Source organism: Abramis brama, assembly GCF_963993115.1.
Source record: "Abramis brama genome assembly, chromosome: 1".
Classification (NCBI taxonomy): Eukaryota; Metazoa; Chordata; class Actinopteri; order Cypriniformes; family Leuciscidae; genus Abramis; species Abramis brama.
The window spans coordinates 48,314,852-48,386,940 of NC_139963.1; the positions used below are offsets into that span (position 1 = coordinate 48,314,852).

Sequence of the window (72,089 nt, forward strand, 5' to 3'; positions counted from 1 at the left end):
TCTCTCAATTCACTATTATGCCATGTTCATTTGGCTTACGTCATTTGGGATGCACATAGTGCACCTACTACCTACCTATATAGCACATACAATATCCCTTGTAGGCTATGCATCTCCCATGACTAAAGCCAAATGAAAATGGCATGACAACATTTAACCAAATCTAACATTCACTGTAATCCCCCCCCCCCCCCCCCCCCCCCCCCCCCCCCCCCCCCCCCCCCCCCCCCCCCCCTTTAAAGGCGGAATACCTCAGAACGGAAAGGCAAAGATGGAAGAAGAGGGTGGAGGAAGGGAAGCTAAAAAAATAGCAATGACTTGAATGAAAGGGAAAAGAGAAGTCAGAGAAAGGCTTGGAAACATAGACAAAAAGTATCAAGAGAACGTAAGAGAAAGGGCTCAGATCACCTAGAAACTCCCCCAAACAGTCCGGTGGATCAGGCCATACACGATCCAGCTCGGAGTAGGCAGGCTAAATGTTTATCACAGTGCTCAGGATTGTTATTTTTTGGACCAAATAGTTAAATAAAGTTGTTAAGCAAGAAGCCATTGACTTGAGTTGTATAAATTTTGGAATTGTATGTTGTAATGAGGCCACTGTCACCACCGTCAGATTAGTGTCACCACCCTCAGTTCTAAAGTCACCACCGTCAGAGGGAGTTTTATTTGTTTTAAATGAATATGCTTACAATATGTTTCTTCAGTGCTGTTGAGTTATTAAAGTAATGGTATCTTTTAATACAAAAAATATGTTTGTTAAATAAAAAAACATCACTTTTTCTATTTAGGCTTAAAGTAAACGTTGTATGATGTTAGATCTTTTAAAGGAGTACACATGAAACAGTATAAAACATGAAAAAAAGTGAATATTTAACACTTAACAGCAAATATGTGTACTAAGAATGCCAGATAATGATTTAAAAACTCTAAATACATATTAGACCAAATAAATAAAAAATTATTTGCTTTTTATTGTGTCTGACGGTGTTGACAAAAACAAAGTAATAACTGGAAAAACGCCTATTTTATGAAAAAAATACAAAATGAGGAGGTTGCACCGATATATTGCTGAACAGCCAAGACCTTGGTCAATAATAATATATCTTCAGATTTTGTAATTTTACTAACTTTTTATTTTCAAAATTAAAACCTGTTTTAGCCAAATTCCCAAGAATCAGTGCAATAACATTACGATGTCCAGCAATCGATTTAAATAGTAGGTTACATGGGGTTTAATTTGTTGTTTAATGTTGTTGTTTAATGTTGTAATGTTGTTTGTTGTTCAGTGCCAATACATAGATCCGCCTAATTAATCAATGTGTACCTTAATGGTCCAGTGGTAGAGCTTACGCCAGTTGTGTCAGAGGGTCTGAGTTCGAATCCACCCTCGTACAGGTTTTTTTTTCTCGTATAGTTTTTTTCTCTCATCAAAACGATTATGTTCATCAGTGGTTGTATATCAAGCAGGGACACGCAAACGTTTGCAGTATGTTTTGTGATTTCACCAGAACGAATAGATCCGCAACGCAACGGATTGAAGCGCGCATCGAGTGAAGACAGTGCGGTGTGTGCGCGAGCCACACAAGAAAACACTGTATCCGCGCCACTGATCGCAGCGGCAACGAGCACTTTGATCACTTGATTTAAAAAAACACATTTCAGCGCTAGTATCTTATTTAAAAAACGAACGAAATGAATGCTCTGCCAGTTAACTGGAGATGTTTTATTTATTTGTATATCATAGCACATACTGTTTTTGATTTGAACATTGTCTAGAGTTTATCTTATTTTTTATTCAGTGTACACAAGAGTTGCCTATACAGTTTTATCGGTAGATGCTAAGAGACATTTATTTATATATTTTTAAAATATTTAACAAAATTGTAACTCAATACATTTCAAGTCACGCTAGTCACCACCCAGCCAGCAATGACATGTGGGGCCCAAATGGGTCTGACATGAATTGCCCAATTAAGACCCATGCAGTACCCTTACAGGTCCCACTTTTAGTACGTCTGGGCTTCCACAGCTTGCCCCAATGTGGATCCCGTGTGCAAGCCCATAATGGGGCCCACATTTGCCGCCCATGAAGCCCTCATCTGGGCCCCACATGTCATTGCTGGCTGGGGTGTTTTCCTCTTTTGTACACTTCTACATAATACACCAACACTTGTATCTATTCCCAAGAAAGTGGTGGCTGAAATATGTGCAGTAAGTGGACATTTTCTAACTTTCCAAAGGAAAGAAAGTATAAGACTTTGTAATGTCCATTTGTTTCCATTGCACTGGACAGTGAATAAACCCTCTCAGATAACTGTCATATGGAGGAACTAGCCTACCTGCAAGTGCATAAATAACTTTACTTAATTTATACTTTGTGGTATATGGGGAAGGTTTTCTCTGTTATATTAGAATTGTCCCCTAGGTGGCAATAGCAGTTCAGCAGTTAAAACGGGATGTGTAGAGCTAGCTGAAGAAGAGTCTGTCAGCCTGTTATGCTCTGTGTTTGCTCATGCCAGTGTGAAGTAAAGCTCTTTGCTAAACGCTACCTCGCTGTCCGTCTTCCTTGTATGAGTACTCAGGATACTACATTTGGCGACGAGGATGCTGGTGAGCTCGGAAGAGGAAGAACAATAAGAAGCTTGAGAGTGCAAGTACGCTGAAACTCGGCGGATGTCGGATGACGAGGAAGCTAACGTTAATCAAGACGTCGAGATGGCTATGGCAATGGTAGGAACACTTACTGCTTTTGACAGTCAGACCCAAACATGGGAGGAATATGTCGAAGTGTTGGGACATTTTTTCGTTCTGTGGGTAGTCGGACATACAGTTTAATGAGAAACTTATTGAGCCCGAACAAGCCTGGTGAAAAGTCATATAAGGATTTGACTGACCTGCTGCAGTCACATTATAATCCGAAGCCCAGTGAAATAGTCCAAAGATTTAAGTTCAATTCGAGGACTAGAGCAGCGAATGAAACTGTGACGGAGTATGTGGCAGTGCTACGAGAGCTCGCTCAACATTGCAACTACGGCGATAAATTGAAGGAGATGCTACGCGACAGGCTCGTGTGTGGCATGCAGAGGAGATTGTTGGCGGAGCCGGAGCTCACATTTGAAAAAGCCTTGAAAGTGGCGCTGGCCATGGAGACAGCAAATAGGGATGTGCATGATTTGCAACTGAAAACATTGGAGTGCACCGTGAGTACAACTGCATCCCAAATGTCAGTGCATAATGTGGAGTCAAACCAGAGAGGGCCAGGGAAGGCAACACCGTTGACCTGCTACAGGTGTGGGGGTGAACATATGGCAAGAGACTGTCGTTTTATCAATGAAAAGTGCCATGGCTGTGGTAAAAAGGGACATTTGAAGAGAGTGTGCAAGTCCTCGCCTTTTGCAGACCAGAGTTTTAAGGGGGGAGGGAAAAACAAGCAGTCTGTAGGAAATTTCAGAAATGATAAAAAGCAATGGGCGCATCACATAAGGGAATTTCCAGAGAATGTCACTAGTGATGAAGATGTATTTACGATGTATAATCTAACAGAGCCAAAGTTAACGAAAGTAAACCCCATTACTGCACAGCTTAACATAAATAAGAACATTGTGGAATTCGAAGTGGATACTGGTTGTAGTGTGACGATTTTGTCAAAGGCTGAGTATGCCAAGTTATGGACCGCAGGGGGTGCACGAGAGTTGCAGGACTGCTCAATGACTTTGAAAACCTACACGGGCGAAAAAGTACCAACACTAGGAGCGGCAGATGTTATAGTAAAGTACAAAGGCCAAGTTAAACAGCTACCAGTAGTGGTTGTAGCGGGGCCAGGACCAAATCTGTTAGGCCGGGCATGGATAAAGGAGCTGGGAATGAACTGTGTTCGTATCAATAAGATGGAGCAGCCAGGATTGATATTGCAGTATGTGCTAAGGCAGCATGAAGAGGTTTTCAAGGAGGAACTGGGCACCTGGAGAGGCCCACCAGCGAAAATTTACGTTAAAGAAGGCGTGGCTCCTAAGTTTTATAAACCCAGGTCAGTGCCCTATGGGATGAGGAAGAAGGTGGAAATGGAGTTAGAGAGACTCATGAACCAGGGATTATTGAGCCAGTGAAATTCTCAGAGTGGGCAGCCCCGATTGTGCCGGTGTTAAAAGCTGATAATTCTGTGCGCATTTGTGGAGACTACAAACTCACTGTCAACCAGGTGTCGAAGCTCGAGCAGTATCCAATACCGAAATTGGAGGACTTGTTTGAGAAGATGTCAAGCGGGGAAAAGTTCAGTAAACTGGACCTGAGCCATGCGTATCAGCAAGTAATACTTGATGAGACATCCAAGCCATATGTCACTATTAATACGCACCAGGGTCTGTTCCAGGTGAATTGTCTGCCATTTGGGGTTTCCTCCAGTCCAGCCATATTCCAACGATTGATGGAGAGTCTGGTGGGTGGCATTCTGAACGTGGCTGTCTATTTGGACGATATTTTGCTGACGGGCCAGAGTGACCAAGGTCACCTTACAACGCTGAACCAGGTGTTAACGCGGCTGCAGGAAGCTGGTCTTCGCCTAAAGCGTAACAAATGTGTGTTCCTGGAACAGGAAGCAGAGTTCCTGGGTTATAAGGTGGATGCTTCTGGACTTCATCCTTTGCCACATAAGGTCCGGGCCATACAAGACGCACCAGCACCGACCAATGTCACAGAACTGAGAGCGTACCTGGGTCTGCTGAACTATTACAACAGGTTCCTGCCACACCTGTCAACTTTGTTGGCACCTGTACATGAACTGTTAAGGAAGGAAACCACCTGGAAATGGGGGGCAGAGCAAGAGAGAGCTTTTGAGGAATCTAAGCGACTCATGCAGTCATCGGATGTGTTAGTGCATTATGACAGCAAAAAAGATCTGATCCTGTCCTGCGATGCTTCTCCTTATGGAGTGGGCGTGGTGTTGTCGCATCGCATGCCAAATGGCCAGGAGAGACCGATCAGTTTCATGTCGAGGACACTAACGTCAGCTGAAGCGAATTACTCCCAACTGGACAAAGAAGGTCTGGCGGTGATATCTGGCATTCAGCGTTTTCATAAATATTTATATGGAAGAAGGTTTGTCATTTGCACTGATCATAAACCGTTACTGTCTCTCTTCAATGAGATGAAGGCTGTGCCTCAAATGGCTTCCCCTCGTATACAGAGGTGGGCAGTAACCTTGAGAGCGTATGAGTACGAGATGGTTAACAAGACGGGGAAACATCATAGCAATGCTGATGCGTTGAGTCGACTCCCTCTACCTCAACAGGCTGTCAAGAGAGGACAGGAGGAACGAGTGCTGATGATGGAGAATGTGACCCTCGTCTCGGCAGCTGCAATGAACAGATGGACCGGCCGAGATCCTGTGTTGTCCAGAGTGGCGCAGTTCGTCCAACATGGTTGGCCGCCTCAAGACCGGGACCCAGCTTTCCAACCGTATGCTTTTAGGCAAACAGAGTTAACCCTCTGAGGTCGGCAAACGCGCCGGCGCGTTTTGCCGGATTTTCTTCACATTGTAGCACTATAAACTTAAATTACTCCGTCATTTATGGTCATACAGAAAAAAGAAATATAAAAAAAGAATCTGTGATATTTTTACTTTTGTAGGTGTCCACTTACAATCAAATCAAAACATTGTGCTTTTGTAAAATAAAGAAAATAAACAGGGTGTGCGTTCTGCCTCTCCGTCGCGGTGAACTTTTTTTTCTTGAGCACGTCTATAAACTGAAACAAAACTCAGCGAATACTTGTCACACATTTATGAGCCATACACCTTTATAAACATTTAAGTGTGTACTTTTAAATGATCGGATTCAAACTGAAAACAAATATTCTCTGTTTAAGTAATTTGTATAAAACCAACAAGATGTCCAGCTTCTCAAACGCTTCCTAATTATTTTTAATTTGAACACGCCCACTCGCGCAAAAGATATTCACATGCAAATCTCCACATGGAACGTGAACACGCTCGTTACCTCAAAAACAAAACACCAAAACACTTCACAAGTCTCTGCTTTTCGTCGAGTTTGAAAGACGCGCCGTGAGCTTACATTGGAATTACCTCAGAAGAAGAACGCGATTTGAAGACAAGAAAGATGTAAGGTAAGAAATTCTTACATATTAGTTTGTTATTGTTGCATAAATTTCACATTGCAGTTGAACTGTTGCTAGATATATGGTGAATATTATAATATTTAGACCCGTGTTTACTGTTACTGTGTTTGTGGATATCTGCTCAAATGTAGATATGTATATGGTAACCATAATGTTTTATATTTGAGCGCGATCGCGTTTGAATGTATCATATTTGGATCGCAATCGCGTTTGAAAAGCACCAAACGGCTTCATGTTTTTACTATTATCTCATTTCATATCATCATAACGAATGGAAACATTTGAAGTAACATGATAATCAATATATTTTTCTCTAGCTTAGTTGTTACTGAAATATTTTGGAAGATTTATAGGCTGATATGGTTATTGCTATTATTATTTTATGCAGCACTGCGCATAGCCTATGCCTAGGCACAACAAACCTGGTGTTCATTATATTATATATTGTTGGAAACATTTATGTGTGTGTGTATGTGTGTATTCTGTGAATTTTAAAAAGCAATTTTAACCAGAAAAATCTAAAATTTATTCCCAAAATCGTGCAGGCCTATAGTTTCTCTTGATATCAGTATGTTCACTTTTTTTTTTTTTTTTTACTTTCAGGGCCCAGATGCCACTCCTGCTGACTTCAACATTCACATGAGTCTCTGTACATGAACATGGTAAAGTGAAAATCAAACACCTTGGAAATGAAAGGTATGTACAATGTTTTTAGGAATGGCACAAAGGTCTCTGTCTTTGGATAATTGTTTTCAATGAGTGCTTTTTTGTCATTTGTTTTGTATCTTTGGATTATGTTGTGTTGTAAATAAATCCAAAAAATCAAAAAAATCTAAAAGCCATTCTTTTTTAAATCTCCTCATTCTTTGTGCAAGGTTGCTCAGAATGATAGGGCCTGATAGCTCCTAATAGGGCCGTTAGGGGAGGGTCTTTGTCTTTCTCAGGTGTGAAAAGCTTACATATTAATGAGCTCCCGCATAAAGCTTTTTCACACAAAACACGTCATACAATTTTTAAATCAATATATTGTCTTATCTGAATGAGCAGTCAGGGTGATTTTCACATAGTTTTGGAGCAAATATTCTAGGCTACGTCATACAATTTTCAAAAGTCTTGTGAAGAAATAATCAGTATGGGTTTCATGACCTTATTTCAGTGAGAATTTTTTTTTTGTATTTTCACAAACCACGCATAAATGTCATTATCTCAAAACAACAAACTTTTACACACATGCTGCTGATATATTATTGTAGCAGAGTTTGTGCTGAATACAGTGTAATTAGACTTTAGCCATGAAAATGTCACAAGTAACAGAAATAAGCACAAATGTCAGAGCATGTCAGAACACCTCCAAGGCCCAGAAAACACCTCAGACCCCAGAGGGTTAAGTGTGCAAAATGGGTGTGTACTGTGGGGCTCATGCATAGTGGTGCCGCCACCAGGCCGGGATGCCTTGATACAGCAACTCCATCACGGTCACATCGGCATCACTAGAATGAAGGCATTAGCGCGAAGCTATTTCTGGTGGCCAAAGTTAGATGCCGACATCGAAGCTGTAGTTAACCCTCTGAGGTCTGAGCTGTTTTCTGGGCCCTGGAGGTGTTCTGACATGCTCTGACATTTCTGGTTATTTCTGTTACTTGTGACATTTTCATGGCTAAAGTATAATTACACTGTATTCAGCACAAACTCTGCTACAATAATATATCAACAGCATGTATGTAAAAGTTTGTAGTTTTGAGATAATGACATTTATGCGTGGTTTGTGAAAATACAACAAAAAAAAAATTCTCACTGAAATAAGGCTATGAAACCCATACTGATTATTTCTTCACAAGACTTTTGAAAATTGTATCACGTAGCCTAGAATATTTGCTCTAAAACTATGTGAAAATCACCCTGATTGCTCATTCAGATAAGACAATATATTGATTTAAAAATTTTACGACGTGTTTTGTGTGAAAAAGCCTTATGCAAGAGCTCATTAATATGTAAGCTTTTCTCACCTGAGAAAGACAAAGACCCTCCCCTAATGGCCCTATTAGGAGCTATCAGGCCCTGCCATTCTGGGCAACCTTGCACAATACTGTAAATGAGGAGATTTAAAAAAAGAATGGCTTTTAAATTGTTTGGATTTATTTACAACACAACATAGTCCAAAGATACACACAGCAAATGCCAAAAAAGCACTTATTGAAAACAATGATCCAAAGACAGAGACCTTTGTGCCATTCCTAAAAACATTGTACATACCTTTCATTTCCAAGGTGTTTGATTTTCACTTTACCATGTTCATGTTCACTGAAGTCCTCAGTGGCATCTGGGCCCTGAAAAAAAAAAAGTGAACATACTGACATCAAGAGAAAGGCCTGCACGATTTTGGGAATAAATTTTAGATTTTTCTGGTTAAAATTGCTTTTTAAAATTCACAGAATACACACACACACACACAAATGTTTCCAACAATATATAATATAATGAACAGTGAACACCAGGTTTGTTGTGCCTTGTAGGCATAAGCTATGTGCAGACAGTGCTGGATAAAATATGATACATTCAAACGTGATCACGATCCAAAATATGATACATTCAAACGCGATCGCGCTGCAAAATATGATACATTCAAACGCGATCGCGCTGCAAAATATGATACATTCAAACGCGATCACGACATGATACATTCAAACGCGATCACGATCCAAAATATGATACATTCAAACGCGATCGCGCTCAAATATAAAACATTATGGTTACCATATACATATCTACGTTTTAGCAGATATCCACAAACACAGTAACAGTAAACACGGGTCTAAATATTATAATATTCACCATATATCTAGCAACAGTTCAACTGCAATGTGAAATTTATGCAACAATAGCAAACTAATATGTAAGTATATAATTTCTTACCTTATCTTTATTGTCTTCAAATCGGGTTCTTCTTCTTCTGATGTAAATCCAATGTAAGCTCAGGCACGTCTTTCAAACTCGACGAAAAGTGAAGTGAAGTGTTTTGTTGTTGAGGTAATGAGCGCGATCGCGTTCCATGTGGAGATTTGCATGTGAATATCTTTTGCGCGAGTAGGCGTGGTAAATTAAAAAATAATTAGGAAGCGTTTGAGAAGCTGGACATCTTGTTGGTTTTATACAAATTACTTAAACAGAGAATATTTGTTTTCGTTTTGAATCCGATCATTTAAAAGTACACACTTAAATGTTTATAAAGGTGTATGGCTCATAAATGTGTGGCAAGTATTCGCTGAGTTTTGTTTCAGTTTATAGACATATGTTGTATGCCAAGAACACCGTAATTCGCCAGCTCCAGCACCACTTCATCCCTGGGAGTGGCCAAGTAAACCATGGCAAAGGTTACACATTGACTATGCGGGACCATTCATGGGACACCTGTTTTTGATCCTGATGGACGCTCATTCCAAATGGATGGATGTTTACCCTGTAACAACCTCAACTTCAGCCATTACGATTGAGTGTCTCAGGAAGAGTTTTAGCAATCAAGGAATTCCGGAAACAATTGTGTCCGATAACGACTCATGTTTTGTGAGTGCCGAATTCAGAGAGTTCATGCAGAAAAATGGAATCGAACACATTACTTCTGCTCCTTATCATGCTTCCTCCAATGGTTGTGCTGAGCGCGCAGTCCAGACATTCAAGTCAATGCTGAAGAAGGCGGGTGCCGGAAGCCTGACCACTAAAGTGTCAAGAGTGCTGTTTAGTTACCGCATTACACCACAGTCCACCACTGGGCTGTCGCCTGCTGAAATGTTACAAGGCAGGAAGTTGAGATCGACCTTAGACCTAATTCATCCGGACCGCAGAAGGAAGGTGGAACGGAAGCAGTGCATTCAAAAGAAACATCATGACAAGGAAGGTTCAGGGAGGAGTTTCCAGGAGGGAGACGCCGTGTTCACGAAGAATTTTAGTCATGGACCTAAGTGGATCCCTGGGTTCATTGCCAAGATCACAGGTCCTGTCTCCTACAAGGTCATGCTAGGAGATGGTAACATGGTGCGCAGGCACGTCGACCAGATATTGGAAAGTTCGGAAGACAAGGACTTGGCAGAACCAGAGATCATGGAACCTATGGAACCATGGAACCAGCCGTTGTCTGAATCGGCAGCTGCAGCTTTTGCAGCGCCAGAGAGTTCCATTCAGGAGGAAAGCTGTTTGGTTCCAGAAGCAGACACTGAGGGTGTGGCAAGGCCTGTTTAAGAACAGGCCAAAACATCAGTGCTGGACATTCAACCTCCAGGTACTCAAATGCAGTCACAATCTTCGACTGCCGTGGTACGAAGGTCGTAGAGACCTGTATCAAAGACCCGTTATTTAAAGGACTATGTGTGTTAAAAAAAAAGAAAAAAAAAAGATGTTTTTCACAAGAGGTGTATGTTGTAAGAGCTTAAGGGGGGAAGAATGTGGTATATGGGGAAGGTTTTCTCTGTTATATTAGAATTGTCCCCTAGGTGGCAATAGCAGTTCAGCAGTTAAAACGGGATGTGTAGAGCTAGCTGAAGAAGAGTCTGTCAGCCTGTTATGCTTTGTGTTTGCTCATCCCAGTGTGAAGTAAAGCTCTTTGCTAAACGCTACCTCGCTGTCCGTCTTCCTTGTATGAGTACTCAGGATACTACATACTTGTATGCTTTATGGCTGCAATATAAGTTGCAGGATTCCACATCTACAGAAAGGCCTAAAGAAGAGTCCGCACAGACAGAGACATAGGCCTACAGGTGGGCAGTGTATAGCCAACTATAGTATAGCTAGTCTCAGCCTCAGACGTCACGCCCACGGAACGTTGGCTAAACGTCTGATGCATATGGTACACTTAACTGGAAACACTTCAGGAATGTCGAAGTCGTCATCTGATTGGTTGAATTTTATCGGATTTCCGGGGGCGCGAGTGTCGCGTTTATTTTCGGTCCGCCGGGAAACAAAGCGCAGACGTGTGATTGCGGAAGAAAAACTGTTGTGTTTACATGAGTGACAATGAGCATTTATCAAGATCAGCTAAACGTAGGATTCTCAAAAGTATGCGAGGTTATACGTGCACGAACAGATCAATGACTTACTGCTTGTTTTCTTCTCCTTCTTTGATTTTCTAGGCTGACTGACTTGTTGCACGCCGGTCTGTTGTTGTGGGGACATTTCCACGCCCCGAAACGTGACGCTGAACGAAACGAACTGTAATTGGTTGTTTGACATGTCGGTCAAACGGCCTTATGGGCGGGCCTTGGCCAAAGAAAGCTGCTATGAATTCCAGACCTTCAGCCGTCAGTCTGAAGGTCTGGCTACGCGAGACTATAGTATAGCCAACTATAGTATAGCCAACTGAGTGTATAGCCAACTTTTCCTTTTTATTTGTTGCATGAGGCATGTGTCTAATATCTCTTGTTGTAGGCACTTGACCACTGGCTTTTCTTTACAAAGAACAACTGAAATAAAACTCAAGGAACTAAGCATATTTGTCTTTTATTAAACTATATTATACTAGTAGGAAAAAAAAAATATACTATGGAAGTCAATGGGACCCAGAAACTGTCTGGTTACTGATATTTTTCTAAATATCTTCCTTTGTGTTCAGCAGAAGAAAGAAATTCATACAGGTTTGAAACAACATGAGGGTGAGTATATGATGACAGAATTTTCATTTTGAAGTGAACTATTTCCTTTAAGTGGCTTGGAAATGCCACAAAAAAAAATAAAAAATAAAATAAAAAAAATAAAACTGTTTTTTAAACCTAAAAGCGCCAGGTAAACTCCGAATGACACGACAGACAGCACTTGGCACTTGCCATCAAGTTCAATAGTGTAAAGGAAAGAGCCACTCGCAAATAATCTTAGGGCAATGCAAACAGTTTGTGCTGTAGTTAAAGCCCGACTCCGACAAGTCGAAAATAAATGTGCGTTTCCAACAAATTAATAATGTAAACGACAATCTCACGAGTCACGAGAAAAAATATATATCTCAGAAAATGCACTGGACTTCCCGTATCAGCTCCGCTTATGAAGCCGGGATCTAATCCTGTTAACATGAAATAAGCCTGCTCCCGAGCAGGTTTAAGCTTGCGCACCTGTTGCTATGACTGCAAGTCCAGGATGAGCGTCGAAGAACCAAACAATCCAAGATCATGCCAAATCGCCAACAATCAAATCCAGCTAACTGAGTTATTCCGAGTTCAGACTGCACGATTTTAGCCCTGATTTTGGCTCGCCGACGAATGCCCGAAATCACAGGCAAATACTATGGACGTGCTCGTTCACGCGAGTGACAATCACGCAGTGTGAATGAGCAAAGACGTGATCTGAGAGAATCGCCGACGAGTCGCCGACGCCCGTGAGATATTTGGCATGCAAAATATCTGGACCTGTCGGCGATTCAAAATCCTGCTGTGTGAAAGTGTTCTGACTGAAAACTACATCGGCGATGACCGACAGCCAATGAGAGAGCAAGATACAGAGCAGCGGGGAGTTCGGGGAGGAGTTAGACCAGAATATCAGTATTTTAATAGATATATTTACAATTATATCAAACAGAAACAAAGCACAAACATTTGCTTGACCAGCAGCAACAGCAGCGCATTGCAAAATTATTTATTTACCCCCGACTCTCTGTGCAGAACACACAGTCCTTGCTCCCCTTGTCTTCCCAGCCATTTCCTCATGCATAATATGTTTTTCTTTTTCTCCTTTTCGCTGCAAATCAGTGCACAGACAATTTGGATCGTAAGCTTCTTGCAGGCTATCATTTTTAATAACAATTTCAGTCTCGCACGAGAACTGCGGTCTTACGCACGCGGGATTTTGCGTTATTTCCTTATCACTTCTCGCGTGTGTTTGGTTGCGAAACGTAGTTTGCGGATCAGACAGAAGTTGTCGGTGATTCTTTCTCCTGAAAGTCATGCAGTGTGAAACCTCCTGTCGCCGATGCATCGTGCAGTGTGAACACACCAGCAACTGAATGTTACCCTGGATAGTCGTGCAGTGTGAAAAGAACAGTGACCCAACTACTTTGAAAATCGTGCAATGTGAACTCGGCATTAGCGACGTACGAAGAACGGGCCCCAGGTGTTTCCCTGCCTACAGCTCAAGACCATGGTGTCCAGGTTGCTCTAATACCATTTGTTGTGATAAAATGCTTATGTACCCTGTATATGTACCCTGTATTGTGCTGTTTCTCTCACTCACTCTCTCTCACTAGGGTTAATTACCATCAGCTGCAACTCATTGTGAGCATGCCTGAGACTGCAGAGTATAACCCACATAGAAAATCTTATCTGGCCCAGCTCTGCTCCACAGAACCCCTTTTCCCTCTGCCCACATACCTCAGATGTGGCTCAGATCCGGACTGAAGACATGGGCCAACACTAGCCCAAGTCTCAGCCATTAAATAACCCATAACAGGACCTGAACTGGGCCAGAACTGGTTTTCATAGTGGCACAGATTCTCAGCCATTAATAAACCATATATCAACACCATCTTTTAACCAGACCCTTATCCATTTTATAACCCACCACTGGCCCTTCACTGAGACAGAATAGGTTTTATTCTTAGTACCGATTCTCAGAGCCTTAAGTAAACTAAAACAGAGCCACACCCAAGCCTTATCTAGCCCAGTCCCAAAACAGAATTGTTATATTTTATACATTACATACTTCTTTATATTTTTTACAGTACTTGCCATTATTAGTTTTGTTAAATATTTTGGTAATATTGCATGTAAACACAATCATTTCAATAAACTACATTAAACAAAAAAAATAAATAAAAATAAAATCACACACACACCATGTGAGAAATGTACCAGACAGACAGTGTAATCGCAATACTTTTTTTATTGCAGAAATTTCAAAAAGCAGTATCAGAGTAGTCCAAATGATGGCGTGTAGCATCTGTTCTCCTCTCTGGTGGTATACAGTAGTTTTGTGAGATCCATTCTCTGAAGGCATTTCTCATTCAAACGCACCTTACCTGAAACACAGAATCAATGAGCATTTGATATCACTGTCGGAAATCTTGTCATAAAGCTTCTCGAGGCTTTCATTGCTGAAAATTCTTCCCCTCAAATAAATCAGGACAGAAGTGGGTGAAAGTGAACAAAAGAGACCAGGTGTAAATGGGAATGCGTCTCCTTCATCTACTTGTGATCAGATCGACTAAAACGCATCTTAATACCAGGTGGAAACAAGGCCTGAGAATTAAAGATCGACCATTTGAGTTCAGCAACAAGCAGTACAATCAAATGCTTCACAGGTGGACTCCACATGCACAAACAACAGGTTCTTCTTTACTGCTTTTTAAGCTAAGTTGAACTGCATTAGACTGTCCCCTACTGGTCATAAATATAAATTTTCAGCAGTTCACTTTTAAATCCCACATGGCTATTTGTTCTTGCCCAGTTCCGGTCCACAAAACACCCTGTTTCCCTTGGCCCACATACCGCAAAGAATGACGGCCCTGTAGTGGCCCAGATCTAGATTAAAGACTAGGACCACAAATGGGCTATAACTGGCCTGAGTCTCAGCCAATTAATGGCCTGTAACTGGCCCTGCACTGGGCCTGAATAGGTTTTAGTATTGATAGGCTACATATAATAAAATGATGTACTTCATGGTTAAAAAAACTAAAAAAATATATAAAAAAAACTATCATGTGGTGTAAAATACACCACAAACACAATAAAATAATCATAAAAGTATGAAATTCTTGCGCTGTAATCCAAATCTTCAGGAGAATCTGTACCAATATTAAGACGTAGTCAGGCCCAGAGCAGATTCAAGAGAAAGTCTGGATAACAAAGGTGAATGGTCAAAGGTTATTATAATGAATTTATTATTACATTTTGTCCACTGTCCTTTTGTGCTGCCAGTGTTTTTAAAGCAATCAGACAGGACAAATTGAAAGCACACCAAAAATTACTCCAAAAGACAGTTATACATGGAGGTATAAACATCTTAAGTTGCTTGTTAATATACAATGGCAAGACATTTTATGTGAACACTTTGGAATTAGTTGGTTTTCTGCATGATTGGGTCATAAAATGTCATCTTGTAACGTGTGAGCAAGCATCAGATGGAACGAGAATCCAAATGCAAGCACAGAGGTTGAAATAGACAGGTTAACAAGGCTGACGAAAGACTGGTGTAGGTGACTTGATGTCATGGGAACTAATGAGGGTAACTATGACGACAAACAAGGTACAATACAAAACAGGAACCAAACACAGGAAGTGAACAGAAACAATGTGAACTAAGAATACACTTCAACATAAAAGTCCTTACAAAACTCAAGACACACCATAGGGATCATGACATATTCCCTCCTCGAAGAACCTGCTTCCAGACACTCCAAAAAGCGGAGGGTGGAACAGGGGGAGGGATGGAGGGATGGAGGGACGGAGGGCCAGGACCACGGAGTGGAAGCAGGACTGGAGATTGAAGCGGATCTGGGAGCCAGGGTGGAGCAAGCAGAGCAAGTGACCAGGGCGGAGCTGTGTAGATGGGACTGAAGACCTCCACGGTGGAACAAAAGACCAGACCACCACATTTAAGCAGATGGGACTGAAGACCCCCACAGTGAAGCAGAAGACCACCACAACAGTGTAAACCATGGCAAAGCTGAAGATCCCCAGGGCAGATCTGGTGGAACTGGAGACCATCCCGGCTAATCTGGTGAGACTGAAACGCAGAACAAAGAGATGCTAGGATTGGCCTCAGATGTTAGGGTGTCCTCGCTGGTCATAAAGGGACCAGCAGGGTGTTCCAGGTTGACCTGTAGGGTCATTTTTGGGCAGACAGGAAGTTAATAAATGACCTCTGTGGCCAGTCTCCAATTGCCTTCAAATGCAATATTCATGGGTTAAATCGACTGAAGCGAAGCACCTGACATGAGCAATATACCCAGTGGGCATTTGATGTCAATTTAACATCAATGTGACATCAAACATTGATGTCAAAATTACGTCACGAAATAGGTCAAAAATGAAAGTCATATTGACGTCAATGTGTCGATGTCAATTTGATGTCAAGATTTTGACCTCTGCTGATGTCATTTTGATGTTATTTTGATGTCATGCTTTGTTGGCATTTGATGTCAATTCAACATTTATTTGATGTCAAGATGTCATGATGTTGATCCCAGCAGGCACAGGATATAGACTACAGCGTCGGTCGTTGAATTTTGGTTGAAAATGAAAGTCGGGTTGATGTCTAAATCCAATGTTTGTTTGACGTCAAGCTCCAACGTTGGGCAGTCGTTGAATTTTGGTTGGTATAAACCAAACAAAAAGGTAGATCTCCTGATCTCATTTTCTCATGGCTTTTTTAGCTACAACGGTTGTGCTTTATATACACACAATTATAGCAGCCAGAGAAAAGTTTAATTTAAAGAGTCAAGGGTCAAGAGACACAACTAAAGCAGACACAACTAATCTACAACTAAAGAGACACAACTAATCTACCACCATCATGGTGACTTTAAAATACAAAATATTATTTCTTTAAACCGGAAATTAAATAAAGTAAATCTGGTTAGCTTTAAGTGAAGCTGGTAATAAGTGTACGGCCATGCCTTTCACCTTTTTGTTTGGTTTATTCCAACCAAAATTAAACGACTGCCCAACGCTGGAGCTTGACGTCAAACAAACATTGGATTTAGACGTCAACCCAACTTTCATTTTCAACCAAAATCCAACGTATGACCGATGTTATAGTCTATATCCTGTGCCTGCTGGGCATCTATTTGACATCAGGATGCCATGATGTTGATGTCATTTTAATGCTATTTTGATATCATTCAATATCAAGCTTTAAGATTCAGATCAGATTAAATTTACCTTTTATAGTATATGCAATTATAGTGTCTGCTGTCATTTTAAACGTGAACTAAATGTAAATATGCTAGGATTTAAATAAATAAAAACACGCATGCAAAATACATAGACCTAGGTCTACAACTTTCAAGATCATTCAGGCTAGGTCTTTTAGATGTTGTCACATTGATTTACAATGAGTAATAAATATACTTTTTTCAGACATTTCAGACATTGTTTTGACATAAATTTCACATCAATTTGACGTCTTGTTTCCTGACATCAAATCAACATCGATTTAATGTCAATCAAGGGCGTAGGATTGATTTTGAAATTGGTGGGGACGGGGACATCCCCTGAAGCTGAGCTGCATCTGTCATTAAAGGGACAGTTCACCCAAAAATGAACATTCTGTCATCATTTACTCTCCCTCAAGTTGTTTTAAACCTGTATGAATTTCTTTCTTATAGATATTTTGAAGAATGTCGGTAACCAGACAGTTGATGGACCCCATTGACTTCCATAGTAGAAAAAAACCTCAATACCGGTTACCGACATTCTTCAAAATATCTTCCTTTGTGTTCAGCAGAAGAAAGAAATTCATACAGGTTTGAAACAACTTGAGGGAGAGTAAATGATGACAGAATTTTCATTTAAAAGTGAACTTACAGAAATTAACTGTTGGCATATTTGTTTCACATCAATAATGTCCAGTTTGTCCTGTTGGACATGACACACAGCAATACTGTTAAGTGTCACTTGTGCCATTGTTCTGAGCCGTGTTTTCAGTGTCCTGAGAGCACTGACACTTCTTTCAGCCTCAGCTGATGAGACTGGGATGACAAGGGTTTCAACTTCATTAAACATTCCTCTCATTTCAACAAGCAATGTTGTGTTTTTATGTTTTATGGGGACTTTTTACAGACATAATGATTTTATACTGTACAAACGGTATATTATATCCCTCTACACTAACCCTGCCTATCACAGAAAACTTTCTGCATTTTTACATTTTCAGCTTTTTTCCAAAAATAAATAAATCCCCACAAGGACAAGTATTTCGGATATTGCCATCTTTGTGGTGACATTTTGTCCCCATAATGTAGTGTTACACACACACTTAAGCATTCACAATCTCTCTCTCTCTCTCTCTCTCTCTCTCTCTCTCTCTCTCTCTCTCTCTCTCTCTCTCTCTCTCTCTCTCTCTCTCTCTCTCTCTCTCTCTCTCTCTCTCTCTCTCTCTCTCTCTCTCTCTCTCTCTCTCTCTCTCTCTCTCTCTCTCTCTCTCTCTCTCTCTCTCTCTCTCTCTCTCTCTCTCTCTCTCTCTCTCTCTAACGATTGTCAAACTAACGATTGTTCGCCACTTATCCCGCGATTGTAATACAGTAGTAAAAACTGATTTGTCCCGCATTTTTGTGCACAGAAGAACTGTTGATTTCTCCCTAGCTTACCGCATCTAGGTTTCCTTCGGAGGAGTTTTGCCGCTTTACACAAGAGCCTCTCACAAGTTAGATAGAAAAAACAAAGCCAATCAGTTTAGCGATGTGTGTTAAGCAGGCGGGACTCAGATATATATTAACCGTTTGTGTATGAATTGCGCATTTTTCTCAGAACGCTCTTGTAAGAGATTTTAATCTAAATAAGATGTTTCCTGATTAAATAAAATAAGCCTAATACATAAAACCACAAGACACAACCGGACAACAGTTGTTATATATAAATATATTTTAAGTTTTGATCGAAATTATTGATAGGGACATATCAGTGTCACTGGATATTGGTAGGGACACGTCCCTAGCGTCCCTACTAAATTCTACGCCCCTGATGTCAATGATATTGACCTGAGATGTAGGGACCAGAAAAAACATGTCAGATTGATACCTTTGTTAGGCATCTTTACAACCACAAGGAAATAATTACAAAATATAATGAAAATATGCATATTCATGCATGTCATACATGGTGGTCAAAGTCTTGACTATTTGTTGATGTCAAATTGACGTCAAGGTGCCCGCTGGGTAGCACAGCTGGCAACGCAATACTCGTTCCCTTATCTCTCAGGGAACCGAGTTTACATAAGTAAACGAGTACGTTCCCTTTCGAGAACGGTTCACTCATTTTGCGTTGCAAACGCTATGGGAACCCATTTTAAAATGCCGTGCTATTAGCAGATCTCTACTCTGAAGATGTCCAGGGAGGCCTGGGACTTATAACAGTGTAGTCCGAACCATCGTAGACCAGAAGTGTCGGGTCCTAGGATGTTATATACTGCATATAGTGATAAGTGCAGAGGGCCACCGTGGGGAGCCTCATATATATAGGTCTGGACCCATAGGTGCCAGGGTCCTAGATGGAAAGGACTCATGCCTGCAAGGAAGGAACCTCTAAGATATAGAATTTTGTAAATGTGGACGGAGCAGACCAGCTGGCCACCACACAAATGTCTTCTATAGGAACTCCACTGGACCATGCCCAAGAGGAAGCCATACCTCTTGTGGAGTGGGTTCTTACACCTATGGGGCACGAAAGGCCCATAGAAGCGTAGGCCAGAGAGATAGCATCAACTATCCATCTTGACAGTCTGTGTTTCGTGACCGGAGAGCCCTTGGTGCAGCCACCGAAACTGACAAAGAGCTGTTCTGACAGCCTGAATGGGGCAGAACGCTCCAGATAAATTCTCAAAGCCCTAACGAGGCAGAGCATGTATGCATCACTATCGTCTTCTGAATAGGGAAGAGCAGATAGGGAGATAACCTGGGCTCTGAACGGAGTTGAGAGCACTTTAGGTACATATCCATGTCTTGGTTTAAGGATGACCCTGGAGTCATTAGGCCCGAACTCAAGACAGGAAGTGCTCATGGAGAGAGCTTGTAAGTCCCAAACTCTTTTAACTGATGCTAGTTCTAGCAGCAGAGCGTTTTTGAGAGAGAGGGGCTTCAGATCAGCCGACTGGAGTGGCTCGAAGGGAGGTCCCTTGAGGCCCCGAAGGAACGTGGACAGGTCCCAAGCCGGCACTGAAGGTGGCAGAGGCGGGTTAAGCCTTCTGGCTCCTCTTAGGAAACAAACAATCAGGTCGCTTTTACACAGGGACGAACCAGCCACCGGGGAGTGGAAAGCTGCACATACACTCAAAGTGTATGTGGCTCAAGGACGGCTTCCTAGGCTCATGGTCCAGTGTGAGCTTTGGCCACGGGCCCTGGCGTTTGGGGAGCGGGTAGTGCTTTGCTGGTTTGAAGCGCTGATTGGTCTCAGCTGCTGGGCGGGGCTGGGGGACTGAGGCACTGAGGCACATCCATAGCATGGAGGAGTTTAGACTGAAACACCTGAAGAACAGCCATGGTGGGTAAAGCAGAAGCAGCCTGGCCAGCGGCAGAGTATGCACGGTCCGTGAGTGCTGAGGACGTTCTGCACGGCTTAGATGGGTGCGCGGCCTTTGCTCTCCACCTGCCAGCAGTGGGAAGACACAAATGGGTGGCGACCGCTTCTTCCAGTGGCGGGAGCTTCACATATCCTTTTTCCTCACCGCCGTCAACGGATGAGAGCGGCAAAGAGGCAGAAGAGTGTGTGTGCACTGAAAAGGGCGCGCGCCATGATTTTACACAAAATAAAACGTGGCGCTTCTATTTCTATTACACAAAATAAAACATGGCGCTTTTCTAAGCAGGCAAAAAGGATAACTATAATGTATGGCAGAATAGCACTGGGAGCACTTCGACTCGGCGCTTTTACTGCGGCACGTCGAAGTGCTTCCAACTTCAAGTGCTATTCCGCCATACATTATAGTTATCCTTTTTACCCGCTTAGAAAAGCGCCACGTTTTATTTTGTGTCACCATACTTGGTCGTGTAACCACTCGCGTAACTGTATTTAAATAGGGAAAACGTGGAGGTGTTTGGTCGCTTCTAACTTCATCTCTGTTTGGTCCCTAATGAATGAACTGGGTTAAGCTAAGTGCTGTCAAAGTGACACCACGCACCAGAGCGATTGAGTGCACGCACTGAGACGAGAGAGGTATGCATCAACTCGTCTTAGTTAAGGGAATAACATAGTTTAATATGAAAAAATGGTGAAGGATCCCTTTAAGGAGGATATGGACATTTTCTTCACGAGTGTCCAAGGAGCATCAGAATGAATTGCACGTTCATGGAGCATATATGTAATAATTATAGTTCCAGTTTTTGCATGTCAGTTATGAGCATAGAACATTGTGTGCCCACAGCCTTAGCACAAGCGCTACTTTTCAGCACAATGGTAACCACAACATTCAATAGCAGAAACTCCTCTAAATGTCCAACATAGCTGAACATTAATCATTAACATAAACTGCCAACATCTTTCCCTTTACTGAAAAACACATAAAATAACACTTAATTCCATAATTTACTCTCCTAATGCAGTCCCTTGCAAACTATGCTGGGAACTATAGATCCATTGCCCTGATTTACTTAGGCTTACGATGCTTTAAATAAAATTGTGTTACTTTAGCTCATTTTAAGTTATTAAACTGAACAGCTACGCTTACATACAACCAAATAATCCATTAATAATCAGATTGACGGCTCAATTGGACTGAGAAGCCTTCAAGTAAACACCTTAATCAATCCAATTGAGCTCTATCCGAATGAAATTCGTTCATAAACACTACATGAATGAATTCAGTCCGATTGAAACAAAAATTATTTCAATGCATGTAAATGCATTGTAATGTAAACATGTAAACATAGCCAATGTCAATTGTGATTTTCACTGATGCAACATAATTTGTATAATAACCCCAGATCACAACTTCTCATTGAAGCAAAATTCACCTTTTCTTCTTTGTCCTTCAGAGGTCTGGTACACTCAAAAAAATGATTTTAGCTCTTTGTTCAATTTCATTAATTAAAATGAGCATATACGACACAACCCTTCATAGAAATGATTCCAGCTTAATTTCATTAAATGTAATCAATGTAATTTTATAAAAATTTGGTTTACCAAATTTTTTTAATTGAGTCAACATGAATATTTTTCGTTCGTCTTAACCGGATGTCACTCAAAAAAATGAATTTTGGCCTCTTGTTAAAATAATTAATTAAAATAAGCAAAAGTAACACGATTGTTTAATATTGTCACAACTTAATTTAATTGTGTGAAAACTACATGAATCATTGTTGTTGACATCTAACTGGGCAGTGGATCTGTAGTTCCCAGCATGCTTTGCAAGGGACTGCATTAAGAGGGTCAATTTAGGGAAAAAGTGTTATTTTATGTGTTTTTCAGTAAATGGAAAGATGTTGTTAGTTAATGTTAGTGTTTAATGTTCAGTTATGTTAGAAACTTAGAGGACTTTCTGTAATGTTTTTGAATTTTGTGGTTACCATTATGCAGAAGAGTGGCGACTGTGTTTGGGCTGTGAGCTCAGTATTACGCTATATGTGCATTAAACCTTGTGTTCAGGCTGTGGGCACTCAGTATACACTATGTGTAATCCTTACTCGCACTCGCAGACCTGCACAAGTAATATTATATTACTATGTAAAAAATGGTTTTAATTCAATTGAACACTAGTAGTGTCTATCATTAGAAGTGACCGTAGAGTCAAATTCACTAAAATTATAATGTTTAAAGCAACACTAAGTAACTTTTGCTCTCGGGCTCCCCCTACAGTTGGGAAACAGTATTGTCTTCTACTACTGTCGTAAAATCTGTCATGGTTACATGGTTAACGCGTGCATTTGTTGACAAGCCGTTACCCAAACTCTGCAGAAGGAGTTCTCACGTCTTGGGCAGACAGCCTGCGTTGCGTGTGAAATGTCTTCAACCCAGGTACAGTGGCATATTTCAGCATGTCATATGAATATAATTTCATGGGTTTTATTTTTTTCAAGCGCCAAAAGATCGCGTAGCTCACGTCAGCCTGCAGTCATTAGGCTAGTTAGCCTACTTCTGACTTTTTTTTTTGTCCGTTGCTGCTTTGGCCATGGGGCTGTTTACACCTGGCCACTTCATGCGTTTTCTCAGATCGGATAGCTATCTGATATATCAAAACGATTCCATTTACACCTGGTCACATAAATGTGTTTTTGCGAAACGGATTTAAATCCGATCTTCAATTCCCGTGATATATATGCATGTTTATTGGAGTGCACGTCACTGAAAGCAACAGATACGAGCGGCATTTTATTGATCATCAGCTAAATTTTCAAAATCAGAGACCGCAATAAGAGAGAGCAGCAACAGCCCTGGTAAGATCATTTCATTTATTTACTTTTAATGATGATGATTGTGTGTTAAGCGTCTGCGACTTACTTTCACTTTGATTTGCGATAGTTTGCACGTTGGCTTGATGAATACATAACTTACTCAGCTGCTCATCTGCGGTGATTCCAGTAGCGTCGTCATATCTGGCTATCACATTACATATAGATATAGCCTATAACGCGTGTATTTATTTATTTTTTTAGCATTTTTGGGAGGAGTACAATTTACATATGTGGTTTCAACAACCAGATGCATTTTTACACTTGTCCAGTTTCATCTGGAATGCGTCTCAGACCTCCTCCTGAAGTGGTTTTGAGCGATCGGTTTCAAATCCGTCTTGAATGCGTTTCGGAGGGCATTTACACCTGGTCTTTTCACGATCGGATAGCTATCCGAATTGAGAAAACGCATGAAGTGGCCAGGTGTAAACACCCCCAAAAACATACGCATGAAAGCCGGAAAAACAAACGCTGGTTGGCCTCTCGCGTCCAAATTTGACGAAGTGGTGGGGGAAGTGACGTATGCCGTAAAGCAGTCGAATTTTGTAGTTCTTTTTGTGCTCGGGTAACTACCCGAACCCCGAAGTTACATAGTGCCAGTAAAAGCGATACAGACCCCGTCAGGCTATGGCAGACGTGTCATTCAACCTATTGTAAGTCCATGTACCATCACAAGGGTTTTGGAAATATATTATGAAGGTCGAAAAGTTACATAGTGTTGCTTTAAGGCAGGACAAAAACTAAATGTAGTTAACCTGACAAAACTTTATCTAGCAGGAATGACTAAATTAATTTAAATTCATACAACAAGATTACAATAAATTATTTCAAACTAATTCAATTTTGTTGGAAAAATGTAATTCAATTTCGTGGAAAACCTTTCCTTAATTTAATTAAGTTCGTTCAACAGATTATTTTTTTGAGTGTACAGTTGTGGTGCGCATCTGTCAAATGTGTCCATTCTGAGCTTTATTGGAAATTGTTGCATAAACCTGATTGAATTAGGTTACAACAACAAAATGTATAGGTTGAATCAGGTTTGAATCAAAAACCTGAATCAAAATTCTTAAAGCAACAGCAGCACATGTTCACTTTTTACAGTGCAGTTAAAGGGACTATGTGTAGCTTTTTAGATATTTTATTATCTAAAATCAATATTTTTATTCATGAATATGCCCTCAATGGTGTACAAATACCTATGCCAATGATCAGACTAATCCTCGTAAACAAAGAATTTATTATCTTTATATACATGGGATGGGTAGTTCCGCCATCTTGAAAAACTATAATAGCAGAAAGGGACAAAAATGTACTAGGCCAACGCGTTTCCACAACGCGTTTTCGTTCAGAACCAGCGTCACGTGACTGAAGCCAGCAGAAGCGGAGGAGCAGAGCAGTGAGAGGCGCTTGTCACTGCCTCGGCAAGTTTAAAAGGATGCACACTACACGGTTATTTATACACCGTTCATTCATACATACATATGCTGAGTCAGGATAAGGAGTCCTCGTCGTCGAAAAAGTCCAAAATAGACCGTAAAAGGAAACGTGACTGGAGATTACAAAAACAAGGGTTAATGTCGGGATAGCTAATGCAGGAGAAAGCTTTCAAAAGAGACCCTGAAGTTGCCTGCTTTCTTCTCGACAGGTAAGTCAATGTTATGGTCTTAATTACAAGCTTTTTTTTCATTGCTTGGTTGTGTACTTTATTATATAGACAGTAGAACATTTATAGTTAAAAGTTAAACAGGCTCTTTGATAAATAGCAGCTATTGAGTAAAGTAACGTTAGAGAAGGCTCTGATGATGATGATATCTAACAATGCACGTACTTCAAAAAATATAACGAGTAAATAAGGCATTACTACTAATTACCATAGTTAATGTTTTTCACAGTCAATAATTGATAATTGTAACATTCTTTTTTTCGTTGTTTCAAGTTTCAGTTTGTTTTAAATAACAAACCTGTTCACCCGAAGAAAAACTCAAAGTGATATTATAAGACATCCTGTCATAGCTTTTTGGTACATAACAGCTACCGTAGATGCAACACGCATTTGAAAAAGTGAGGCGCTGGAGAGCATTATTCGTTTGAATGCAAAATACAATTTCACCACTAGATGGGAGAAATTCCTACACACAGTCTCTTTAAAACTCAGACAAACTGGTTGGGTGTAGTGCTTGCATTAGCACCTTTCCCCTCCCTGAGGTGATAATGTGCACTTTTTAGGTCCAGATGGAGTTTCCCTTGATTGGTGAACCCTGGGCCACCCTTTCTTCATAACGTAGCACTCTTGCAGTAGATGAGTCAGGTGGAGGAACTCACTACCAGGCCCATTACTCGTTGTATTCAGGAGTGTGGTGAGCCCTTGTAATCTGGCTAGTGCTTCATATGTAGTACACTGTAAAAATAAAAGGTGCCTGGAGGAACCTTTTGGGGTTCTTCACTTTGCCACACCGGCGGAACCGTCTGTAGATCCTCTAGGCACCCTTTAAAAAGGGGAGGTTCTCTGAAGAACCACACAGGTTTCCTGAGGAACTCTTATATTAGGCACTGTGTGGAACCACTTTGGGTGCCTCCAGGAACCAAATTTCATTTTTTTTAAATATTTAATTTCATGTTGTTACTATGGTTACCTTTGACTTCTATTATAATAAACAAATTGAACCAAATACAAAATAAGAATTTTTATTACATATTTGATATTCATTTTTATACATACACTTCCATGCACATGGGAAAAAAAGCTAACTATAGATTAATATCAATGAATACTCAAAAAATAGTATAATACATAAGCAACATGAATAATCAACCATGTACAATAGATAGACAAGAAAATACATCTCAACAAAATGCATGGAAACGCATATGTTCCACGAAATAAATCAATGTAAAAAAATTACATTTTGATTAATTAAAAATGTCCATCTTTACTTAACTTTAAAACATTTGTGTTTCAGTCCGATGGTAAGTCTGACATCACTGTTTCCAAGTACAAAAGCTCTATCAGATGCCAAAAACAAACAAACAGTGCTAATATACACTCATTGTGCTGTAATATTCTTGAAAATTATGATCCTAACCTTTATCTCTATACCAAAATCTTAGATGGTTAGTTATTCAGCTATTTTGAATCATAAAATGTTGAAGTCTGGGATGCCGTGAGACTGCAGACTGTAATGTACACTACGGCTTTTGAAAAGCTTAAATGTGTGACTTGAATCAACAGTGTTCATAAATGGTTGTTGAGTATTCTCACTAGAAACAAGATAGAGGAAGTAGAAGTAGAGGCTTGGACCCGGAAACAGTATTCCTTATGTCACAACAAGCAGAAAACATTTTCCATTATAACAGAGTTAAGGTGCAGTAAAATGATCTGTTGTTCTGCGAATGTTCACTGGTGAATTCCAGTCATTTCAATAAGAATTTACATGGTCAGCAATTTCGTTTGTGGTCAAAAATGTCACTATGGGACCAAGTTGGTGTGAGGTACTTAAAGAGTTAGAAAAGTGAAGAGGTGCCGCAGCTTCGATTTCCGTGTGTTTTTCCTCTGTTCTGGTGGATGGTCCAGGCATTTCAGTGATTTTCAGGTCTACAGGAGGATTTTTATTCTTGTTCAAACTTGTATTTCAGCTTACCGAGATCCCTGCAAAGTACAACATTTACTGTTAGTAAGGTTATTAAAGTGATAGTTGTGAAATTTAAATAATTTCCTCAGTCGTGTGACGTTCCAAACCTGTTTGACTTTCTGTCTGTGGAACCCAAAAGCAGATCTCAGGCATAATGCAACCCCAGTCACCGATCGCTTACCGATCACTGCATGAAACAAGCAGAAAAAATTTGTGTAAATCATTCAGGAAACCATTCTTATGTACACTTGTCTAGTTCAATTCAATGCAACAATTTATGTAAAAATGGTTAAGCTCCAAAAATGTCCCAGAAAAGATCCTAAAAATAATCAATGAGTTCACAACTCATGTGTTATGGGTTGTGTTGTAAGTCTTCTGAAGCCATAATAGCTTTTTCCTTTTTTTTTTGTCGAAAAAGACTAAACTTGAAGTTATAATTCAGAATTAAAATGTCTTATATTCAAATGCAAATGATAAAGATATAAGAAAAAAATGCTTAGCATTATTTGTGAACCAAACCTAATATTATTTTTCTGAGTAACATGAATGAGATTTGAGAGCATGAGGGAAGATTTTCAGAGAATAACTGATTAAAAAAACACTAGTACACAGTCAGACAATACAATTTCACACAGAGAAAGTTCATAGTAATAAAGTACTTGCATGTGGTGCAGGTAACTTACTGTAATTCAATGTTGCCTCAGAAATGTTCAGATTATTTTAGAAATGTAATGGTTGTTCTGGGGATACAAAAGAAAAAAAGCTGATTATTCACAACAATATTTATTGACCAGTAAATGGCTTTAAAATTGTAACGTATTTGAGAGAATGAGGGCACCTGTAGTAAGTAAAGTTAGGCTAAACAAAAACAGACCAAACTATAACTTTTAACCTGCTTTTGTTATTCATAACAAACGCCAATGACAGCAGGAATCAGCTAAATTATAGGCTATATCAGCAATTTGACGACACAGTTACAGAATATGTTGAATTGAATGACTAAATCAATCTAAGACAATAAATCAATAATTTCCATTTGTTCATTAGATCAACGTAACGTTAGTTAGCATCGCGGCTAAAACCTTCATACCAGATACTGTGCAATAAACGAGTGGTAAACACTGTAAAAACGTAGTAATGTATAATAAATTTAATTTATATATGTGTGTGTTTGAATCATAGACTGTAAAAAATATGGACAAAGCGTCTGTGACGTCACCCATAGACTTTCTGAAGAACGGTTTTGAAGCCGTTTATGGGGGGTATGGCCGGCGCCATCTTGGAAAATCTTGGGAAATCCTAACCCCGCCCCCCTTCTGACGCAGCGCGCATCATTCAGCTCGCTCTGCTAAGTTACTCCGGTTCTCTGTGTATATTTTAATCTCTGTGTATATTTCAGGCAACGAAATATGTTATAAAACACCACACTAACTCTTTTCGTTTACATTTAAAGAAATATTAAACATTATAGCCACACAAATGTTATTCACTGCACATAACGTTTGCCTATTTATAACAAAACGAAATATAAAACACAAACCTGCCTCGTTTTAAATATAATATAAAAATATTAAACATTTTAATATGGTCCAGGCAATATGAGCATTTGTACTAAACAACAGAGGTTGCAGTAAACAACATTACATATCATATGCGTTGTATTAAAATTTAAAATGACAAAACTCAACCCAGTATATTTTTGTTAAAATTCAGTTTTATCAATATAAGTAAAAGGTAAAGTTACAAGAAGCTATACAAATAAAGCAAACAATTCAGTCATAAAAAGTCAGCGCTCGATCTAGTCTAACCATACGGTACAGTAAAATAGCTTATAAAGTTATGAAACTTCCCCTCAGCCAAAACGATTGCCCAGGGAACAAATTATAGATTTAACTTACGTTACGAGACCAAAAATCGCCCGTTAGATATACAGAAGACGAATCATGTTACCACTACAGAGACGCCAGAGACCGCGGCATATCAGAACGTCTAGCCGAGGAAAGCCTGTTCCAGGCGGGGTACATCGCGCCGAGCGCCCGGTCATCGCTGGATCTCACAACTGGATACAATTTTCATAAATCTTTATAAATAAACCACAGATTTGAGCTTTAAACAACTACATTCTCGCCTGAAAAACTCTTAAAACTACATTTCATGATACAGAAACAGTAGTATTATATGTCAACTGTATTAAAAAATGGCGGTTCTTATGTTGTCATTCTCCGTGCTCTGCCGTGTCAGCTGTCAATCAAGCTGTCAATCAAAGTTAACCACGCCCTTATTGTCATACATTTTATATCTAAATATGATCTAAACTAACGAGTTAGAAAAAAATTCACAGCCCTCATGGTTGTCAGGCACTCGGAACCTATCGAAAAATACAATAAAAGTCCATGGGACCAACCTGTAAAAACATGAATTTATGCTGTGAAAACGGACATTTTAACATGGGGGCTATGGACATTTGCTCCCTTTTGGGACCTTCCCCTAGCGGATTTTCGATGTATTGCAGTTTTTCGCACTTCCGGGTAGGCTTCATTTTTCAGATCAGAATGTTGCCGCTTGGTTTGAATATATAGTGAGTAGACTCTGTATTTATATTTATTTGCGAGTTTACAAACCTTGTAACGGAGAGCCGAACAAACGGCGGAAGCTTTGATGAGAGGAGCCGTTACTTTCAAACCCGATGACGTCAGTGGATACTATTGTTGTTGCGCCGCGCGCGAGCAGCACTGAAGTGACGACAGCAGAGGAAAAGCAGCAGTTTCGTGACAGAATACAACTTTTCTCCTCCTGGTTCTTCTTCTTCATATTATTAATATTATTATTATTTAGTGTTGTTTTTTTAAGGTTTAAATTACTTAATAAAATAGCCTAGGCCTATACTAAATATATGTAACCCAAGTGAAAAAGACGTAGGCTACTGTTAAATGTATTAAAATGCATTAAAGTATATTTGTATTGTAGTAGGTCTACTAAAAACACACTCAAGTACATTTTTAATACATTTAATAGTACGTCTTTTTCACCTGGGTATGTATACTGAATCAAACTTAAGTAGCCTATAATAATAATAATAATAATAATAATAATAGGATAATAATAATCTTATTCTGGCCTCACTGAACCATTGGGTTCCTCCAGATGCTGGCTTTAACATAAGAGATCTTCCAGGAACGACTTAAATGTTAAAAGATCTTCCAATAACCCTTTTATCGCATTCAGGTTCCTCTATTTTCCCCCAAAGCACTTTGAGGTCTCATGGTAATGAAAAGGTGACTCCAGAACCTCTGAACTAAATACAAAGTGCTTAAAGGATCCCATAAGTTCCAGCAAGAACCTCAAAGATTATCAATGCTCCTCCTGTAACCCTACTATAGGAGAAAGATCTTAGAGGCACCTAAATGACATTTTGAAGTTCCTTGAGTATCCAACAGGATATTTGAGGCTCCTTTAGTTTTTACAGTGTAGTTCTCAAAGGCTTTGGCTGGAAGTAAGTTGTAGTTCTTGTGTTTCTTTTTTTTCTGTTCTTGTTCCTCTGTCCTTCAGTGAATCTGCTTGTTATCATCAGCCATTTTCAATAATGCTCAATCATCGCTCAATTAATCACTTAATTATCTCATTAACTCCAACACTGATTCAGTGTTACATTTAACAGCCTGTAGTGTGCATACTGAGCAGTGTTCATTTCATCTGGGCTAACAAATCTGGGGCCTACATGGAAACTGAGGACAAAACTGACTGAGCCCCAGTTAGATAGCCCAGGTCAAACCCATTTGGGCCCGACACGGGTGTGCTGGCTGGGACATAGCATATTTTAACAACATTATATGACTAAAATCTACATTAGATCACGATCGGAAGTTAATACAAACACCCAATGGTGGTTTAAAGTGAGTTTTGAGTAAAAGTATAATATTAATCTTTTAAATTGTGTTATGTGTCCAGGTGCTAATTGTAGCTCTAATGCAACTGTTGCGTGAGGAGCTATTCTATTCCATGAACTAATTTGTCAAAATAATTCACATAAGGTCCCAGGAATATTTTGTTTTTTTCTAGAAAGACTTCAGATAATAGGTGGATTAATGTATAGTGAGATCAATGTGGTGTAGATGGGCAAACCATGTAATGCCAGAATAAAGACTAATAATGGTTGAATACAAACAAAAAAATAATCATAAAAGAACAATGAAGATTAGGTCTCATTCCTGGCAGAAGTGTGAAAGGTTTGTTGAGTGAGAACAATAGAAACATGAACAGGGCAATTCTCCTCGCCATATAGAGTGCAAATGGGTATTTTCAGGGCTTAATATTTAAGGGTAAAATACTTAATATTTACAGGGTAAAATACTTAATATTTTATAAGCATCTTATCTGTCTTCTCTAATAACTCACATGACATGGTCTTAGAAAATGTTTCATAAATGTTTCATTGTGGCTTCAGCCCCATTGTGTTTCTAAGTTGCTACACTACAGCCACATCATATTTTTATCCATTTAAAATATATATTGTTTATATATATATATATATATATATATATATTTTTTTTTTTTTTTTTTTTTTAGAATATAGACTCCATATTGATAACAGTCTGAGTAATTCTGAGTCTTGAACTGTAAACTTTTTAAGTGTTGGCTTTCTAAATACATGTTGGTTATGTGTCTATTCTGAATGACTTGTGAGCATCAACCTTTTTATTTTGGGTATGTCATTTATGCCCCACTTTCCAAAATTGAGGGTGTGGAAGAAGGGGTTAATATCCCCCAATGCAGCAATTTCATTATTTTATAGAAACACTTCCTTGAACTGCTACACAAGCATCTTATTTTTTTTAAAAGTTTAATTAAACTGGAAATAAACCACAGAACAGGAATGAGTCTTTTAATGATTTGAATAAACATTAATCTTCTCTATAATGTTAATATAGTAGTATGTAACAATTGATATAACTGATTAAATAATAGTTCACTTATTATCCCACATAACAGCTATGAAATAAAGAGACATTAAGAAACCTACAACCAGAGTGACATCAATGCCACCTTCATTAAAATGACACTAGATATGCATGTTAAATGTTGCATTTAAATGGATGCTTTTTTTTTTTTTTTTTGTAGAAAAATACTAAAAGAGGAACAAGATACTAATCAGAGGAACAAGCAACACCATCAGAGAAGCATACAGACAAGAGGCTGCAGATACCTTCACTTGGTCTGGGACCCACTTATCTGTGAACAGGGAATATATGCAGTGAAATGTAATGTATTCATGACAGAAAGATGAGCTTACTAATGATTAAAATGAAATAAAATGTTCACCTGTTTTTCCTTCAGAAAACATCAGAGGACCCATAGATATGGAAGCACTGTCATAGAAGTCCAGAGACCTGTGCTCTCTCCAGTGCGGTCCAGAGTTACAGTTCTACAAGAGAAAAAGACCAAATTCATCCGCCTAAATCCCTGTTGAATATCACTGAACAAACATAAAGGAGTGCACAACGTCTCCAGAAGAGGACAGCAAAAACAGGTACTGTAGCATCACTGACTTTAAACCTTATCATTATGTACATTAAATGAAAATCATTATAAATCAAATAAAATCATTGTGAAATGCTATTTCCCTGTCAATATTTAGATTAGTGTTGGATGGTGTTTGTCAATGGCAGAATCTTAAACCTTTACATTTACAAACATCCGTTATAACCTTTACATTTCATGATCGATATATAATAGACAACACTAATACGACTAATATAATTAATAAATTACATTGCTATTCCACACATAAATTGATAAATTATTTGACTGCATTTCTCTATTACAGTACCACCACTTAATATATCACTATTTAATAATAATGAGAGGTTTTGTCAGAGCCGGCACAACCTAAAGGCAGAGTAGGCAATTGCATAGGGCCTCGGGCTTAAAGCGGCGCTATGCGGTTTTTGGCTATTTCTTTGCTGTTTTCTTGCTTTTTGCTCGCGGGTTTCTCTATAGAGCTCCCCCTACAGCTTCGGAATAGATATTTGAAAACACTGTCATCAAAACTCGTTGGCAACTCTCCCCCCTCCCATCTTCTCCCTCTGGTCCTGTGCATTTGTTTTCAAAGAACCCGGTGAACACACGGAGCCATGTCCACTGAGGTATGTATGATACACAGAAGGCTAGCATATAAATGTATGTGTGCAGTGCCGTAAAGCAATTCGTTACATTGCGAGACCTGATATCATGCGATACTTCCTGATGCGGCCCACCGGCCCAAAGTTGCAAGGTCACTCATATATATTGTCACTCACCTCTCATGAAACCAAATAATGTCACCATTTTAAACTGGGTCCTACCTCCTGAATGTATGAAAAGATCAGGTACGAAAATGCAAAAATGCTCCTTTTCTGCAGCTGACTGCCTTAAATCATTGACTTATGATGGCTCCGATATAAACACATAATTCGGTGGCTGCTAAGCGAAAGGCTAATCAGGCATGCAAAGACTGCAGCTCATAATGTAGATTTGTGAGTTAACACCATGTATTTTGTAGTGATTGTAATGTGTTCTAAAAATAAACTTGTTCTTTTGATCAGCGTCATTTCAGGACAGATCATTTGCAGGTTTATTATGAGATAAAAAGAGCCTGAGTGCCATAGATGCATCCAGACTGTTAAACACTTTGAATTTGTGCTTACAATTAATGACATTGCTTCGAGAGCTGACTAGCAAAATACTAAAGTAAAAGTAAAGATGACTGTATTCAAAGTCAAAGAGCAAACACATTTTTTTTATCTTTCAAAAAGTATCTCAACTGTCTTTATCTTTCTAAATTCTACTGATGTTTACTTTTCTGCTCTAACATAATACTTAATTTTAGCTTTCAAATCATAAATACTGTTGCTATATTTATTGAAAAATAAGCAGTAGTTAGTCTCTTCAATGAGCAGTTGATTTGTGTTGGCTATATAGTGCATATTTTTACTGCAATACATATTGTGATGATTGTTTCAATTGGATGGGGAAATCCTTTCCCATACCTCATTTGGGAAAAAAGGACAAAAGCACTGATGTGCATTTATAGTGGTGTCCTGGAAGTAGTCATCTACTTTTTTTTTTCTTTTTCTTTTTTTTGCCAATGTAATGTTGTCTCTTATTTTCTTTCATTTTACTGTATAGAGAAGGCAAAACTTTGCTATCCCAAATAGCGGATGTTACTGTAAATAAATTACTGAACAAATTACTGGAAAAAAGTTTGATTAATTTGGACAGGTAAGAAGTACAAATTTTAATGTTTTATAAATTAAAAGGTTAGGAATCAAATTTGTTTCTAGTGATTTTTATTAGGAGGGGTGCGGCACGGGGAGCCTCCAACATAAATGTTGCCTAGTGCCTCCAAATGTCTACACTGTAAAAAAGTTTCCTGTAAAATAACAGTAAAGAGCTGGCAGCAGAGACGCCAGCAGTATACCGTTATTTTTACGGTATTCATACGTAAAATGATTTTACGGTAGTAGTCTGTAAACCAGAAAAATGGTATATTTCTGTATTTCTATAATTTACAGTAAAGAGCTGGCAGCAAAGACGCCAGCAATATACCGTAATTTTACAGTTGTAGTCTGTAAACCAGAAATACAGTATATTTCTGTAGTCACACTGTTAAATGGTTTCACAGTCTAATACAGTAAAACAAATGCATATTTGGTGAATAATATGTGATTATTTGGAAATTACAATATTGTTTAGGTTGTTACTTTAACTTTTCACAGTTTACTTTAGACAGGCACAGTAGATAATACAATAACTAAATTTATCAGTTTACTAAAAGTCTTTATTGCAATCAGTATTGATTGCAATAAACTTCATTATTCTCAGGCCTATAGACAGTTGCTTAAGATATACATTATTGTGAATATTATGCACAATAAGCAATACAAACTTCAAAATCAAATACCTTTATTTCAAAGAGCAATGTTAATATCAACATGAATACAACAAATGGAAAAGTAGTGTCTGCTTTAGACTATGGCAATAAACAAACTCTTAGATTGCTCGTCAGAGACTGCCCCTAACCCTTTACCAAACGGGAAGGGCATGATCTATAGATGACTTTTTTATCTTATTTAAAGGGTTAGTTCACCCAAAAATGAAAATTCTGTCAGTAATCACTCACCCTCATGTTGTTCCAACCCCGTAAGACTTTCGTTCATCTTCAGAACACAAATTAAGATATTTTTGATGAAATCTGAGAGCTGGATCACTCCTCCATAGGCTTCTAAGGGATTGAAACTTGCCAGCCCAGAAAAGTTATTAAAGACATTGTTAAAATAGTCCAAGTGACTACAGTGGCTCAACCATACGTTTATCAAGTGACGAGAATACTTTTTGTGCACAAAAAACAAACAAAAATAAGGACTTTATTCAACTATTCATTTTCTTCTGCGTGGGTCTGAGTATATTCATGTAGTGTAACAGCGCAGCACGTCTGTGTTGTACGTCACACGCATCACACACATGACCAGCTACGGCCAATAGTGAGCCTACGTGGTGACGTACAACACAGACGCGCTGCGCTGTTACACTACATGAATATACTCAGACCCACGCAGAAGAAAATGAATACTTGAATAAAGTCCTTATTTTTGTTTGTTTTTTGCGCACAAAAAGTATTCTCGTCACTTGATAAACGTATGGTTGAGCCACTGTAGTCACTTGGACTATTTTAACAATGTCTTTAATAACTTTTCTGGGCCGGCAACTTTCAATCCCTTAGGAGCCTATGGAGGAGTGAGACAGCTCTCAGATTTCATCAAAAATATCTTAATTTGTGTTCCGATGAAGAACGAAAGTCTTACGGGGTTGGAACAACATGAGGGTGAGTGATTACTGACAGAATTTTCATTTTTGGGTGAACTAACCCTTTAAGACATAAGTTTGAACACTTAACAAATTCTCTTGGAAAACTGCACTATTAAGACAACATTAAGACCTTGTAACCGCACTGGCATTAGTACATTAATATTAATATTAGCTCAAATGATCTATAGGGAATTTTAATAATTAATCATGAATATGATTAATATTTTGCATTTTACAGTTACATTAATTTATTCGAAGTTGAAAATAGATCGATTTGTATATATGAATAATCAATCACAACAAATTATAATTCATCATTCATATATCAAAAATCCTATTTCAGATCGATTATGAGATAACCCTTAGTGGAAATGAATAATCATCAAACGGGAAAACTTTGTCCAGCAAAACGGCCGTAAGATTAACTTAACAATTTCCCAACAAAAATTATCTCTTTCTTATAATTTGAAGAAAGCTATTTTCTGGCCATAAAAACAACTCTCCTGTTCTTATAAGATTAGGTTACTTAAAGTAACAAATCAGCTTTGTAGCTTAAGATCGAAAACATCTCATTGACTTTAGTTATGAGCAGGCAGACAGAATCAATCAAGTATATATGGAATTTAATAATTGGACTAATACATCGAACTAAGGAATATATCAAACTACACAATACACACGGATTATATGTCTATGTACATACAATACAGTTAAACAATACAAGATAACGAATAACAGATGAGAGAGGGAGAGGATGAAAGGGAGAAAGTGAAACTAAAGTTCAGGATGAGAGAGATCACCGAGATGATCTCAGCATGGCAAAATCACAGGCAATGTAACCTTTTGAGAGACAGCAAGGAATCAAATCACATTAAAAGTTCAATAAACTTATCTTGCAAAATGGTTCTCTTTGTTGCTGAAGAACGCCGAGTTCGTGCGTGTGTCCTAAGAGCAGCGTGCGTGTGTTTCTTTAAGAAAGCAGGGCTTGCTTCGGTGCGCGCGTGCTGTGTCTTCCATGCGAGCGCGGGAGGTTCAAAGAGTCTCTTTCTTTGAGGTGAAGTTGCCGGGAATGATTCAGGCTAAGTTCATTCAGCTCATGAATGAACAGAGGCGAATAGGAAAACGAAACTAGACTATAGAAAAACATAAAAAGAAATAAAATAGAAGAAAAGAGAAGCAGGCCGAAGCCGGTCCGGACTTGGGTTTCCAAAGTTTTTGAGGAGGGAGAAGAGAGAGAGGAAACTGAAGGTTTAGGCTTTTATCAGTGTCCCGTGTACCGTCCCCTTTTTCGTGGTCGACGAATCCTCTTAGAGCATTCCGAGCAGAAGATTTTCTTGTGTGTTAATGTAGCCCGACCCTCGTGTGGAATCACGAGGGGGCAAAGTATGATATTATGCTCAGGGAATTAAAAACGCATGGAACCATAACGTTTATCACAGTCTCTTATCAAAAATCTTCTTCGTCATGCAGAGGAGATCAAAACAATACTAAGGACATATATTGACAAAGATAGCAACATAGAGATACATTCTTTTGTTGAACCAAGGCACTTAAAGATTACATCACTGTAATTCAAAAACACAACTATTCTAATATCACACTGGTGAACATGCAAATCACCTGGAACACTCTTTGTACATTTTTAATAGTTAGTAAAATGAAATTTTACTAGTGGAAGTCCATATATGTCAATGTGTGTGTGTATCTGTGAGGTCGGCATCTGTTGCATCTCGTGGTGCATACCACGTGAGGGGTTGGGGGCTATTTGAGAATGTGTTACTCGGCAAAAACAAAGGTAGTTCTGTGGGCAGACTAACTTGACAGCCTGAGGCGTCATATAATTTTGCTGAGAGAAGCAAGATAGTCCTAGTTGTCCCAAAACAACTGAATGGGGTAAGTCTTGCAATTTTCCTTCAGTACACAAAGAACAAACGTTAGACACAGTAAGGGAATTGTGGTCGCAGCACGTGATAGTATGAGAAACAAACAGGGGCCTGTTCGTTGATTTCATTAGGTCGGGTAAAACATTAACCAGGGCCTGCTTGTAGAGACTTGTGTCAGAAAGCTAGTCAATTAGGGCTTTCTGAATATGAACGTGTAGTGTTCATATTTAGTCAGCATGAGAAGAACAATCATGATTCGCTACTTCAGAACATCTGACCGGACAGACGGTCAGTGTCGTTACAACCTTTTTGATTAAATAAGTAAGAACATTTAGCATACAAGCATCTTTGGCAATGTTTTTGGGAAAAAAAGCCCACAGGCGCATGTTTTTCCTCTTAAAATGCAATGTATTGTCTGTAAAAATATACTTTCATAATAACATTTTGAACATGCAGAATTGGCAACATTTCGAAAACAAACTTGAGAACATTTTGAAAATGTGCATTAAGGCCATTTTGAAACTATTATAGTACAGTAGAACATTTTGACAATATGCATAATATGCATCAATAAAAATAAAAAAAACATTTAGGGATGAAACTGTAAGGTAGGCATCTGTGCCACTAGACTTGCAGGTTACCTCTTAAAATTGTCCTTTGAGGTAGGCTTATGTTTTTACCTCTGAAAATAGTCCTGTGAGGTAGGCTTGTGTTTTTACGTTTTAGTTCTTGTGGATCCAGGAGAGATGACCATCACTTTGGTAGCTGTTCCTCTCTGCAGCATTATTCCAGTGTTGCCACTGTCAAACAACAGCAAACAATCATAATCATAATAATAAATAAACTATACAATAAGTACAGTATACACTCCAAGCTAATGTTTATGAAGTAATAATACCAGTTCTCTTGTGGCTTAATGTGTCAATGCCAGACTGTCAAAACAAAGAGAGTGAGATTAAAGAGCTCACCGATCTATATGAAGTTCCATTCAAAGTCAAGGAGATTCTTCAGTAGCATGGCGACGTGTGTATTGACTGCAGAAGACTTCTTCTGGACGATCACACCTTTCTTCTTGGAGACAACCTTGCCCCTTTTGGCCTTTGTCCCTCTCTCTGGATTTATACCAATGAAGCGCCTGAAATCAAAATAGTCTAAAATCAGAGTGGGGTTGCAACAACTTACTGTTTTGTGTACATTCAATTAAATGCAATTGTTTTTTGTCTTTCTTCATTGCACAAATAGAGTGGACTTGAATGACATATAGAAGTGACATTATGACAAATGGAATTATGATAAAGCCTATAGTCCAAAAAAATACCCTGTGTGTGTGTGTGTGTGTTTTGTGGCTTGAAATGTACAGTACTAATACCATTTTATGCAAAAATACAAACACATACACATTAATTTAATTGTATATATCCATATAATGATGACAAGGAATGAAGGGGTTTTACCTCTGAATGAATTCCAGAGTGCAGGCTGCCTCATCTTGATATTGAAGGTTGAATATATAGTAGATTGCAAACACAGCAGCAAGTCCCGTTGCAAATGTTGGTGTGATGCCCTCAGATATTACACGCCCCTCAAAAGTGATCATCCAACCTTTAATTGTGACTTGCCCTGTTGCACCTGAAACTTTAAGTCATAACAACATGGGAATGCATGTTACCTTGTGTAAACATTTGTAAACCTAAGATGAATGGTCGATATGATACTGTATATAATGTGTCTATCAAGGAATTTAAATTAAATGTATACCAGGCAGTATCAGGCGTGGACTTGCAGGAAGACTGAGAGTTGTCTCAACGTCAGCTGCAGTGGCAGACACCTTTAGGGAACAAATACATTATGCTTACCATAATACGATTTTTAAGAAGAAAAATTGTAAAAAGGTCAATAATTAGTAAACACTAGGTGAGAGTAACCTAGAGGTGAATGAGGTAGGCTTCTGAAGTACCAACAGTCAAACTGCTAAATAGATTTGCCATTCAAAATTGGGTAAAGGGTAACTTTATTATTTAATTTTATTTGTACAGGTCTTGGGGAGTTCTACTGCAAATGTCTAAAAAGTAGTATGCACCCTTTTGTGGCTAAATAAAAAATAAAACTTACATCTGTAAGGAGGATCAGTCCGGTTAGGTCCTCTCCAAAGTGTGCCATGAGCAATTGAACAACACGAAGTGCCAACTCATTATCTTCACCATTAGAGAGGATATCCTTGACATCTTTGTTGGTAGGTTTTCCCCTGAAGTATTCTGTGATGGCTCTTCCACATTCCTCCATACTGAGTTCCAAGCTACGAAGCACATTGATGTCTGTGAGCAACTCAAAATGTGCGTATATATACCTTGGCATGAAAAGAAAAGGCCATTTGCTTTTCATATCTTCAATGTCAGGTGGTGGAAGTGTATTTATATGGCGACGTTGTAGAGAGAATGTGAGCTCCATTAGATTTTTAACTTCTGCTCTTTCTGCTCCACCTGCACCCTCTTGTCTGTAAATCTCCTCCAGTCTCTGGCGGTGCTGCTCCACAGTGTCATCGGTTTCTTCTGGGGGTAGCTCTGGCTGAAAACGTGTACAACCATATGTGTCAGTTGGACCCCTCTTGCCTGTAGAGGATCGGTGGCATGAGAAGCTTCCGTCACGGTTCACATTCTCAATGCGGTTTTTCAATTGAATCAAAAGTGATGTATAATCAAAAGTGATCCACACAGAAGTGACCCATCTGTTGCAATATCAGCAAAACTCTTTGGGTACTGCCTGATGATATTTCGAACCACAGTTAGGCACTGTGCGCGAGTGGGGTTAGCTTCATACCTTCTCATTTCATCCGCGAGTACTCGTACCATTTGGCGTCGCTCAACTGGTTTAGGTCTCTTGCCATCTGCAATAGCAGAACGAATTTCCTGTGGCATTTGTTCCCAAGGGACCTGAAATGTTTCTGGCCATGTTTTCATTATCTGAGATGTGGAAGGTCTGTTGCTTGGCTCGCTGTTTCTTCCCTGGCTTGAACATGATGAAATGGTCGATAGCTGTGATGAGCTAGAATTAGGTGGAGTGCATAATGTTGGTGATGAAGACCCAGACACCGACCAATCACTACTCGCCAGTGGTGACGAAGTTGGAATGACTTGAAGATCCAATGTAACTGCCTCAGTTTCTAAAAAAACAAACAAACAAAAAAAGAATTAGGGCACATAACTAATAAACTATATCAGAGTCACTGCAGACATTTGGCCAAAAGTCTACTTAACTCTCCTTATATTAGGCATATTTGAAAAGTTTAAAGGTGCATTATGTAGTTTTAGAAAAAAGAAATTCCACAACTGAATAAACAAGAGAATATAACAAGAGAATGGCACACTAAATTAACCATACCTAACTTGAATGCATCCAGGAGTTTTCTGCGCTGGATAACAGGTAACAGATCAGCAATGTCTTCCTGTTGTACATATTTTAAGTCTTCTTTTGATTCCAAGCCAGAGCTCTGAAGTTTTGATATTATTTGTAACTGGGTTTCTTCAGACAGATTTGGCAAGGTCTTGCAGATGATCTCTTTGATTTCTTCACTCATGTTCGCCATCATTCTGGACTAGAGGGAAAGAATGGTGAAGAATTATCAGTGGTGTGCCATGGACAGTGTACTCAGGCAAGGGATAGTAATCTAGCAGATTCTCCTGATTAATACAACAGTAGCTTCTCTGCATCAGTGTGAGGCTGTAAACACCCATGTCAGGAATACGCAGGGCACGATACTTTTCAGCAATAAAATATACTGCTGAATCCTTATGAACGAGAACCACTTTGATTTTTCCAGTGACAAGCCCCTCATCATCATCATCAATCACAATGAGCATGTTCTTTCTGTATTTTGTCCCCTTCACAGTCACTTCATTGGCTATCAGAGTGTTTGTGGAGTCAAAATTGTGATGTGCAACTGCTTCTATGATTACATCATTGTAGTCATCTGAGAAAAACTGTGTGCCCCTCTCCACTGAAACACCTGGAGGGAAGAAGGTACCAGCACTCAGAAAGGCCTGCAGAAGCTGATGTCTCTCTGCAAGGGTAGAACATGGATTCTTAAAGTTGCGCAATTTTCTCAAACACTGCTTAAAATATGCGTGTTTGCTCTCAAATCTTAAAGTCCATAGGCGAATAAGTGGCCCAAACTGGATAATAAGCTCAGGATAATGACTGACATAATGATGTTTGGGCTTCAGTGGGTTGTCAGGAAAGGTTTGTATTCGGCAATGCAAATATTCATCAATCAGAACTCTTAGGTAGGCTATCTGACCATTTGAAATTGCAGGTGCACAAATGAGGTCCACAACTTCTCTAAGTTGCAAAACCAACTGCCATACTTTGTTGTCACCTGGATTTTTTATTTTGTCTCCAATCAAAACAGGCAACATTCTCAGCAAACACCAATTCTGCACAGCATGTCCCCCAAGTTTTCCACCCTCTCAAGATTAACCTCACACGGTTTGTCATTAGCATCCCTACAGAGATACTTGAACTGATTTATTCGTCGATTCAACTCAATATAGCTAAACATTTTATCCACCTTAACAAGATGGTTAATGTACAGTGCCAGATCAGAGGATACAATACCTTCAAAAAGATCATGGCCAAGACATGGAGGCAACCCAGGCTGACATACATGGAAGTATTTGAGCGTATTAAACACAGAGTCAAATTTAACACCTCCACTAGATGTAGACTGTCCTTCACTGCTCTGAACATGACCACTGTATGACTGCACTGTGCGTTTTGTGCCCTGGATAAGAGGATCTGCATGGAATGCTTCTCTGCTGATATCACAATATCTGCAGAAGTGTGAACTCCTGCTGAAGTTCTCCACAAACCCTCCTATGTTATGTGAGCCTAGGTTGTCACCTGCAATGGCACACAAAGTTCCCTTGTAGACCTTTCCATCAGACAGGGTAACACCATTGAGCTCAAGATCTTTAAGATCATTGACGAGGGTGCCCATAACCAAGTCTTGACCAAAATACTTAAAATCGTTTTCTTTACAGAGAAGAACAAGTTGCATTTGATCAGTGCTGGATCTGTTGTGTGGCATTAAATCTGCAAGAGTTAGATACACTGCAAGTATCTTGTGTTTTTTCTTTCCAGATCCCAGTGGGTTTACCACTTCAAATGCATCCTGATACAGGATCAAGCTCAGTGATGAGCTCTCCGTTTGGAAGAGAACATTCTCAGCCATATTTTTGCCATCCCACACATCCTTAAGAATATCCTTAGAACCAATACTGGAGTGTACTTGCTTATATTGTTCCTGCACTGACTGGCAATGGAATAGAGAACCAATTGTCTGTTTAATAGGAACATACTGGGCAAAACACTCTTTGCCTGCCTCATTCTGACCTAGACAGATCTGAACTGGCTCAACATAGTTGAAGCTGTTCTTGAAAACTGTTTTTCTTTTCTGATCAGTTTTCAGTGGCTGAGTGTTGCAGGTCCTAAAGAGATCCTCAGTTTTCATGACATCAATCACATTGTTTGTGTCAGGTTCAGAAATCCCAAGTGTAATCAACTTCTCTTTTAGTTTGAACAGCAAATGTGACTGGCTTATATCATGTATTTCCTGAAAATCTTCAATAATTGTTTGGATGACAGAGGATGGAAGCAAACACTTGGCTTGCAATTTCAAATAAAAAAGGGCTAATTTTTAAAGAACTGTGATTCATCAGCAATCTCTGGGTAAATCTCTTGTTCATCACCTGCATCACTGGGAGGATCAATCTGCATATCAGACTGATCTTGTTCACTCTCATGGGAAACGCCAGGATTCACAACGGACTCAGCCAAATTTTCCTCAGCACCATTTTTATGTTTCCGACTCATGTGTGATGTGAATGTTGATAAAACTGTAAAGCTCTTGCTACAGTGTTTATAAGGACAAGCGACTGTTTTCCCCTCTCTAATGTGTGTTTTCAAATGAGAGTAAAATAACGTCAAAGTCTCACACTTTGCACTGCAGATATCAACATGACATGTTAGTTCAACACCAGACAAAGTAGGCCTAACTACACGTTTGTTATGTCTGTAAGTGTGACACTTAAAAGTTGAAAAGTTTTGAAAAGTCTGACTGCAATCTGGCAAAACACACTTAAAAGTTAAATTAGGTGTATTTTTATGAATTCTCATGTGCCTTATGTATGTCACTATTGTGGCACAGTTATGGCAACAGATCTGACAAGGGAACATTTTGTTACTGCCAGATTTGTCTTGATTACGGCTGCTGGCTTTAGTGACACCGTATCAGTCTTCACGCAGAAATGTTTAACCTTAACCGAGTTGCAATGTTAAGATTGCGAAAGAAAAGCCACAGATGAAGCCAAACGGTTTGACAAAACTCTCTAAAACAGTTGGGAGAAGTAACGTTAGGCAATGTGAGACGCGCAGCGACATATAAATAAACAAAATGCATTCACAAAGAGTCCAGAAAGGCAATATTTTCTCACCAATTTTCCGTTTAAACAGAAAAATGCAAAGCCTTGAGGATTCAAGTGTCTCTCTTTAACCGAACTACAATTAACGTTAGCTTAATTTTCTTGTTAACTGTTTGTAAAACACATTGCATTAAAAGTCGACACAAACAAAATAAAACTCACCAAAACCATCGGTTAGCCGATGTTCCAGTAATCTTATGGTTTGGTTGAAATAAATCCTTAATCACCGGGCAAGATGTAAGCTAATTATTGCTAATGATATTTTCCTGCTGCCTCCATCTGCCGATTGCCTCTCTTACCGGTTAACACGTGTTGTTTCTCGGATGCAGACGTTCGACTAATGTTTCAAAATTAAACAAAAAAAAAAAAAAAAACACCCAAAAGTAATATTGTTTTGGCTATTCAAATCTAAGCCTCGCTGATAATGACATGTTAAAATCCCTAACAAGACAAGCTCCTGAGAATCAGTTTGATATCAAACATTCTTGGCAATATGAATAAGATTTTAATTACCTTTTAATTTGTAGAAGAGCCGATGGATGTTGATGAAGAACACTCGATGATGTGTAGCATGCACGTCATTTAAATTGTGCGTCCTCTTCTGGAAAATCTCCTTTCCAAATGATCGTTCCTGAAGTCACTTCAGGAGTTGATGGCAAATTATTTCTGTATTTTTTTTAAAAGAAATTTTACCAAAACAAAAGCAGTAGGCTCAATTTAAAAGACTAACGTTGTATCAAACTTCTGACCGTGCTCCAAATTCTCCAGTCAACGCAGTTTCTAAAAAATACTGTAATTTCCTGTAATTTAAAACATCAGGATACTGTTTAGGGCCTCTGTCCTGTTGCTCCAAGTTAAGCAACCCACAATGCATTGCTAACTACAGTACTAAACTGTTTAACATGAAAACAGTATTTTAGTGTTGAAAATTGGCTGTAAATTTACAGCAATTGCTTACAGTGTAGAACTCACCGTTGAGCAGCGATTGCTTGACAGAAGGCAAAGGTGAACCGCACAGTGCAGGTAAAGCTTAGTGGAGTTTGCAGTGAAGATAAACATCCTGAAGGAGAAACGGCTGGATGTTGAGACGCCGTTCTGTATAAGCTCCACTGTATCGTCATTCGGATTGGGACACCTGAAAATATCAATAATTATAATCATCAAATCAAAAAAATTCTTGAAAGAGCTCCTGAGATATCCCTGTGGGCTTTTATAATGGGGCATTCCAATTTATGAGTATAATAAGGTTTGTGGTAAACATAACTTGATGATACTTTGGTGTTTTGTTCTACAATGTAAATTACACACACCCAGAACGGTTGCAATGGTTGCGCCAAGTGTGAGACCGCACAGGGCCTTGCGCCTCTCCAGGGCCTCACGCTAAAGTAAAGTGACAGCTGACTTGATGCAAACCCTATAGTTAAACATATATCAAACTATTATAACCCCACTCACCTTGGCCTTGCACCCCCCCCTTGCGATGGGCCCGTATACACCTATACTGAAAAATGCAAATTTTGAAACAGTAATTGTTTTTTTTAAAATGTACAATTCTAATAAGTAACTAGAAAAGATAGTTTGGGTTTGAGTGTGTGTAGTTTATGTTGTAGAAGAAAACGTCAAAGTATCGTCAAGTTATGTTTACCAAAGGCTTTATTTTACTCACAAACTGGAAAACTCCATAGGAAAATCTCCAGGGAACCAGTGTTGAATTAGTCTTATATGTTTTTACATCATCCCTTCACCATTCTATACTGAAAGGTAAAGTATCCCTGACAGTGATATGTTTTATTTTTTTTATGTGCAGATCAAAAGGTATTTTTAACAAATGTTTCAGTGACGCAAGACTGATCTTTCTGGAATAGAAAAGAAGCATTTCTTTACTCTTGAACGATGAGATCCCAGCGGAGATTGTAATTGGGATCATTCACAGGTGTAGCCCAACATGTGTCCATCACCAGGGCAAACTGTCGGCTGTCAACCCCCTCAACACGAACTTCCACATGCATCTCCTGGTCGAGCTCTGCCTCCACTTTGCCAGTGAAGGGCTGCATAAACTCATAATCCTGATATGGAATCATCCGAACCCTATATCTGCCTTCACCAGCCGGAAGGCTCTTGTGCACAATGCTTTTAAAATGATGGATAGATCTTTGTTAGTTTTATTGGTTTAGTTTTCAGTTTGTAGAAGTCTTTACAGTAGATTTATTTTTTATAAATATTTATTTATGTTTCTGCTAAAATGATTAGTTCACACAAAAAATAAAATCAATTCACTGAAAATTTTGACATCTGCACTAGCTCTTGTATATGATAGCACTGAATTGAAATTTTAATTGACTCACACCTCTCCAGTGGGTTGATTTCCACATTCATGGAAAGTGTTTGTGTTTGGGGGTAAGAACAACTGAATGAAAGCTTCAGAATTTTCTCTCTGCTAATGAGGCCTTCTGACCTCGGTGTCCCCAGAATAAAGTTATCATAGATGAAGTGGGTGCCATTGGCTTGTGGACAAAAAAATTGTAATTCAGCCTAATTGATTTCAAGATATGAAAGTAATATTAGTAATTAGATAACACAAACAGTTGCATCAGTCAAGTAAAGTAATTTTGAGTTACAAATTAATGGTGGAGAAAGCGGGCAACATTTTCATTATCTTGAGCGACATGTTATTTACACATACAGAGGGATGGTAGATTTGTGCAAGTGGCGCTCACTGCAGAGCCAAAGAAGTCAAATGGTTGGACCTTGACCTGGTGAATCTTACCACAAGATTTGTACCACAGATGTGTTCATCATTATCAAAATGGAATTCCACTCTGCCATTCTGGACCGTTCCTATGCAGCTGGGATCATTGAGGTGTAAGATATCAGCTGAGAAACCAGCTTCAAAGAGCTGACAGCGAGACACAGACATGGAGCCAGAGCTGCTTTCACAAGTTTCTGAGAAATCTGAAAGAAAACATCCAAAAGATTGTCAGAATTATTTAAAAAATGTCATTAAAAGGCCAAGAAAATTTTGTTGTTAAAAGATACAAACCAAAAGTGTCAGAATGTGGTCTGTGCTTGTTACATAAACAGCCATAAACACCATTTTTCTTTCCACAGCGTTCATCCTCAGAGCAGCGGAGTTCAGAACAATGATCTTGCACACCTAAGAGAAGTACAGATAAATTAAATACAACACAAAAAGACATTGAGTTTTGTGAACAGAGCCATAGATAGAAACATTCTGAGCACTCTGACTGGTCATTGCTGTAGGTCCCCCAATGTAATAATAATAATAAAAAAAAAAACATTCTAGTGAATTATAGGGATCTTTTCATCATCTTTAATAAAGTTCCAGACTTTTCACCCAACTGACTTAGAATTGCATCAAGAAGTATCTCTAGGAACTAACTGGAACTGATTGCAGTAGGACTGCAAAAATATCATCCATTGTGTCACCATTTTCAGGTAAAAAATTAGCATTCATATTTATCGCTGTCAGTTTGTGGAGGTGGAATGTTTGCATATTTTTTTGTTTGGGTGGGTTATCGCTGCACTCCCTGCTCTTTGCTAGGCTGCATGGATGTTAATTTCAATCATATTTGATGGTAAGAGTCCTGACATGAATTACTTTTGAAATGAATCGACAACACCGCACATGTGTAATAGTGGGATAAACAGATAAATGTTGAGGGTTCATTTAAAATATACTGTATGTCCAAAAAATATGCTCTTGCGAGTCCATGAAGCAAGCAAGACAAGACTTTACCAGTGGCTGTGAATGGTGGAGTAATGGATGTTGGTGTTGTTGGTATTCTTGGGGTTGTTCTTGTTATTGTTGTTGTTGGTGGTGTTGTTGTTGATGTTATTGGTGTTGTTCTTGTTGTTTGTGTAGCTGCTGTTGTGGGTGTTCTTAGTGTTGCTGTTGTTGTTGTTGCTGGTGTTGTTGTTGGTGTTCTTGGTGTTGTCCCTGTTGTTGGCGATGTTAATGCTGTTGTTGGTGTTCTTGGTGTTGTCACTGTTGTTGGCGATGTTAATGCTGTTGTTGGTGTTCTTGGTGTTGTCCCTGTTGTTGGCGATGTTGATGCTGTTGTTGGTGCTCTTGATATTGCTGCTGTTCTTAGTGTTGTTGCTGTTGTCGAAGAGGTTGCACTAAGTCCTGTGACATCTGATATTAGAAAACATTTAATTTTATTTATATCAATTTAAAAACCAACTGAAAAGTTAAAAACTGAAATGCATTTAAAGGTGCCATAGAATGTGAAATTGAATTTATCTTGGCATAGTTAAATAACAAGAGTTCAGTACATGGACATGACATACAGTGAGTCTCAAACACCATAGTTTTCTCTTTCTTATTTAAATCTCGTTTTTGAAAAACACCCCTGAAAAACGGGCGAATCTCCACATAACACCAACTGTGACGAAACCGATGGGATCATTAATATGTACGCCTCTAAAAATTTGCATATGCCAGCCCATGCTCAGTGCCAGGCGAAACTGCACAGCCGAATCATCAGAAGTTCTGCAGGTGAAGAAACAAGCAGGAGGAGGATCATAGGGAAAATGGCAGATCTATCTATAATCTATCTATCTATAATCGGATACCGCTACAGTTTAATTCGAAGTTGTTTAGTTGCTCTGCCCATTTCACCACGGACTGTTACAACAATATCAAGCAGCCAGGCTTCTCTCGGCGTCTCAAACGGACGAAGGGGGCAATTTCAACTAACGTTATATTCCCGCAAGCGGCAAGTAGGGATTTTATTAACGATAATTTACATTGTGTTATCTAGATCCAGCGCGATATTGTTTTTTCCTCGAGAGACATCATGGCTTGCAAACGAGCGAACGAAGCATGGCAGTTGCTCAGTGTTTGGTTGTACAAATGAACACACAAATATTTTTTTGCTCCTTCATCCGAGCCTCTGGAGAACCAGTGGGTTATGTGAATTTCTGATGTGTAATTGTTCAAATTCAGACAGATAATCTTTCTTTCAAAGTCGTTCAACACTGTTTATGCATCAGTATATCGCGTTGCAGTGATAAGATCTTCATTCACGCGATCAACAGGCTGTCATCTGCTCAGTGCTCATCACTGAAACCTTTTATGTGATGGGAATAGATCTAAATACTTAAAAAAAAACTTATCATGATTCGTTAATCCCGATAGCTGTAATAGTAAAAACATATAAAAGCTGTAATAGTAAAAGTTTTCCAGATAGCTCTACATGTAATGCCAGATATTTCATATGCAAGCATGTCAGCCAATCACAGCAGTGGGCAACAACACTGAAGTCTCACAGCAGACACGCCCCTTCAAACTGAGTGTTCAAATCAATGGATGAAATCAGGCTAGGAAATATGCCTTTTATTTCTAAATTATAACAAATTTTGATCTAAAAAACATACTAACATTATAAGGGCACCCCAGGAAACATTATAAAATAATAAAATAATCCATTCTATGGCACCTTTAAGTAAATGCTCACTTGCGCAATAAACTCCGCAAAACATTGGCCTGACAAACTCATAAACATAGTAATTTCCTGGACAGGCTTTGACTTGACAAACATTCTCTTAAATAACTAAAGTGATAACTTCACCAGATGTGTGTGGATGGAGGATGTTGGCATATGTTTTTGTTTTGAGGGTTTATCGCTGCGCTCCCTGCTGTTTGCTTGGCTTTTCAATTTTCAATCACTTTTTAAAGTAGAGGTCCTGACAAACATTACTTTTACTTTTAATTAACTACACATGTAATAGTGGGATGAACAGAAAAATGTTGAGAGTTCATGTAATTCAAATAAATGTCCAAAAATATGCTCATGTTCATTAAGTAAACAAGACAATACTTTACTTGTGTTTGTAAATGGTGGAGTAATGGATGTTGTTGCTGTTCTTGATGTTGTTGCTGTTCTCTGTGTTGTTGCTGTTCTCAGTGTTGTTGATGTTGTTGCGGTTCTTGGTGTTGTTGCTGTTGTCGATGAGGTTGAATTAAGTCTTGTAACATCTGATATAAGGAACAATTGCTTTATCAATATCAATTTTTATAAAAACAGATATGTAAATTATTGAAAATGCAGTAAAATGCTCACCCGCACAGTAAGCTCCGCAGAATATTGGCCTGACAAATTCATAAACATAGTAATTTCCTGGACAGGCTTTGACTTGAATAGGGAAAGATTTGAAATTACAACAGCCAGTCCATGCAGAACCACAGACCTGACGGGTGACCACTCCATCTTCCAGCTGTGGATGAGAGCCGTTGAGCCACATTGGGATGTAAGTGCCACACATGTATTGATTAACACAGGATTCTGGCATCTGGACACTCTGACCGTTGTACAACAGCCTGTACCAGCCCTGGAAATTATCACACCTTCTATAGTTACTATCGTAAGGATTGTTTGTGGCTCTCCAAGGCTCATCTAGACTGTTATAGTTGTAGCAGGGGTCGACACTTGGGGTGGTGAAACGTACTATTATGAAGAAGTAGAAAGAGAACATTTTATACTGCAGATTCTTTTTTCTTTTTTTTCAAGACAGTAATATGAAACCCTACATTGTGATTCATGATAAGCATGTCAAATACAGCATAAAGAACAATAAATGTACCTGCACAATATGTAGGAGCTGGGATTGAAAGAGGAGGCCTGGTAAATTTGTAGACATAATAATTTCCAGGACAAGCTTTGACTTGGATTGGGTCAGATCTGTAGTAACTGCACTCCTCAAAGTGAGAGCCGTAAATGTCACGAGTAACAACTCCATCTCCCAGCAGAGGATGAGAGCCAGAAAGCCACAGAGAACTAAAACCTCCGCATGCCAAGTTAGACACACACCATTCAGGCATCTGAGCACTCAAGCCATTAATGAAGAGTCGATACCAGCCATTCCAATTAACACGGGTGTCATCATAATCAGCATTGAGTCCGTATTGATGCCCGTAGCCGAGTATGTTTCTCCAGTTGTTGTTGAGTGTGTTATAGTTAATGCACGGGTCATAATCTGTTAGTGATGAGATCAAAACAAACAAGGTATTTTTCATTGAAGAACTTCATGAGTGAAAATCTGAACAGCTCAAACAAAAAAAATCATGAGTTTCTCAAACCATTCAGCATGACTATGTATTAGTGATGTTACAAGTTAAGACACAAAAGGTGTGAATGTAATAGTTTTGGTTATTTTTAATAACTCTCATATATTAATTAATATTTGTTATGATTAACAACTTACTTGGAGTGTTGCTGGATCCAGAGATTATAGCTGGAATTATAGTGGAAACTGTCTGTGAAATGGTGCTAACATCTAATGAAAAAAAAAGAAGGAAATTCAAGATATGACTGAAATCATGTTAAATACGTTGAAAGACTTTATCAAAAAGTGGTAAAAAAATCATGGTACTTGTGCAGTATCCCGCACACCACACGTCTGGTTTCACAAGTTCATAGACATAGTAATTTCCTGGACAGGCTTTCACTCTGATGGGTCTTGTTTTGTATTCACAGCAGCGTGTCCAATAAGTCCCTCCACAGACCTCCCTGATCACCACTCCATCCTCTATCCGAGGGTGAGGACCGTTGAGCCACAGAGTGATCCACGTGTTACAGCTGTATGAACTAGCACAGGTCTCTGGCATCTGGATGTCCATTCCATAGTAGAAAAACCGGTACCAGCCATTCCAGGAGAAAAAATAATCACAAATGCGATCTACACTTTCATTGGTGGTTCTCCAGGGACGGTCCAGAGACTGATAGGTGTAACAGGGGTCACTGCTGATGTTTTGGAAAGCAACTGTCATGGAGTTTGCAAAAGTATAGTTAAAACACTGTATTTATATTGAAGAAAATTCAATTAGTATTCTAGAATCTATTATGGTTAATTGTATGATTTTGAGCTATTATATCTAACCAGTGGTGTGCAGTCTGACCAAAACGAGGCAAGTAAATCTAGCTGCAACCAGCAGAAACATCTTGGGTGGGACTACACATGCTCCGCAGTATTACTACTTATATTGGCTTGGTAGGTTTAGCTTATCAGCTGAAAAATGACAAAGACTATGCAAATAATCAAGCATTTTCTGACAAAGTATGGACTACAAATAGGCCCAGGACAGTGTGGTAATAATACCCTGTGCTCACATAATGCGTTATCTGTGTCTGTGTGCCTTGAAGACTCTTATTGTGAAATTTATGTGTCTAGGTTTCTGATTGCTGTAGTTTAGTATCATTATTTCCTATATATGTAGTCCTTGATTCAGTTCAACATGGGTGTTTAATGTTATCTGCTTTATAAATTGTGTGTTTTATCTGTTACATTTTGCTTTCCTATCTTCTTAACCCTATAGTCCTCTTCGTGTGTTGGACAAAAAAATACCAAAATTATTTTTTTATTTCATTTAAATGAACGTACTATATTTTAGTTCGAAAACGTTTTTTTTTTTTTTTTTTTTTTTTCATATTTTAGGGGATTTTATGGTACTAAATTATATTTACGCTGTATTTATAATCCATTTATTCACTGCAACCCGTTGGACCCCATTGAAGTGACTACATGGAGAAAAATCCTGCAATGTTTTCCTCAAAAACCTTAGTTTCTTTTCCACTGAAGAAAGAAAGACATGAACATCCTGGATGACGTGGGGGTGAGTAAATTATCAGGAAATTTTAATGCTGAAGTGAACTAATCATTTAAGTATTTCTTGTGTTCTATATTTACTTTAATATTTAAAAATAAATTAATATTAAACACAAATATAAGAAGCCAGTGATTAGATCCACACCACAACTTGCCTTGCTTTCCTGTCAAACATTAAACACCTACGGTAAGGATGCATTTGTAATATTGAATGGTTTGATTAAAGTTGTGAGATTTCAGGAATTGAGGGAGTCATCTTCATTTATATATGAAGATGACTATATATGTTATATATGGAGTGCTATAGTAGTGATGGGTGGGTGTGATGAGTTACATAATGATTAATGGACTGCACAGCACTGATTCTAACTGTTTAAAACACATTTAAAGATGTTAAGTTACCTAATACATAGAGCATTTACTCTTCATATTGACTTCATAATTCACCTGCACAATACATTGGCTTGGGGATTGATGCATTGGGTTTTACAAATTCATAGACATAATAATCTCCTGGACAGGCTTTGACTCGAATGGAGGTGGACTTGTAGTAGCCACAAGAGGAAGACGACCACGTCCACCACCAAGAATTAGTTCCCACGACTTTACGGGTCACCACACCATCCTCAAGACGTGGATGAGAACCATTAAGAGACAGTCCAGTTTCGCCACCACAATGTGTAGTACTCACACACCACTCAGACATCTGAGCACTTTTTCCTCTCAGATACAGCCGATACCAGCCACTCCATTCAACAAGAGTGTCATCATTCATACGGTTGTTATAGTTTGGCTGTATGTCTCTCCAGTATTCATCAAGAGTGGTATAATTATAGCATGGATCAGAGATGGCAGCTGTAGAACCTGATGTTGAATAAAACAACAAAAACAATTAGTTCTGTAATGATACATTCTCTATCACTGATTATTATTCAGAATACAGATGGAAAAAACACACTAACAGTAAAGTACAGGTAAACATCAGTGTCTGTATGACAGAGAAGATGTGGATTGAGGATGGATTGAGAACCTCAAATGTTTAGTCTCATCGCTAATACCAACCTATTTATTTTCTAGAAACTGTTAATGTATTTGTTTCCCTTCAAAAGTAAAGCTATATTTAGCTTTGTGCTGAAAATTATTTATTGCAGAAAGTTTCTTATTTGGAATATTGTTAGTTTGACATAAACGTCTACATAGACCTCTAAAACTAATGTGTCTTATACAATGCTGGGCTCGTTTCTCAAAAAAATAAATTTAGGAGACTTCCGGTGATGCGGACCGAGTAGCAGCGTTCGGTGTGAGCTCCCGCTTTGTCGATGCGAAATATCCTGATACTAATGCTTAATTCAGCCCAAGTCGATAAAAAAACACGTGCAGAATTTAGCTGATGTCATTGGACCACTTCTGGGGTAAAGCTTTTGTTAAAATGGCTTCAAAATCCGCGAAAAAGGCACAGGAGAAGAAGAACGTCATGGCTAGCAACACGGATAAGACACAAGATGGCAACACAGAGACTGCAGAGACGGATGTGTTGAGTCCCGCAATGACCAAGGCCATGGCCACAGTTACAGCAAATATATCCGGGGTGATAGAGGCTAAGTTTGCCTCTTTCCTGCAAAAGATTGGAGACATATCGAAAGAGTTGCAAGACACAACTAAGCGTGTTGGGGACATGCTGAACATCGCATCTCCGCGGTGGAGGACGTAAATGTCGAGACGGAGAAACGTGTCTCATACCTGGAAAAAGTTGTGGCCTCTCTGCAGGAGCGGCTGGATGACCAGGAGGATCGAGGCAGACGTAAAAACCTCAGAATAATCGGTCTGCCAGAATCTTCAGAGGGCTCATCTGCTGTAAGTTTCATGGAGATGTGGCTCCCCAAAGTTTTGACACTGACCACCAAGGACGGGAAAATAAAGTTGGAAAGGGCGCACCGAGTGTCGGGCCCGGCGAGGAGGGGAGCCGACTCACGCAGACCTTACCCCCGCGCTATGATTGTAAGGTTTCACCACTACAGCGATCGGGTTCGGGTGCTAGAGGCAGCCAGGCGGGCGAAGGAGCTTCGTTTTGAGGACAGCAGAATTTTCTTTTTCCAGGACTTCTCCAGCGGAACTCAGAGGAAACGTCGGGCTTTTGACGAGGCCAGAAGGAGGCTCCAGTCGCTCGGACTACACACCTATGGCCTAAATTATCCTGCAACTCTGAGGATCACCGTGAATAACACTACCAAGTCCTTTATCAAGCCCGAAGAAGCTATGGCATATATAAACACGCTTGGTGGTGAAGGCACTGTACCGGACGAACGAGCGTGAGTAACTAAGATCTTACAATTTAGTCATGGTCTGTGACGAACAAACTGAAATATACAGTTCATGTTGCTGTAGTTTGTTTCCAAGCTCAATGTTTTGGAGAACGAGTGTAAAAGACTGGCGTTAAGACTATCGTGTTAAGGGCATTTGGACTGTCTCATGTCTGTCTGTTTTTTTTGTTTTTTCTTGATATTTTTTTGTTTTGTTTTTTCACCCTTCTGTTTCATAACAGAAGTTTATCTTGGAAACGAGGCCTGCACGGCTCGCAGCCATAAATAATTGCACTTTGTCGGTCATAAGTGGGAAATTATTATTTGTATTTATTTTATTTTATTTTTTATTTTTTTTGTCATAAGTGAAAGTGCCCAAAGGAGCGGTGGATGTCGGACGTGGCCAGCTGCCACCTGCTGTCACCAACAGGTGGTAGCACATAATTATTTAATTTTATTTACTTTAAATTTTTTCATTTTGTTTATTCTTTATTATTATTATTTTTTTTTTTTCTGTCTTTATATTATTAACTTTCTGACTATATGGATACCATAGATATCCCTGTTCTTTTTGTGTGATACTATGTGGAAAAATACAAGTGATGGTTGAACATCAGCTCAGTGAACATAGGGCTGATTGAATAATTGATTGCACTCGATATTGTGGGTTCAGGAACATCATAGTCGCATCTGAAGTAAGGTTAAGAGGGCCTAGCAAGGGTCTCTCTTCTGAAGTTGGGGTCTCCACCCTTCTCTTTATTTCGAGTTCCATTTGTCTGTTTGTTCATGGGAGACTGTGTGTATATAGTTTTGATCAGGGGGTTATTCTAGGGTTAGGGAAGACAGCGCAGCACTTTGAGTTTCTCTTTCTGTTTGATCTTTTTTCCGGTCACAATGTATGGTACATGGAGGGAATTAGATTATGGATAGTATAATGCATACAGACTTAAGGCAACAACCAATCCTCGCTCTATTTAATTCTTTACAACCACCATGACTGACTCTGTACTTAAGGTATGTACATGGAATATTAGAGGCATACATCATCCTGTGAAAAGAAAAAAAATATTGACGTATCTAAAAAAAGAAGAGGTTGACATAGCACTACTGCAGGAAACACACCTAAAAGACACAGAACATGAAAAACTTAAACGGGAATGGGTGGGACAAGTTTTTTTTTCTTCTTTCACGTCCAATAGCAGAGGAGTCTGCATCCTTATTAACAAACGGCTTCCTTTTAAGCTAGAATCCTGTATTAAAGATAATGCAGGAAGATATGTTGCAATAAAAGGACACCTGTTTGGTGAAAATATATCTATTTTAAATGTTTATGCTCCACCAGGTCATCCTCCTGCTCTTATTACAAAAGCTTTTTCAGAATTAGCGGAGTTGGACTGTGCTCCGTCATTTGCTGGTGGTGACTTAAATTGCATATTAGACCCTCGCATTGATAAGTTACCTGCTGAAAGAACTAACCCTACTAAACGGGCGCGAGCAACCGCTGATGTATGTGAAGAACTAGGTTATTTGGATGTGTGGCGAGCGTTCAATCCAAACAACAAAGAATTCACATTCTTCTCTGGAGTGCATAAAAGTAGCTCTAGAATAGACTACTTGTTTGTCCCTAAAGCAATGTTGTATTCTGTTCCCTTTCAAGGCGGTCACTTCGACATTACGTCACTGACGTATATGGGAACTCCTTTCTTCTCCATTTTCACTGAAATCTTATAGGCTAACGCCAGCTGGAGACAGCTGGCCAATTGACGCGAACATGCAAATGCTGACCGGTCCGCGGGCAGTATAAATAGCAAGGGCGCGACAATACGTCAGAATCTCTTTCTTCACGCTAGAAGTCTTATCTGAAGTCATCGTGGAAGTTGCAATAGAGGTTACTCACCATGTTTCCTCCCCGCATCCGATGGCTGCTAACTCACATGCCAGATATGTGCGGGTCCTATTGACTCGCTCTACCCTAACAAGGATCAACCGAGGCCGCACTCACGGACGTCAGGCATGTGCCGGACAGTGCGCGCCCTCAGGGGAATAAACCCGGGCATCAGCGGGGATGAGGCCCACTGCCGCCAGCAGGCCGCTGGTGGGCCCTCTCCCGCCCTAAGACGAGTTGACGCTGCCCGTCGCCACTCCGGTCCTCTTCGCGGGCTCGCTAGATAGGCTCTGTTGATAAGGATACTTAGCCCGGTATCTCAGCCAGGCTACTTCAAGAAAGACTCCGTCTTCCACGACGTCCTATGGTAGTCGTGTGCAAGACGCGCGTCTAGATAGATGAGGCAAAGGCCATGGCTCCGTGTCTAAAAGGGAAGTGCGGATGCTATGAGTCTCTAGACGCCCCGCTCTGACAATGGAAAGTGCACAGCCGCAATCCGGTGAGTGTTTACCCCCCTTCTAGTCAGTTTTGACTACGGGGTTGCGCAGTCGTTACCGCTTATGCTGTTGACGCTGGGCCTACGTAACATCACATATTGATGTGCTTACAGCTTATGTTGTCAGGCTGCCCTGTATCCTTCAGTGCAACTGGCCATTCTGATTAACTACGTATTCACAGTTGTTGTCGCTACGCCACTGACGCTGTGTTTATGTACACACTGCACACTGATATGTGCTATGATTTGTGCCGATATTGCCCTGTATCCTTCAGTGCAACTGGCCATTCTGATTTAACCACAGTTGTTGTGCAACGCAAATGACGCTGTGTTTACGTACACACCGCACTCTGTTATGCGTTCATGATTTATGCCGCTATAAATTGCCCTGTATCCTTCAGTGCAACTGGCTATTCTGATTCAACTATGTATTTACAGTTGCTGTGCGATGCCACTGACGCTGTGTTTATGTACACTGATATGTGTGTGTTATGCTTATGCCATGATATTGCCCTGTATCCTTCAGTGCAACTGGCTATTCTGATTACTACGTAGTCACAGTTGTTGTGTGATGCAACTACGCTGTGTTACGTACACACTACACACTTATGTGTTAGGATTTATGCCACTATTTTGCCCTGTATTTTTCAGTGCAAATGGCTATTCTGATTACTACGCAGTGCGTATTCACAGTTGTTGCGCGATGCAACTGACGCTGTGTTACGTACACAATACACACTGATATGTGTTATGAATTTTGCCGTTGTATATTGCCCTGTATCCTTCAGTGCAATGGCTATTCTGATTACTACGCAGTGCGTATTCACAGTTGTTGCGTGGTGCAACTGATGCTGTGTTTACGTACACACTGCACACTGATATGTGTTATAAATTTTGCCGTTGTATATTGCCCTGTATCCTTCTGTGCAAATGGCTATTCTGACTACTACGTATTCACAGTTGTTGCGCGATGCAACTGACGCTGTGTTACGTACACACCGCACTCTGTTATGTGTAATGATTTATGCCATTATATATTGCCCTGTGTCATTCAGTGCAAATGGCTATTCTGATTACTACGCAGTGCGTATTCACAGTTGTCGTGCGATGCAACTGACGCTGTGTTTATGTACACACTACACACTGATATGTGTTATGATTTTTGCCGTTATATATTGCCCTGTATCCTTCAGTGCAAATGGCTATTCTGATTACTATGTATTCACAGTTGTTGTGCGATGCCACTGACGCTGTGTTATGTACATTGATATGTGTCTATGATTTATGCCGTTATATATTGCCCTGTATCCTCAGTGCAACCGGCTATTCTGATTAACTACGTATTCACAGTCGATGTCGCTATGCCTCTGACGCTGTGTTTTGTACACATTAATGTAACTATGCTATCACATTGCCCTGTATCCTTCAGTGCAACTAGCTATCCTATCTAACTGTGCATAGTCACAGTCGTCGCTACGGCGACTTGCGCTGCATCTGTGTACACACTAAAGCGTTATGCTGTTATGTTGCCCTTCAACATAACTGACTATTATGTTTGAACTGCGCATATTCATGCAGTTTCGGTCGCTTCGACGACTTGCGCTGCATTATACACGCATGTTTTAAATGTGTGCACTGATGTGTTATGCTGTTATGTTGCCCTCTATCCTTCAGTGCAACAACCAGCTGTCCTATCTAACTGTGCATATTCACAGTTCTGTTGCTACGGCGACTACACTGCACTTATGTACGTACAAGGATGTGTTTTTGCTATTTTGTTGCCCTGTTTCCTTCAGTGCAAAACTAGCTATCCTAATCTAACCGTGCATATTCACAGTTTCTGGATGTATGTACGTACACAGATGTGTTATGCTGTAATGCTGCCCCATTTCCTTCAGTGCAGCTAGCCATCCTGATCTAACTGTGTATCTCAGTTTCTGTCTCTACACAGTTTCTGTCGCTATGGCGACTTACGCTGCATTTATGTACATACATGGATGCGCTATTCTTACGCACTTGTTATGCTGTCATGTTGCCCTGTATCTTAGTGCAACTAGCTATCCCAGTCGAACTGTGCATATTCACAGTCTCCGTCGATACGGCGACCTGCACTGCTTTTATTTGCACATGGATGTGTTCATGCTGCGGTGTTGCCCCATATCCTTCAGTGCCTATACTGAGCTACTGCGTGTAGTTGGCGCTACAGCGACCGATGCTGTTACGTACATGTGCTACGCTGTTATGTTGCCCCGTTTCCTTCAGTGCAACTGGCTATTCTGTACTAACTCGTATACTCATAGTTCTAGCTATGGCTACGACTGTGTTTGTGTACTTACTGAGGTGCTATGCTATTATGGGGCTATTATCTAACTGCGTATATTCACAGTTGTTGTCGCTACGGCCACTAGCACTGTGTTTATGTACATTCAGTTATGTGTTAATTTGCACTTCTGTACATCGGCTACAGAACATCGGCTATGTTCTACAAGGGAGTGTCAGTTTCCTCGTGACCCCCTTACTGGCCTATCATCCCCGGTTCACGGACCTGAGAGAGTTATGGGGCTCCCCCATGACAATCCCCCTCAGGAAGGTCCTGCTTCTACAGGCGATCGGCACGATTGGCACCCCAGCCCCAAGCTGTGGAACCTTCTTGTGTGTCTGCTGCTGGGTCCATAGTTGAGCAAGACACTTCACACTAATAAGAGCTGAGAGCTCTCCTTGAGATGGCCTTTCCACCTGCTCTCGCCCCAGCGAAGCACTTTGGAGACCTACGCTCATTCTAAGTGAAAGATTTTGCATTGTCTCGGACCTGGTGACTGCAGTGTCACTCTCAGTCTGATACCAAGCTGCGTTCCGAAGTCGCTTACACCGTTCAGAGCACAGATTGATCCCTGCCCGCCTTCTGCTGAGCCGTCAGCCTCACATGATGCTGATGTTCAGAGTGCTGTTGGCCCTGTAAGGGCTTTGCAGATGTGTGTGGATCACTAGGTAGCAGTCTGACTAGCTGTTTGTGTGCTTGGTGGATGGTACTAGGGACGTGCTGTTTTATACTAAGACTTTCTCACTGAATTCGACGCTTGCAATGTTGGCTTAATGCCTACGGGATTTAGGTATGCTGGCTTCTTCTCAGAACACGTTCGCCAGGGTTTCAAGTTTGATGCACTGCCTATAGCGTCGTGGGTTTGGTGAGTTTTATTCATGTACTCATGAACTGTTACCACCAGCTGTGCAGTAGTCTGCATTATGCAGAGTTACCATTACTGCTAACTCTGTGTTATGACTATAATGTTACATAGCTGTTCTGCATTACGCAGTAGTTTTCAATGTCTGTTAACTCTGTGTATGGCTATAAGGTTATGCAGCTGTCACCGCTATTGCCGTCGACACTGTGTTAACTCGTGCTTGAGTGCTTATGGTATTGTGCTGCCCTGTCCAGTGCAGCCTTCGCTTCATTGCATTGGATATGCAACTTGGTAAGGTCGGAACAGACGTTTCTTGGTCTAGTTTCGCCTATCAGTTCGAGTGCTCCTAGCGGCGCTGCTGGCTTAGAACTGTTGTCTCTCGTGGGAGTGTAGCTTGACCCCGTTCAGGGCTTATCTTCACTGCGCTCACGGCGGGATTCTATACAGTTCCCATATACGTCAGTGACGTAATGTCGAAGTGACCGCTTTGAAAGGGAACGTCTCCGGTTACTATCGTAAACTCGGTTCCCTGAGAGGCGGGAACGAGACATTACGTCAGCCGCCGTGCTCGCCGTTTGATCAGCTGTGCTAGCGTTCAGTCTTGATTCTGACGTATTGTCGCGCCCTTGCTATTTATACTGCCCGCGGACCGGTCAGCATTTGCATGTTCGCGTCAATTGGCCAGCTGTCTCCAGCTGGCGTTAGCCTATAAGATTTCAGTGAAAATGGAGAAGGAAGGAGTTCCCATATACGTCAGTGACGTAATGTCTCGTTCCCGCCTCTCAGGGAACCGAGGTTACGATAGTAACCGGAGACGTTTCATCTTGTGATATTGGGAGCATTACAATATCGGACCATGCCCCGGTTTACTTAAAGTTCTCACATGGAGAGGCCCAGCAACGATCAAGTAAATGGCGGTTTAATAACCATCTGTTGTATGACCCAAATTTTATATCTTTTTTTCGGACTGAGTTTCAGCTATTCTTTTCATGTAATAATACACCTGATGTATCTCCTTCTATTTTGTGGGAGACGTGTAAGGCTTATTCACGCGGTTTGATAATATCCTATGAAAAAAGCACAAAACGGAAGTGTCAAGAAAAGCAACGGAAACTGGAGCTACAGCTAGCTGAGTGTGAGAGGGCATATAACCAGAACCCTACGGATACTAATCTTAAAACAACTTTGACCACAAGAGCAGCACTTAACTCACTGCTCACTCAGAAGGCAGAGCAGACTATAAGATTCGCAAGGCAGAAATTATATGAATTTGGTAACAAACCTAGCAAATATTTAGCCAACCTGGTTAAGAATAGACCTGTCTCTCAGAACATATCTTCAGTTAAAGATGTCTTGGGGCAGGCAAAACTGGATAGCAATGGCATAAATAAGGTTTTTGTAGAATTTTATGCAAAGTTATATACAAGTGAGCAGCCAGCAGGGTCCTCCAGACTTATGGAGGGCTTTTTCTCCAATCTGAATCTGCCCAAGCCTAATGACCAGCAAAAGACAGTACTGAACGGACCGATAACACTGGAAGAAGTAGCTAAAGCTGTTGGTGTTTTACAGTCAGGAAAGGCCCCAGGCCCTGATGGCTTTAGCTCGGACTTTTACAAATGTTTTAAGCCGCTGTTGGTGAAGCCCCTACTTGCCATGTTTAATGACTCCTTCGAGAAGAGAGCTCTTCCCAAAACACTTACAGAAGCGAACATTAGCCTGATTCTTAAGAAGGATAAACCAGCGGATGTGTGTTCATCCTACCGACCTATCAGTCTACTAAACTTAGACTTTAAGATTTTATCTAAAATACTAGCCTTAAGACTAGAGAAAATCCTCCCAACTATCATTAATAATGACCAGACAGGGTTTATTACTGGAAGGAACTCATGTAATAATGTTAGAAGGTTACTTAACATTATTCAGCTGTGTCAGCAAAATAATCTTAAAGGTATGGTAGTGTCATTGGATGCAGAAAAAGCCTTTGACCGTATAGAATGGGATTTTTTGTTTTTCACACTCAAGGAATTTGATTTAGGTAAAGATTTTATTGAATGGGTCAAGCTGCTTTATCATAACCCAGTAGGGGCTGTTATCACAAATGGTAAATGCTCTCCCTACTTTGCTTTGGGAAGGGGCACTCGCCAAGGGTGCCCCTTATCACCGCTGTTGTTTGCAATCGCAATCGAGCCACTAGCAGAAGCCATTAGAACCCACCCTTCTATTCATGGTATATCGATTAATCATAGGCAACATAAGATTTCTCTGTATGCTGATGATGTTTTATTGTTTATCACGCAACCAGAAATATCTGTTACGTTAGTCTTTACTGTTATTAACGAGTTTAGTAAGTTTTCTGGTTACAAAATAAATTTCAGTAAGTCAGAGGCCTTGCCATTGGGTCGGGTGCATCACTCCCTTCCCCCCGGCTTGTCACCTTTCAGATGGGCAACAGAAGGTTTTCTTTATCTAGGTATATTTATTACTCCTCTGCTGCAAAGGATGTTTAAAGCAAATTTTCAGCCTTTGCTTAAACGCATCCATGATGACCTAGAGAGATGGTCTTCTTTACCACTTTCAATGCTGGGAAGAATCTCTTTAATTAAGATGAATATCTTACCACGACTGCTCTACAAATTCCAAATGATCCCAGTCCTACTAAATAATAATACTATTAAGACGGTTAATGGTTGGTTCAGATCATTTATATGGAATGGCAAGAGACCACGACTTAAATTAACAAAATTGCAATTGTCATCGGGTCAGGGGGGATTGGCAGTTCCCAACATTAGACTATATCAAGTGGCTTCCCAATTTCGGTATCTAGTAGATTGGGTACGGAGTGACTCGGACTCTGTCTGGCTCGATATTGAGGCATATAATTTAGGTAAGCCATTACAATTAGCTAGTCTCCCTTTTATCCTGAATCTGAATAAACTAGAGGTTGCAGAGGGTAATTTCATTGTTAAATCCACACTAAAGGCTTGGGACATGATTAAGAAATGGGAAAAGAGAACAGATGTTTTATCTCCAATTACTCCAATACGAAGAAATACAGATTTTCTCCCTGGCATGACAGATAATGGGTTTGCTCTGTGGGAAAGTGCTGGTATCACAACTTTGAAAGACTTATTTGAAGGGGACAGAATGATGTCATTTGACCAACTAAGACTGAAATACAACTTATCACACACACATTTTCTTAGGTTCCTACAAATCAAAAGCTTTATACAGAATCAAATTCAGCATAAGGGTAGTTTACAAATGGCCAAGAAAAAGTACTTTTTTTGGAAAACATAACTTTTTAAGAAAAAATACATATATTTATGGAGTATGAAAACTGCAGTTTCAGAAAATAGTAGTGGTCACTCATTATGTCAATGACTTCACATATTTTTTTCACTTTTTCACTCAACAGTACTGTAAATGTGTCCTATGGTGTGACATTTAAAAAGTACTAAGAAATTATATTAAATAACAAAAAAACACTTGAGACAGAATTTTTCACATTATTAAAACATTATTTTCTTATAGTGATATTTATTTTACATGAAAGTACTAATTAGAATCATTTTCACCATGGATAGATGAACCTGATAAACTTTTCCCTACGAATGTCAATAAAACTTTTTCGCCAACCTTACAAAACTGTTTGAAATTGTACCTATTTAAGAGGAGATATTATTGTAACTCCCCTAATGCCAAACTTGACTCTTTTAAAAAAAAAATATTTTAAAATAAGTATATTTTTCTGTTGTTTTATGTTTGTCACACCATAGGACAAAACGTCACACTAAAGGACAAAGATAGTCATTGCATAAAGAGTCAGAATATATAGTGTTTATTGTAGCAATAATAAAGGAGGGCATTTGTTTTTTTTGTTGAAACTTTATATATTCGTTTTAAAAGCTTCTTAAGGAGGTCTTGTCCTATGGTGTGACATCTGTGTCCTATGGTGTGACAGGCCAAAGTGTCACACCAAAGGACATTTTCTGTGACATTTTCTGTCACACCAAAGGACATTTGAGCTTTTGTGGCAGTTAATAACCATGCTAAGACTAGCTGAACTGTTATTAGCATTTGATACATTTGCATAATATTACATAGTCCTGCTGTTAAAAATATAAATTTTAATTAAAAAAATTAATTTAGGAGTGTCACACTAAAGGACAAAAAAAACTTAACAACTTCAGTGGTCTGAAAACATAGTTAAATATTTGAACAATTCTGAGAGAAATACTTGCCATGTGCACTGCTCATGGGCTTCATAGGGGTCTTCAGTCACATGACCTTGAATGGGGTCTTTCAACTAAATTTAGTTGTCCATGATATTGCCCAACTTAATATCAGGTTATTGCATAACACCAAAGGACATTTTTTTCTGTGACAAACTTTATTAAATTCCTACACTTTTAGAAATGTATGTATAAGTGATGGCCACTTAGTGAAATAGACACTTGCACAATTATGCCAGGAGTGTTCATTAAGATGTTTAAACATTATTTTCTTTCACACCATAGGACGATTTTGAGATTTGGCTCAAAGTTGTAAAAAAATAAAAAATAACAGGTATTTAAACAACAAATTCATGTAAAACAATAAAATGTTTAACCATTTATAGTATTCTAAATGATGAAAATGTGAAATAAATTATTTTTATCTTCTGTGACGGTGAAAAAGCCACGTCACGTCAATTACCCATAAATTTACTCTGGAAATGTCACCAATTGAGCAACTACTATACAAAGTACATAGCAATAAGGCTATAGTAAGGCGATGCTATGAGGCCTTTTATAAGTCCATTAAGACTAATAATACAATTATTCAAACATGGGCTCAGGACCTTGGGGCGGTAATAGATAAAGTTATGGAGGCGGACATATGGGAGCATGCTAATAGCATATCCATGTGTAATAGAGCGAAGGAATTACAATTTAAGTTACTGCATCGCCTTCAGATATCACCTGAACTCAGACATAAGATGGACCCAAGAAAATCAGCTCTGTGCATGAAATGTAACAGGGAAGTTGGTAGCTTTACTGTATGGACCTGTATGCATATCCAGGATTTTTGGGTAGAAGTGGCTTTGAAATTAGATTTGGTTTTTAATAAGAAGTTGGACCTGGACCCAGTGTGTTTGTTGTTGGGATTACCACACCCACAAATAAAAGGATCACATTGTCAAAAATTTTGGAATGTTTTAACATATGCTGCACGTAAAGCTATATTGTTGAAATGGATTTCAAATAAACCACCGACAGTTTTAGACTGGCATAAGGTAATATTTGAACTTTTACCCATGGAATACTTGACATACTGGTCCAGAGGGAAAATTGGTTTATTTTATCATATATGGACCCCATTTCTTGATTATGTAGGACCTAGAATATCTGCCATATTTTGGAAGGTGCTTCCCAGACCAAGGAATAACAGTTAAATGTTAAAGGAGAAGTTTTGCTGTTTGTAATACTACTTTTGGTTGTTTTGTTTTTTACTTTATATCTTATCTCTTAATTGCTGTAATGTATACTTTTTTTTTATTATTATTATTATCTTTTAATTTTATACTATTGTTAATTATTGTCATTACCATTGCCATATGATATTCTACCATGACTGTGACTGATTATGCTGTGCTGCATGTTCAACTTTGGAGGGGGGGGGGGCAGGGTTCTCTTGAAGGGGGGGATAGATGTAAAAAAATTTGTATATGTGAATAAGATGTGATGCATAATTAATAAAAAAATAAAAAAATAAAAATTATTACTTCTTGTCACTTCTTGTCATTACACAAATGTAATATTATTACTTATAACTTCCTGGTAACAGTATTTTGCTAAGCAACTATTTCACCTAAGAAATATAGCACTTGCATATTGCTGCCCTATTGTTAGTTTAACCCTCTGGGGTCTGAGGTGTTTTCTGGGTCCTGGAGGTGTTCTGACATGCTCTGACATTTGTGCTTATTTCTGTTACTTGTGACATTTTCATGGCTAAAGTGTATTTAGCACAAACTCTGCTACAGTAATATGTCAGTCAGCAGCACGTATGTAAAAGCTGTTTTGAGATGATGTTTATGCGTGGTTTGAAGATGCTTATCAGTGGCATCTGGTCCCTGTAAAAAAACAAACAAAAACAAAAAAACAGCTGATAACATGCTGATATCAGGATAAACTATAGACTGCACGATTTTGGGAATACATTTTAGATTTTTCGGGTTAAAATTGTGATTTAAAATGTACTATATATATATATATATATATATATATATATATATATATATATATATATATATACACACACACACTCACCTAAAGGATTATTAGGAACACCTGTTCAATTTCTCATTAATGATATTATCTAATCAACCAATCACATGACAGTTGCTTCAATGCATTTAGGGGTGTGGTCCTGGTCAAGACAATCTCCTGAACTCCAAACTGAATGTCAGAATTGGAAAGAAAGGTGATTTAAGCAATTTTGAGCGTGGCATGGTTGTTGGCGCCAGACGGGCCGGTCTGAGTATTTCACAATCTGCTCAGTTACTGTGATTTTCACGCACAACCATTTCTAGGGTTTACAAAGAATGGTGTGAAAAGGGAAAAACATCCAGTATGCGGCAGTCCTGTGGGCGAAAATGCCTTGTTGATGCTAGAGGTCAGAGGAGAATGGGCCGACTGATTCAAGCTGATAGAAGAGCAACTTTGACTGAAATAACCACTCGTTACAACCGAGGTATGCAGCAAAGCATTTGTGAAGCCACAACACGCACAGCCTTGAGGCGGATGGGCTACAACAGCAGAAGACCCCACCGGGTACCACTCATCTCCACTACAAATAGGAAAAAGAGGGTACAATTTGCACGAGCTCACCAAAATTGGACAGTTGAAGACTGGAAAAATGTTGCCTGGTCTGATGAGTCTTGATTTCTGTTGAGACATTCAGATGGTAATGTCAGAATTTGGCGTAAATAGAATGATAACATGGATCCATCATGCCTTGTTACCACTGTGCAGGCTGGTGGTGGTGGTGTAATGGTGTGGGGGATGTTTTCTTGGCACACTTTAGGCCCCTTAGTGCCAATTGGGCATCGTTTAAATGCCACAGCCTACCTGAGCATTGTTTCTGACCATGTCCATCCCTTTATGACCACCATGTACCCATCCTCTGATGGCTACTTCCAGCAGGATAATGCACCATGTCACAAAGCTCGAATCATTTCAAATTGGTTTCTTGAAAATGACAATGAGTTCACTGTACTAAAATGGCCCCCACAGTCACCAGATCTCAACCCAATAGATCATCTTTGGGATGTGGTGGAACGGGAGCTTTGTGCCCTGGATGTGCATCCCACAAATCTCCATCAACTGCAAGATGCTATCCTATCAATATGGGCCAACATTTCTAAAGAATGCTTTCAGCACCTTGTTGAATCAATGCCACGTAGAATTAAGGCAGTTCTGAAGGCGAAAGGGGGTCAAACACAGTATTAGTATGGTGTTCCTAATAATCCTTTAGGTGAGTGTATATATATACTGTATATATATATGTACATACATATCAGGGTTTTTCCTGGCTCAAAATGAGGCGGAGGTGGTAAAATCCTAATAATGTATTTTAATAATAAGGTAATTAAATGTTATTTTTCCTAGATCATCATATAGCCTAATGTGTTTTTGGCATTATTTTTGTGGGTGTAGTTCGGTACCTAGGGGGGTCCGGGGGCATGTCCCCCCGGAAGAAGTTTTTGTACATTTTAAAGATAAATTCATTAATCTGGTGCACTTTGGGTCACCCAAATCCACTGTTAAAAATAAAAAAGAATCCACCCGCAAACCACCCATATTCTTTGATTTAGATATCTGCATCTGATCACATTACAATTATTCAAATTCTCAGTGTTAAGCATGATAATATTGTAACATATCACACTGAAGTTGACTAATTAAAACTGAACATTTATTTAAAATAAAAGTTCTTCTTTTGGCAAAATTACATTTCCTTAATAGCCTTAACAGACGCTTTACTCCATTCAAACTTAAATTGTCAATGTTTCATTACATCACTGTTTGAAAACAGAATAATTTTTTGTACCTTTATAAGGTTTTATTTTATTAAATGTTTGCTCCATCTTTCATTTCAAATTCTTAAATTTGATCAATATATTCAAATAAAATAATAAGACATTAGGCTGTTTCCAATCAAATTAAATAATTTACATTGAAAAAGTATAACTGTATTAAATTAGATTATTTTAAATATTTTTGAATATACAAATTAGGAATGTTGAAAAGAATGATACTTTATGAAACTAAACCGCCAGTAGGAGGCGACAGGCGACCGTCTTAATGAGCGAGTCATTGAGTCATTCATTCAAACGATTCGTTCAAAAGGCTGATTCATTCAGAATGAGGCAGTTTATGAATAGGTAATTGAATCTTTGACTCAACCGATTCGTTCAAAACGCTGAATCATTCAGTAATGAAACATGGCTGAGTGTTGCTGTGAGATGCGCGGTGGTTCTGCGGTGATCTTTGTTTGGAACTATTTTCGCTGCTGAAACAGAACAAAAACAGTCATTGCGTCTCAAATGTAAGTGACTTAATTTTAACTATTTGTTTATTGAACTGTTATGAAATCAGTCTCGGTTTCAATCTTGATGGCATTCAGGAAAACATCACTCTGATCGTGTGTAGCCTAGGCTATGGTGTTTATATTAACATATATATGTTATAAATAACAGCACGAGCCTCAACAGCGCAACTTTGTTACCGTCAGTACATTAGGTAGGCCTATATTATTATCAACTATAGGCTATCAATCGCCACTTGCATTAAATTAAATAAAACAGAATTACCCTCACGTTTTCGGTGATTCGGAATATTTTTATATTAATTTTTTTTTTTTTTTATCAGGGCATTTGTCCAGATGGGCTACAATTCTCTCTCATTTTTCCCTTCAAAAAAGAAAGAAAGAAAAAAAACACACGTGTCCCGGACAAAGTATATGGTCCCAGACAAGCGTTATTGTCGAGTCCTCCTGATATGTTTTCCTTGATTGGTTTTCCATGAAGAGAATTACGTTGTTGAAAACGAAAGTAGAGTGACGCACGTTCATTGCGTTTTACCGTGATGAGAGTTCCGTGTCTTTATTAAACTCAACACAAAATTATTTATCTGTCATCCACCCTCGATTAATTGGAATGGAATGTTTTTATTACTTATCCGCGCACTGCGCGCAGCAGCAGCACTATACGGTTTGAGAATGGACACAAGTGGTAACCGCAACAGAACCGTCACGGTGGGAAAACTGTATCTGACCATGACTGTCTGTCCGAGTTTTGTCGAGAGCCGGAGGCGGCACGAAATTTGACGGAGGCGGCCGCCTCATAATTCTCTATGCAGGAAAAACCCTGCATATATACACATACACACACATATACATACATACATACATACACATACGTGTAGGCCTGCATAAAATTATAATAACAATAGCCTATAGCAGGCGGCCTATAAATTATGTTACTTCAAATGTTTCCATTCATTATAACGTTATGAAATGAGATTGGAGTAAAAACATGAAGTCTAATGTTTGGCGCGTTTTGCTCTTCAAACACACAGTGCGAGTGACTCAAACTCACAGCGTGTGCAGAGAACATTTACTGAATCGATCGAGCCGGTCCAAAGTATGAAACATTATTGTTACCATATTATACATATCTACGTCTGAGCAGATATCCAAAAACACAGTATTTAACACTGGTCTAAACATTATAATATTCACCATATAAGAGTAAGCACTCATACTAGCCTACTTTTATATCATGATATTTTATTATCGAAAAACATCCTTGTGTTGTACATTTAAATAATTTTAGCATTGAAAGGTTGCCTACCTGTCTAGTTCACATTTCAATATGTTTCTGTGTCTATATATATAGCTTCAAGTTTTTACTCCTATCTCATTTCATAAAGTACATTTTAGTCTGGCACCAGTTTAACAAGTAGCTACAATGTAAAGTTCATACAACATGCTTACTATTATGAGTGTAAACTTCTTACCTTGAAAATCTTCTCATCTTCAAATCGCGCTAATTCTTCTGAGGTAAATCCAAGGTAAACAGCACAGCACAGCACAAACACAGACTTCCAAACTCGATGAAAAGCAGATGAGTATGTTACTGGAGTCTCTGATTCTTTGTCTTTGAGGTAATGGGACGTTTACAGGTCTGCATTCCTTCACGTGGACTATTTGCATGTCATTCGCTCGTGTGCTCGTGGGTGTGGTCACATTAGAGGTAATGAGGGTGCATTTGAGAAACTGTACATGTTGTTGCTTTCATACGGATTACTTAAACAGAATATTTGTTTTTGATTTAATTTACATAATTTAAAAATATTTTCCAAGCTTTCTAAAGACGTACGTCTCAAGTCTGTGTGACAAACATTCGCTGAGTTACATTTTCTTTCGCGTTTCAGAATGAACTTCACAGGGCTCTCAAGTGTCTCACATTGAGTGTGACAGTCACTCATTTCGGTCTTTTGTCACGCACCCCCGCCACACATTGTATTTTTTCACACGGAAAAACTATTTATAATATATTAAATATACCGCAGCGCCCAAATTTCTCTGGCCGCGCCGCTCCCACTATCGAACCGGCAGGAATCAAGCACGTCTCCCCTGGAATTCTTAGTCGAGCCTGCCACTTATCAGCCAATCAAAAAAGAAAGGGGCTACACAATAGCCAATCAGAAAATAGCATTATTGTATCTGGGTAAGATTTAATGCAACAACCAATGAAAAAAAAGCATATCCTGGAATTGTTTACGTGATTTTGCTACAACTCTTCTGACAGTTTCAGTCACCCCCAGAGGAAACCACTGGAGCTCCAAGCATCACTTTGAGCACAGAGTAAGTCATGATCTCCTGTTTTAATGCTTGACACAAACAGTGACAACTTGACTGCTGTTAGAGAATGTTTCCCAGATAATCAGCATCAGTTTTTCATGAGTGTCTGTAACTTTTGAGTGCCAACAGTTTTACAGCCTGTTCACTGACAACACCTGCTCAGAACAAGTAGTCTAGGCCTAGTCATATTTTCATTATCACATGATGACTGACATATTGTCACATTGTAAACATCTCTCTCTCTCTCTCCAAATAGGCTTAATAATTGTATTAGCACTAAATAAATTGAAGTGTATTGCATTGTCGATGTTATAGGTCACTTTTAAAATCATGTCAAATTTTATGATTATATCCTGGCCATGGATGCATTAATCATTGCATCTGTCTTTCAAAGATGTCAGGTAAAAAGCAATTAAGCATCCTCTCATTCGGCCTGAGAAGAAAGTCACCTAAAAATGGCAGGTTAGAGGATGCTGGCCCAGAGAAGGTGTTGAAAAGGGTAGGCCCATTAGAGGAGGAGACAGAGGAAGAGACAGTACAGGTGGAGGGCAACAAGTCCAAAAAGGCAACAAACACTTACAATAAACAACACCAGTCATAATCTCTCTCTCTCTCTCTCTCTCTCTCTCTCTCTCGATGAATGCTCGATCAACATCAG

The 72,089-nt window shown here is 39.3% G+C and overlaps 2 protein-coding genes and 1 long non-coding RNA gene across 4 annotated transcripts; all 3 read right to left on the reverse strand.

The window, feature by feature from the left end:
• Nucleotides 1–26,008: 26,008 nt before the first annotated feature.
• Nucleotides 26,009–29,040, reverse strand: LOC311083892. Of its 2 annotated transcripts, none has more exons than XR_014606378.1 (4): nucleotides 28,780–29,040; nucleotides 27,513–27,569; nucleotides 26,937–27,016; nucleotides 26,009–26,846 (listed from the first exon to the last, which is right to left on the reverse strand). It is a non-coding gene; the product is annotated as an uncharacterized lncRNA (long non-coding RNA). The 2 variants fall into 2 exon arrangements; XR_014606379.1 differs by having other exon boundaries at nucleotides 28,728–29,040.
• Nucleotides 29,041–38,210: 9,170 nt separating this feature from the next.
• On the reverse strand, nucleotides 38,211–39,725 carry LOC311082618 (uncharacterized protein). Its single transcript, XM_084113557.1, has 5 exons — nucleotides 39,669–39,725; nucleotides 39,315–39,384; nucleotides 39,011–39,191; nucleotides 38,525–38,691; nucleotides 38,211–38,356 (listed from the first exon to the last, which is right to left on the reverse strand). Exons 1-4 carry the CDS (start codon nucleotides 39,714–39,716, stop codon nucleotides 38,529–38,531), a joined length of 462 nt encoding a protein of 153 aa, XP_083969683.1. The 5' UTR covers nucleotides 39,717–39,725; the 3' UTR covers nucleotides 38,211–38,356; nucleotides 38,525–38,528.
• Nucleotides 39,726–43,241: 3,516 nt separating this feature from the next.
• On the reverse strand, nucleotides 43,242–53,435 carry LOC311097468 (uncharacterized protein; the record flags this gene model as incomplete). Its single annotated transcript, XM_084137155.1, has 14 exons — nucleotides 43,242–43,349; nucleotides 45,005–45,167; nucleotides 45,917–46,162; nucleotides 46,380–46,537; nucleotides 46,800–46,984; nucleotides 47,073–47,186; nucleotides 47,433–47,452; nucleotides 47,790–48,152; nucleotides 49,881–49,997; nucleotides 50,115–50,502; nucleotides 50,639–51,031; nucleotides 51,260–51,331; nucleotides 51,428–51,817; nucleotides 53,108–53,435. The coding sequence occupies 14 exons, from the start codon at nucleotides 53,433–53,435 to the stop codon at nucleotides 43,242–43,244; spliced, it is 3,045 nt and encodes a 1,014-aa protein (XP_083993281.1).
• Between the last annotated feature and the right edge of the window lie 18,654 nt (nucleotides 53,436–72,089).

What these genes read in the sequence shown, in the direction of transcription:
- LOC311082618 (XM_084113557.1), bottom strand. Translation starts at nt 39,716, where the DNA reads ATGGCACACTTTGGAGAGGACCTAACCGGACTGATCCTCCTTACAGAT. An exon ending in TCCACGCCTGATACTGCCTG is followed by an intron (nt 39,192 to 39,314) that starts GTATACATTTAA and finishes TATGACTTAAAG; the next exon opens with TTTCAGGTGCAACAGGGCAA. An exon ending in ACTCTGGAATTCATTCAGAG is followed by an intron (nt 38,692 to 39,010) that starts GTAAAACCCCTT and finishes TTTTGATTTCAG; the next exon opens with GCGCTTCATTGGTATAAATC.